This window comes from Gossypium raimondii, chromosome 10, assembly GCF_025698545.1.
Source record: "Gossypium raimondii isolate GPD5lz chromosome 10, ASM2569854v1, whole genome shotgun sequence".
Taxonomy (NCBI): domain Eukaryota; kingdom Viridiplantae; phylum Streptophyta; class Magnoliopsida; order Malvales; family Malvaceae; genus Gossypium; species Gossypium raimondii.
In genome coordinates this window covers 24,199,944-24,272,032 of record NC_068574.1, presented here as the reverse complement: position 1 = coordinate 24,272,032, position 72,089 = coordinate 24,199,944, and the positions used below count along the sequence as shown (strand labels likewise).

General features: G+C 32.4%; 5 protein-coding genes across 5 annotated transcripts; 1 reads left to right on the top strand and 4 right to left on the bottom strand.

Annotated features, from left to right (window-relative positions):
- The first annotated feature begins 9,654 nt into the window (after nucleotides 1–9,654).
- Nucleotides 9,655–12,497, top strand: LOC105775363 (zinc finger BED domain-containing protein RICESLEEPER 2-like). The gene is made up of 5 exons (XM_052622411.1): nucleotides 9,655–9,704; nucleotides 10,833–11,017; nucleotides 11,080–11,821; nucleotides 11,920–12,097; nucleotides 12,192–12,497. The coding sequence occupies exons 1-5, from the start codon at nucleotides 9,655–9,657 to the stop codon at nucleotides 12,495–12,497; spliced, it is 1,461 nt and encodes a 486-aa protein (XP_052478371.1).
- A 14,692-nt stretch (nucleotides 12,498–27,189) lies between these two features.
- On the bottom strand, nucleotides 27,190–30,676 carry LOC105778305 (wall-associated receptor kinase-like 8). The gene is made up of 4 exons (XM_012601990.2): nucleotides 29,969–30,676; nucleotides 29,034–29,831; nucleotides 28,762–28,947; nucleotides 27,190–28,486 (listed from the first exon to the last, which is right to left on the bottom strand). Exons 1-4 carry the CDS (start codon nucleotides 30,669–30,671, stop codon nucleotides 27,282–27,284), a joined length of 2,892 nt encoding a protein of 963 aa, XP_012457444.1. The 5' UTR covers nucleotides 30,672–30,676; the 3' UTR covers nucleotides 27,190–27,281.
- A 4,423-nt stretch (nucleotides 30,677–35,099) lies between these two features.
- Nucleotides 35,100–36,090, bottom strand: LOC128033911 (14 kDa proline-rich protein DC2.15-like). Its single transcript, XM_052622410.1, has 4 exons — nucleotides 36,005–36,090; nucleotides 35,890–35,950; nucleotides 35,730–35,789; nucleotides 35,100–35,651 (listed from the first exon to the last, which is right to left on the bottom strand). The coding sequence occupies exons 1-4, from the start codon at nucleotides 36,088–36,090 to the stop codon at nucleotides 35,256–35,258; spliced, it is 603 nt and encodes a 200-aa protein (XP_052478370.1). The 3' UTR covers nucleotides 35,100–35,255.
- A 2,113-nt stretch (nucleotides 36,091–38,203) lies between these two features.
- LOC105775362 (wall-associated receptor kinase-like 1) lies at nucleotides 38,204–39,361 on the bottom strand. Its single transcript, XM_052622847.1, has one exon. The coding sequence runs from the start codon at nucleotides 39,209–39,211 to the stop codon at nucleotides 38,204–38,206; it is 1,008 nt and encodes a 335-aa protein (XP_052478807.1). The 5' UTR covers nucleotides 39,212–39,361.
- Nucleotides 39,246–53,834, bottom strand: LOC105775361 (uncharacterized). Its single transcript, XM_052622409.1, has 7 exons — nucleotides 53,551–53,834; nucleotides 50,301–50,448; nucleotides 42,255–42,435; nucleotides 41,801–42,211; nucleotides 39,925–40,602; nucleotides 39,653–39,838; nucleotides 39,246–39,376 (listed from the first exon to the last, which is right to left on the bottom strand). The coding sequence occupies exons 1-5, from the start codon at nucleotides 53,832–53,834 to the stop codon at nucleotides 40,205–40,207; spliced, it is 1,422 nt and encodes a 473-aa protein (XP_052478369.1). The 3' UTR covers nucleotides 39,246–39,376; nucleotides 39,653–39,838; nucleotides 39,925–40,204.
- Between the last annotated feature and the right edge of the window lie 18,255 nt (nucleotides 53,835–72,089).

Here is a 72,089-nt window from a genome sequence, read left to right as displayed (position 1 = left end):
CCAGTGGAGGTCCACGAGATAAAATCGCGTATGTGAATCTATATATACATATATATATTTCTTCGCACCTATGTTCCATAAATACATTATCCAGTTGATAAGTCCTCCAAGAATAAGCTATTTGTTTATACGAATTCGTATATGCAAGATATGACAGTCTGTCAGGACTATCTTACACGTATGATTCTGCAACTAGGGGATTCAAACTTAAGAATCTGTCTACATGTTATCTGTTTCTAAAAGTGAACCATAATGAATGGGTTATCTATTATTGCGAGACGGAGGCAAGATATGATAGTCCGTCAGATTTATCTACTTGATTAAGATGAGTTGATTTCTTTATTAACCTGTCACTAACCCAGATCGAACAGTCAGTAGTCGAACTGGCTCAGGGTGTCATAAGGGTGTCGCACATGCATCACCGGATACGACGGTGCTAATGGCTGCAACGGTGATGTCCTGGGGACAGCTGCGGTTGATCGTCGATGGTTGAGTAGTGGAATAGTTACACTTCTATTGGGACTCTACCAAATAATTTGATTTCAGATTAATTATTCCAAAAATAATATTATTTTAATAATTTAATATTAAATTTAATTTAATTCTTATTTTAATAGTATTTTATTAATCTAATATTAAAGTGATTAAGTTAATATTAAAATTTAATTTAATGTTTATCTACAAGATAAACATTCTATTATTTAAGAAGATTTAATATTAAATTAATATAATAAATTTAATATTAAAGTGATTAAGTTAAATCATGGTTGAACTCTCTAAACTCTCCCTATATAAAGATAGCCTTGGGTCATTATTTACACACACTTGAATTCAAAGAGAAAGTTGTAAAGAGAAAATCCTCTGAATAGATTACTACAGAAAATTTCTAGTGATATTTTTTTATTTACAACTTGACCCAAAATTGTAGATAAATTGGAAAATTACCTCATTGGTAATTTTTGTGAAAATTTTTCTAATTTGAATCGAGCCCACACTCGGTAGACATGAGCTTGAGGATAGTGGAGAAGACTACTCGGTCGAAGCGCTTGTCCTAAACGAATCGAAAAAGTACAACTTTGATTAAGTGTTTATTACTTTATATATCACAACCAAGATCTTATTTTTAAAAATTTTTAAAACTTTGGTTTTTCCCTAAATTTATTTTCCGTTGCATTTTCCAAACTCGTTTTTCCAACAATTGGTATCATGAGCCAAGTTATGTTCTACCTATAAGTATAAACAGATAATCGTGAGCCAGGTTGTGTTCTATCATGAGCCAAGTTGTGTTATATCTATAAGTATAAATGGATAACCAAAATAAATTTATCTTCTTCTTCATTTATTTGATTACATAGAAAGTGACATTCTTTAAATCTTATGCGTGTTTTGAGTTATATATGGGAATGGATGTGATATTATATATTTGTTATATAATTGTTTTTTTTTAATGGTTGTGGTGCTTAGGGAATAGATCGTGAACTATCATCTCCATGTAGGGCTATTATTTTTTAAAATTCATAAAATTCTTGTGAGCCGTAAACGGATATAGGACTTAAATGTAGTTTTTCCAAAAGAAGTCCATGGAGAGTAAAAGATACGATGGCGGTTAAAGACCAAAGGAATGCCTTGTGGTGAAAAATTGTGTAACTTTTCCATTTATTTTCTATAAATAGAACCATGGAAACCTTGGTTGGCAATTTTAATTATCTATTTCATTATATATTTGTTTTATAATACTATGTAATGTTATAATTATGATATATATATATATGAGATGATCAATCGTTGACCGATTAAATATAAGAAGTGTCATAATGAGAAAATACATTTGTTGTATTGTTCTATTCACTTATTTATGTTATTCAATAATTGTGAGAATTGTGGTAATAAGAAGGTGCATCTCTAGGATTGATTCTATCTAGGAAATGCTTGGTTTTTAAGCGGTCAAATTTGACTCACCTCCCTTTTGTGGGGCCCTACCTGGTGAATAGTTTTAATTCACTTCTTCAATTCTTCCCTTAAAAGAAAAACTGCGGAGAATCAAAATTATTTGTTTTAAGAATTATTGATTCTTATGAAAGGATATTATAAAATTGTTATAGCATGCCATGGATATATTGGAAGCATGTCATTTAGATTCGGTAAGAATGTCATTAGGACTATTGTATGATCATTCTTGAAATTTGGGATAAAAAAAACATTGCATGTTTTTAAAATATTGAATGGGAGAAGGTTCTTGAACAAGACCTACAACCTTCATTAATAATGTTGGAAAAGCGGGTTTGGAAAATACAACAGAAAATATAATTAGGGAAAAACTAAAGTTTTGATTTTTTTTCCAAATCAATATTTCGGTTGTGATATCTAAAATAATAAATACTTAATTAAAATTGTATATTTTTTATTCGTTTAGGACCAGCACTTTGACTAAGTAGTCTTCTCCGCTATCCTCAAACTCACGTCTACCAAGTATAGGATCGCTTCGGATCAAAAAAAATTCATATAAATTACTAGTGGAGTAATTTTGCAATTCCTCTAAACTTTTGGGTCAAGTTTTAAATCAAAAAATATCTCTAGAAATTTTTTGAAATACTTTCTTTAGAAAATTTTCTCCATAACTTTCTCTTGAATTCAAGTGTGTGAAAATAATGACCCAATGCTCTCTTTATATAGGGAGAGCTTAGAGAGTTCAACTATGATTAAACTTGATCACTTTAATATTAAATTAATATAATTTTATCAAGAAAAATATTAGATTAAATTTAATATTCAATCTTATCAAAATAGTAGATAAATATTAAATTAATATAAAGATAAAACTTTAATATTAAATTAATAAAACACTATTAAGATAAGTACTAAATTAAATTTAATATTAAACTATCAAAATAATATTATTTTTGGAATAATTAATCTAAAATCAAATTCTCTGGTAGAGTCTCAATAGGAGTGTAACTCTTCCATTACTCAACCACCGACGACCAACCACCGCTAGCCACTGGGACATCGCTGTTGCAACCATCTGCACCACTGTGTCCGGTGATGCAGGTGCAACACCCTTACGACACCTTGAGCCGATTTGGCTGCTGCCGGTTTGGTCTAGGTCATTGACGACCCGACAGATCTGATCTAGCCACTAGTTGGACCGTCGACTCGATTTCACATATCATGCCCATTTCGATTAGTTTTTGGGTATTGGTCTCAATTTTGGGCTCTCGGGCCCAATTTACGATCTGAGGTCCAATTTTCAAGTTCAATTACCCATCGGGCCAATTGTCTAACTTGAAAATTAACTTCCAAAAATATCATATTAATTTTAATTGATTTGATTAATTTAACTTTACTTGATCACAATAATGTTTTCCAAAATCACTTACATTTTCAAAATTAATTTTTCAAGAAAATTCTTTAATCAAATTCTCTAGTTAAACAATTCTCACAACCACCTAATTTAATTCCAAATCAAATAAATAGACTCAATTAAATTATTTCCAAAGTTGCAGAATTTTCTTCTCATTCAAATGCAGTCCAATTGAGATTTTGTTGAGCTAGTGAAAGGATCAATTAGGCATATACAATTAGGCTCTAGTGATTATAATTATGTCCAAAAGCATCGAACCGATAATTCACAATTACTTAATCGTGAAGTCAATCCACAAGAAGTACAATAATTGAAAACTCCTTATTGTATACTCTTTACGAAAGCAATTCATCCAACTATTTTGTCTAATAACATCTTCATGTATATGTTACCCTCATATGATATCCTTGATTCCTTTAAGTTAAATCTGTTCAGTTAATACAATCCTATTTTATCTCATTGTCACCATTGTGTATCCTTAATGATTAATATGATGACTATAAATAAATGACTGTGATAAAATGCTTGTTCGAGAACAAGCAACCTATTGTCACGTTTCATATTTATCAATCTACACAATGCTAATGAGAGGATATCATTAACTTTTTAATTGAGCTATGAATTCCATTGTTGCTAGTAAAGCCATGCAATACACAAGTTATGCACCCAACATATCGGTTATCGGCTCTATCATCTTTAAAGCATAAGCCTCCACTTATATCAAAACACATGAGTTGCATACGCATGGTTGGTGACTAACTCAAGATTTAGGTAAATCACGCTATGAACGTCACAAGTGAATTAATTCACAAATGGATTGTGAATTAATTCATCTTGGGTCCAGTCTAATGTATCATTCTACCAATGAATACATCTATGTCTCTAGTCATGGATTCAATTGTTCTAATTGCCAAGACTAGCCATCTCTCCAATTGGAATTGTAGACAACATAATAATTCTTCTCAGTATTTGAATCAAATGCTCACTTTGATTCTTTTACAGGATTACAAACTCATTTAGATTGTCTACTAAAGTAAGGTGTCTTTCTCGTAATGTAAACGTTCTTTACAATGTTACTTATCTTCAGTTTGAACTTTAACAATCAATGAGCTAATATTTGTTTGTCACAATTTCGCTATGCATGCAAAATATAAAAGACATAAATACCAAAGACATAATAGTGAAATGTGAAATTAAATTTATTTATTTATTTATCATTCAAATAAATAGAAAACACTGATGTGTTTAATACAATATGAAAAAACACTGACATGTTCAAATAATAGTGAAGTAAATGTGTTATGTTTTGCATTCCTATACCTCGACGTGTTTGTTAAAACTCCTAGTTACAAGAGTCTTAGTAAACGGATCTGAAAGGTTACTTTTAGAAGCTACTTTCATCATATCTACAATTCATTTGGCTACTGCCTCTTGTATCAAGTGATTCTTCCGATCAATGTGTTTTGTCCTCTTATGACTTATCATTTCTTTGGTATTTACTATTGCATCATTGTTATCACAATACAATGTTATAGTTTTTTTTTTCATACCAAGAATAACTTCAAGTTCTGCTAAGAAATTTTGAACTCATGCTGCTTCTTTCGTTGCCTCAGAAGCAGCCACATACTCGACCTCTATAGTAGAGTCAACAGTATAAGTTTGTTTTACACTTCTTCATACTATGGCTCCACAACCTACAACGAATATATTTCCTAAAGTTGATTTCCTCAAATCTTTGTAAGTTTGGAATTTTGAGTCTGTGTATCCAACAAGAGTAAGGTCTTCCCCAGAATACACAAGCATATAATCTGTGGTTCTTTCAAGATACCTTAATATATGCTTTATAGCTTGCCAATGCTTGAGACCTAGATTCACTTAATATCGACTAACCATTTCTACTGCGAAGTAGATATCTAGACATGTGCAAAGCATCGCATACATAAGGCTTACAACTTCCGAAGCATATGGAACCTTACTCAAATGCTCTCTTTCTTTTGTTGTCTTAGGACAATCATCTAAAGAAATATGAAAACCTAGTCCAATCGGCTAAACACCTATCTTTGTATCAGTTATTACAAAATGTTCCAGTACTTTATTGATGTATGAAGCTTGAGATAGTGTTATCATTTTATTCTTTCAATCCCTATGGATTCGAATTCCAAGACTATAACTAGCTGGACAACCTTTTTGATATCCTACAAACATGCACAATTTTGTCTATACATCCAAATTCTTTGCATCCTTATCCAGAACGTGTGCTGGACAACCCCATACTCTAAAGTGATTTAGAGCGGGTTTCTTTCCGTGCCACAATTCATAAGGTGTCTTACAAGAAGACTTAGTTGGCACATCATTCATAATATAGCGAGTCGTTTCTATCGCATATCCCCAAAAGAAAGTAGGAAGTTGTTAATAACTTAATATTGAAATAACCATGTCAAGCAAGGTTCTATTCCTTCTCTCAACTACACCATTCTGTTATGGAGTGCTCAATGCAGTTAATTGGGATAAAATCTCATTCTCTATGAGGTATCCTAAGAACTCATCAGACAAATATTCCCAACCTCAATCAGACTGAAGATTCTTTATGGTAAACTTAATAGTTTTTCCACTTCTACACGAAACTCTCGAAATTTATCAAAGGTTTTGCTTTTGCGATGCATTAGATACACATATCCATATCGAGAATAGTCATCGATAAAAGTCACGTAATAATCGTAACTTCCACGGGCACTGATGCTCATGGGACCACATACATCAGTGTGCACAAGTTCTAAAGGTTGGTTGGCCATTGTACCTTTTGCATTAAAAGACATCTTAGTCATTTTACCTTCCAAGTAAGATTCACATTGTAGAAGACTAACTTCTTTAAGCATACTTAAGGGACCTTCTTTCATGAGTCTAGTGATTCTTTTTTGGTTAATATGACCAAGCCTTAAATGTCATATTTATCTCTCATTAGAGTGACAAGTTTTAAGTTTTTTATTCACTATTCCAGTTTGAAGTATCGAGTAGTTATTTAGTTTGAAAAAGTAGAGATTATTTTTCATCCATCTATTATAGATTAAAGAACGATTTATGTGAATAACAATTCCTTCGTTGAATGTCACGATATAACAGTCATAAAATAAGCATCTACAGAAATTAAATTCCTCTTAAAATGAGGTACATAAACACGTTCTTTAAAACAATCTTCCTAAAATTATCAAAGTGTAAACTAACTTCTCCCAGTACTTCATATAGCTCCCATCTCTAGTCCACAACAAAATTTTCCTATCATGCAGACTTTTCGTTTCGCTGAACCGCAGTAAAGAAAGACACACATGGTTAGTGGCTCCAAAATCAATAACCCAGTTGTTAATTGGTTCTTCTACTAAGCAAGCTTCAACTACAAAGAGTTCCATACATTTTCCCTTTTCAGCTAGGCAATCCAAATATCCCTTCCACTTTGATTTAAAATGGTCTTTCCTATTGTAGAAGAAACATTTGATCTTTTTAGAATCTTTTGACTTATTAGCCTTCTTCCTATCCACACGAGGTGGAACCGAAGACTTAGTTGGTTTCTTCTTTCCCTTAGCTTTTTGTTTCCCATTAGAAGACGATGGGCCCACAGCTAACTTTTCCTCAAGTTTCTCCTAAATCGGCTTACCACCATTCAACATCAACTCATAGGATTGTAATTCCTTAATGAGCTGACTCAAGGTAAGTGTCTTGTTCCCTAAGTTGTAAGCGACCCTAAAACTAGCAAACTTCTTAGTTATGGATTTGAACAATATTTCAATTTGCATGTTCACGTCTAGCTCAGCCCCATTATCCTCCACTTCCACAAAGAATCTCCTAAGCTTAAGCATATGTTCTTTGACTGGAGTGCCATTTTTTGTTGAGAATTCATCAATTTTGTAATAGCAGATTGTCGAGCCAATACGACTTGGCCATTGAGCAAATCCTCCAAATTTGTCATGATCTCTTTAGAAGTACGAAAATTCCCATGTTGCTTTTACAACACACTACTCATTCTCACTAATATATAACATCGAGCAATCAAGTCAGAATCTTTCCAGTGATTTCTTACTTTAGGCTGACCTTCAAAAGGGCATTTTTCATCAAGAATGAATTTGTGTTTCTCATAGCTGAAAACTATTAGCAAGTTCCGTTTTTATTCTCAAAAGTTATGCACATTTAATTTATTCTCAGTAAGAATGCTAACAAGAGGAGTATGAGACATATTTGAACTTAAAAAAAAATAAAGATTCACTAATTATTATCTTTGTATTAAGAAAATATTTTTCATTTCAGCAACATATCAAGAATGCAGTATGATGCATGCGTCTTGTATTAAAACCTTGAAAAAAAATTGTTGCTACAATCACTTTCACACTCATCAACAATGTCATATTGAGGGCCTATTTTGTAGACACTCATTTGGTTCGAGCCCAATTGGAGGCCCATTTAAATTTTTGTTCTCTCTTATGACGTTCAAAGCTCATTTGATTTTGGTCAATTTGAGACCTTTGTTTTTCTTTTTTTTTCTTTCTTTTTTGGGCCTGTCAAGGGCCCAAATTATTATTATCATCACTACTACTATTATTATTAAATATTATTATTATCATTTTTTACAAATAAACTAGATTAAAAAACAATATATATACATGAAATGCAATGAAAGAAAAAAAACGCTTATCATATTTTTGTTCTTAAAAAAAAGGTAAAAAGAAATAACATTTAGGGCCTATTTTGTTGACACTCATTTTGTTCGAGCCCAATTAGAGGCACATTTAAATTTTTGTTCTCCCTTATGTCGTTCAAAGCTCATTTGATTTTGGTCAATTTGAGAGATTTGTTTTTCTTTTTTTTTCTTTCTTTTTTAGGCCTGTCAAGGGCCCAAATTATTATTATCATCACTACTACTATTATTATTAAATATTATTATTATCATTTTTTACAAATAAACTAGATTAAAAAACAATATATATACATGAAATGCAATGAAAGAAAAAAACGCTCATCATATTTTTGTTCTTAAAAAGAAGGTAAAAAGAAATAACAACAAGCATTGTATTTCTTTTTTTTTTCTTTTCTTCTATCTTTTTTTTTTGCCATAGACATGTCATGAGGGATCGAGTTTTGGGCTCCGATGAAGGGGACATCACCGGACTGTCGGTCCTTCGCCCTTAGGAGCCCCCACAAATCTCGTTCTTTTCCCTTCCCTTTTCTAAAATAAAGGTTTCCTTTAAAAACTTGTTTGATCTTTGACAAAGTTTTGGTTTTTTAAAAAAGGAGTTTATATTTTAAAATAAAATCTTTTTAATCATTTTAAAGGAAAGTTTAAATTTTAAAACAAAGTTTTGATTTTTTTAACTATTTCAAAATAAAAGCTTTGAACTTTAAGAAAAATTGTGTTTTTTAAAGAGAAACTTTATATTTTAAAATAAAATATGTTTTTATTCATTTTAAAACAAAAGTTTAAAATTTTTAAAACAAAGTTTTGATTTTTTCTCAATTATTTGAAATAAAGTTTTGATTTTTAAGAAAAATAATGATTTTTTAAACAAAAATTTGATTTTACAAAAAAAAATTCCAACCACTATATGCAGCGACTCCACTGCCAAAGGCTGGAGTGCCATTGAGATCTCCGGACTGGCTCTCCAGTAGGGCTGTGCATTAGTCGGTTAAAAATGAAATTTTTTGATTAACCAACTAAGTTCGGTTAATCGGTCTGTGAACCAAAAAAATTCGGTCGGGGGTCGGTTAATTTTTTTTGGTTTGTTCGGTTAACGGTTAAATCGGTTCGAAACGGACCGGTTAACCAATAAAAATTTGGGTAAACCGAAATTAACAGGGTTGGGCCTAAACCAGTTAAATTTAAATCCAGCCCAAATTTAAACCTAATGTCCAATGCCCATTTCTCAGCAGCACTGCAGCAGCCCGACTACTACGTCTCTACCCCCCTCCCTTTCACTTTCAGTTTTCACTTTTCACTCACACACTTAACAGTTAACACCCAACCCCCTAGCCCTAAATCCCACCCTAATATTCTCAATCTCAGTCGAATCCCACCCTAAATCACACACTTAAACTTTCACTCACACACTATTTCTCTTCCGCGGGAGTCGCCGAGTCAGTGTTGGACCACCACACCAATAGCCAGGTTTGCTTTCTTCTACTTTCCCTTTCTTTTTTTTCCAATTTCTTGAATGGGTCTGTACTCTGTAGTTGACTGATATAGATAGTATTCGTTTTTTTCTAATGGAAAAAAATGGAAAAGAGGGTCAGCTCCAAAAGCTGTTTGGACAATGAAAGTAAGGGCTAATAGGCAACTCTTGAAGAAGACATTGCAGAGATTGTATGTAATGTAGCTTATTTGTTTAAACCTTAGGGCCATGCAAAACTGTTATTTATAGGGAAAAATTATCCAGGTTTGACGGAGGAGGTTGATAGGCTAAGGGTTGAAGAGAGAGGCTGACATTTTCAGTTATTTTTACTGATGAAAAATAATGGGTTAGGCTGAAAACGCACTTAAACTATCATGGGGGATGTGAGAATTACAATATAGATCCTTTTTAAGTGTATTCTGCATCATTATTAGGTTCTAAAGTCATGCAAATTGCAATAGTTTATGTAAGGAATTAATTACTTAATTATAATAATTAGTGATTGGTTAAACGTGCATGATGCATGGATACTTATTAAATATTGAGTGTTGGAATTTATAATTTTAAAAAAATACGAATGTTTGTCTGTTTGATACATGATCTTGATTAAGTTCAAATGAAATACATTTAACATTTAGCACTAGGTTGTAACTATGTAGTGTATTAAATGGAATAAAGTTTTTGTTTGGAAGGAATTGGAAGCTTACCCTCTTTTCATGATTATTCTCCAAAAGCTATTTCAAGTAATACACCACAACTAATTATCTAAAATAAGGAGAAACCACTAAAAATAATAACAATTTTCATACTAAACTTAATCCTTTCCATAGATTAAAGCCAAAGCCTATAGCAAATCCTATCGGAGAATTTACATTTTTATACATGTAGAATATTATACTTATACGTCTAAGAAATTGTGTTACTATTTTATGATGATTTAATATTCAATTGGGGAAACATATTTATTTCTTTTGTTCTTATCTTAAACGTTGCTTTTCTTACCATCTTTCTTTATCTTTGTTTTTTTTAAATCCGTCATGACTTTATTTATTTGTTAATAATGATAATCGATTACTTCATAAAAAAGTATATATAATCGACTAGAATTATTATCATAATCGAGACAACTGCTTTTCTTTATTTATATCATCATATTATAATCTTTGTGGCCTTCTTTTCTCTTTTTAAATTATTTGGTTAATTAATTATTTCAGATCTTTTTGTTAAGAATAAAATTGTTTAGCATTAATATTGTCCTTGACAGTTGACCCCAAGTTTGTCGTATTATTTTAATTTATTATATACTTTTTTTCTTGCAGAAAGTCAACCGAACCAACATCTATTGAGGGTAGTGTTACACCTCCTACTTCGATAGATTCTGAAAATTCAGGGGTTGGAGCTTCAATCCAAACAAAGGGGACTACGTCCGGGAAAAGAAAAGCCCCTCCTCAAAGGTCAGAAGTTTGGTCTCACTTCACTAAGTTTATTAATAGTGAGGGTGCAAGTAAGGCTAAATGTAATTATTGTGAAAAGGAATTTTGTTGTGATATGAAAAAAATGGTACAGGGTCATTGAAATTTCATATTGGTTCATGTAAGAAAAATCCTAGTAATGTTGTTTACACTAGTCAAGGACAACTAGTTTTACCTAGAAAGGGAGTTGAAGGGGGGGAAGGGAATCTTTCAACTTGGAGATTTGATCAAGAAGCATGTAGGAAAGGATTAGCACAAATGATTCTGATTGATGAATTACCTTTCAAGTTTGTTGAGAGTGAAGGTTTTAAGAAATTTATGTTTGTGGCATGTCCTAGGTTTCATATTCCTTCACGAACTACTATGACTAGGGATGTTTATCAATTGTATTTAGATGAAAGGGTCAAGATAAAACAACTTTTGAGAAGTTCTTGTTCTAGAGTTTGCTTAACTACTGACACATGGACTTCTTTGCAAAGAGTTAATTATTTGTGTATCACTACTCACTTTATTGATAATGATTGGAAATTGAATAAAAAGATTTTAAACTTTTGTCCAATTTCTAGTCATAAGGGTGAGTGCATTGGGATGGTAATTGAGAAATGCTTGTTGAATTGGGGGATTGATAAGTTGTTTACTGTTACTGTTGATAATGCAAGTTCAAATGATGTTGCTATTGGTTATTTGAGAAAGAAATTTAACCCTCGAGGTGGTTTAGTTCAAAATGGTAAATATCTTTATATGAGATGCATGACACACATTGTGAATTTGATTGTTGTTGAAGGCTTAAAGGAAATGAATAAATCTGTTGAACGTGTTAGGGGGCTGTTAAATATGTGAGACAATCTCCAGCTAGATTACAAAAGTTTAAGGAGTGTGTTGTGGTGGAAAAGATAGAGTGCAAGAAGATGTTGTGTCTTGATGTTTGTACTAGGTGGAACTCGACCTACTTAATGTTAGACACTGCTCAGAACTTTGAGAGAGCTTTTAAGAGATTTGAGGAGCAAGATATAAACTTTACGGCTGAACTTGAAAGGGGAGAGGGTTGGCCTAGTGTGGATGATTGGGATAATTTTAGAAACTTGAGGGATTTCTTGGAACACTTTTATGAAGTCACTTTGCGTATATCTAGCACTTCATATGTCACGTCCAATAATTTTGTTTGATGAACTTTCTGAAATTGATATTCTTTTATGAGATGCTCAGTTAAATAGTAATATCGATTTCAATGTTATGGCCATCAAGATGAAAGAGAAGTATGATAAGTATTGGGGTGATATTGATAAGATGAATTTGCTCATGTTTGTTGTTTGTGTTTTAGATCCTAGACAAAAACTAAAGTATCTTGAATTTGCATTTAGTGAAATGTCTAGTTCTGAAAAAGCTTGTGAAATGAAGCAAAAGTTGAAGGAATCTTTGTATGAATTGTTTGATGAGTATAAGCCTCCACTTCATAGTACTTGTAGCCAATCGAGTGTGTCAACACATGTTTCTATTGGTGAACCACAATAAAAAATGAAAAGGCAAATGCAAGCTTTGTATAAAAAGCGTGAGTTGGAAATTTGTGGTGAGGATAAAACATTTGAGTTGGATAAATATCTAGCTGAGGCTAATGAAGAATTTGTTGAAGATTTTGATATTTTATTGTGCTGGAAAGTGAACGACCCTAGATTTCTCACTCTTTCAAAAATTGCGGAGATGTGTTAGGTATACGGTTTCTACTGTTTGCTTGAGTCTGCATTTAGCACCGGGGGACGTGTGCTTGATCAATATAGGAGTTCTTTAACTCCTAAAATTGTACAAGCTCTTGTGTGTACTCAAGATTGGATTCGAAAACCATCATCACAAGAAGACATAAAAAAGATTGAAGAACAAATCCAAGACCTTGACAAGATTGAAAATGGTATGTTTATTGTTTTATTTTAATAGTTTCAATTTTTTTACCATATCACTCTTACTTATTTAATTGATTCAATGTTTAGACATTTCTTGGAATGCATTAGAGCCTACCCTAGATTCATGAGCTTTCGTGAGTTGAAGGGTATGCTTACTATTATCTTATTCTTGTTAATTTATAATCTATTCGTTTATTTATATTATTTGATTTTTTAATGCGTATATTTCTATTATATGCTAAATTTTTGCTCATGCTTTTTTTAGGTTTAATGCAAATGGAGATATTTTGGAGAGATGAAATAGATATAAATGGAGAATATTAAAAACTTACATTTCAATTATGTGTTAATTCAAGACTTATGTAATGTTTTTAATTATGTAGTGATTCAAAGACTTATGTAATATTTTTAATTATGTAGTGATTCAAAGACTTATGTAATATTTTTAATTATGTAGTGATTCAAAGATTTATGTAATGTTTTAAACCTCATCTTCCTTAACACTGTAAAACGAATAGGGAACTGTATGCGGTTTTGTTTACCTTGCAATATGCAGACTAATAGAGTCAAACACAAGTCTTGGTTGACCATTAATTCTCAGAAGGGAAGGGATTTGTTGGAAGTTTACCAACAAGCTGCTGCTGAAACTTATTGGTCTGCTTGTATTCCGATAACTAGCATAATCCCATCAAATTAATATTTAGAATGGAATTAGTAATTCCAATTAAACTATGGTTGAACTTTGCGTAACCACATTTAATATTTAAGATGAGAAAGTCAGTAATGGAGCTATTGTTTATAATGGTATTTTCCAAAGGCAGAAGCTGGTTTAAAATAAAGAGCAAATGGGTCCAAGAATGAAAAAGAGTTGTTTGAATGCAAATACCTGGAAAAATTTCCATTTCCCCCTCTTTAATGTTCAAAGTTCAAACATTTCCATGTCTTATTCTTATATGTAATTTTTAGTCTTTTAACATAATAACTAAGTTCATTTTAATATTTCAATTTCATTGGCTTTAGTACTTAAATTGACAATTAGATTTATTTTTATCAACTTAAAATATGTAAAAGTTTAATAATGTGACATAATCTCAAAGTGTCAATTCGGGTAATTTGGGTAATTCGGGTAATTTTCAGTTAATTCGGGTAATTCGGGTAAGTCGAGTAATTCGGGTAATTCGGGTAAGTCGGGTAATTCGGGTAATTCGGGTAATTTTTAACCAAAAATGAACAACACATATTTTTCGATTAATTCGGTTAACCGACCTTATTAACCGAAAAAATTTCGGTTCGGTTATTTTTTAAAAAAAATTTGGTTCGATTAACGGTTAAAAATTTTGGGAGGTCGGTTAATTCGGTTATAACAATTTCGGGTCGGTTAACCGAATGAACACCCCTACTCTCCAGTGGTGGAGTCATGGTCAACATAGAAGGAAGAAAAGAAAGGGGAAGAGGGTTTTTTTTTTTAAGATGAGATTAAAATGAAAGAATGAATAGTTTTTTTTTCATTTATAGGTGCCAAAAATGGGTAATTTATTTCCATCCCCTTACTTTTTAAATTTACAAAAAAAATACCTCTTTTTTTGCAACACCGCCCTCACTCTCTAACCTATTTACACTTGTAACTCTTTTATTTATTCAAACCTTCAATTTAATCTAAAATTTATAAATTAAAAGTAAATTAATTGCTACATCAGTCCTTTGTCTTCCACATTTTTATCTTTTAGTCTCAAAATCAAGCTATGCCATTTTTTTCCATCTTTAATAAGTTATTTACACTTTTATATTTCCTTTCATTTGCATTTATACCTTATATATTTAACGTCAATTATGCATTTTATTTTAATGTTTTATATTTATTCACACTTGTATAATTTTTATTTATTCTTATTTCGTTTTATTTATTTTCATGCTTATTTATATTTATGTTTTTTACACATTCCCTTACATACATTTTAATATTATTTATTTATGTTACTTTAATTATTTTATTATATTATGAATAAGGTGTATTATTGTTATTATTATAATCATCATGTCAATGTCTTCTTTATTTCATTTGTTTAATCTTTCTTTTGTTATTGCCATTTTGAAATAGTTTTAACGTTTCATTAACTTTAGCCAATTTAATTAATTTTCCTATTTTATTACTATTTTTAAAAGAGGAAGCTTTAAGTCATTTTTCCATCCTATAATTGTTGACATGAAGTTAGTTAAGTAGGTGTTACATTTTAATGAAACCATAAGATTTTTGCATTTGGGTTAGTCCTTAAGATCTTATCTACCATTTACCCTTGAAAAATTATAAATAATATGTAGGGTTTTTAGGGTTTTAAACTAATTTTAAATATCGTATATGATTCCTCTTTAGAATCTTAAATCAATATGTAAATATTTTTAGGATTTTATTCAAGATTAAAATTAAATATTTTTGTAGGTGAATTGTAAATCATGGGTAGGTCTTTCTAAGTGTTTTATTTTAGAACCTTTTTAAGAAAGTTAATAAATGTTATTTAAGAAACTATTCTCGGATAGGCGTTGTGGGGGTGCTATAACCTTCCCCACACGTAATCGTACTCCCGAACCCGAAATTTGGTGATGAGATCGAGTTTAGACTTTTAGGATTTTTCGTAGTATTAATTCTAGACTTTTATACAATAGGTGGCTAACCAACCTAGCCCTAATTGGTTAGTGGTGACTCTACGTTAATTTAAACCCTCCGTGTCTAGCTTTACTTACTAGGCCCCCGTACTCTTATGTAGGAAATGTTATGACAAGGGTCCCATGGTTAACTAGTAAGAACATGGATTACATTCAATCAGTTCATGAATCTTAATTCTCAAGACTCGACACAAACTAACAACCATTTAACGTTTTGCTATCATCTTTAGCTTAAATATTGTTTCTTGGGAAACTATTTAATAAAAGATGATCTTGAGTGTGTAATTATTGACTCAACATCCATCATGAACATGCTTTCATTTGTGAGTCATCTTGGGTCAATCTTTCTAAAAGTCATGCATGACTAGTTGTCCTTAAAAGGAAATCTCATCTAGTGAACCCACATGATAAGTTTTACCTTGGGGTGTGGCTAGGGTAAGAATCGACTCGAAAATTTATCATTCTATCACTTAGAGACTATCAATAGAGGTCGTAGGTCTTGTTTAATGACATGCTCTCACTCAATATTTTAAAAATATACAAGGTTTTTATATCCCAAATTTCAAGAATGATTATACAATAGTCCTATTGGCATTCTTACCTAATCTAAATGACATGCTTCCAACATATGCATGGCATGATATGAAAATTTTATAATATCCATTCATAAGAATCAATTAATCTTAAAACAAATAATTTTGATTCTCCATAGTTTTTCTTTTTAAAGGAAAAACCAAAAAATTGAATGTGAATCGTGCACTAGGTAGGGTCCTAGGAAAGGGAGGTGAGTCAAATTTGACCACCTAAAAATCAAGTCTTTTCTAGCCAGAATCAATCCTAGACATGCATCTTCTCATTACCACACTTCCCACAGTTATCGAATAACCTAAAGAAGTGAATAGAATAATACAACACATGTATTTTCTCATTACCACACTTCTTATTTTTAATTGATCAAATGTGGATCATCTCATATATATATCACAATTATAATATTACATAATATTATAAATAATTATAAACCAGATATATAATGAGATAGGTAATTAAAATAAAATTTTCAGCCAAGGTTTGCATGGTTCTATTTCTAGAAAATAAATGGAAAAATAAAATTATATAATTTTTCACCACAAGGCACTCCTTAGGTCTTCAACCGCCATCGTATATTTTACTCGTCATAGACTCATTTTGAAAAAAATTACATTTAAGTCTTATGTCCATTTCTGGCTCACAAGAATTCTATTAATTTTAAAAAAAATAATAGCCATACATGGAGATGATAGTCTGCAGTTTATTTCCAAAGAACCACAATCTCGAAAAATAATAATTATATAACAAATATATACTATCGCATTTATTCCCATATATAACTCAAAACATACATAAGATCTAAAGAATGTCACTTTCTATGTAATCAAATCATTCAAGAAGAAAAGAAATTTATTTTAATTATCTATTTATACTATAGATAAAATACAACCTGGCTCTGATACCAATTGTTGGAAAAATGGGTTTGAAAAACGCAGCAAAAAACAAATATAGGAAAAAACCAAAGTTTTAATTTTTTTTTCCAAAACAAGATCTCACAACCAAGATACAATTTTGGTTAAGTGTTTATTACTTTAAATATCACAACCAAGATCTTGTTTTGGAATTTTTTTAAAACTCTGGGTTTTTATCCAGAATTTATTTCCCATTGTGTTTTTCAAACCCCTTTTTCCAACATGTTTAAGGTATAGTTATGTGAACTTTAGTGCCTTCATTTAGAGTAAAACATGTATTGGATTTGGATATTAAATTGTGCTGTCAATGAAGGCACATTGGTTAGACACTTAGGTTGGATGATTTTGGCATGATTTGGGCTTGTTTTCTTGTGTTTTGAATATGTTTAAATAATGGTAAATGAGTTTATCGATGTCCAAGTAAGCATGTTTTGGTAAGCTTGCATTTGAAGATACAATTAGGGGCACACAGCCTGGGACACGGGCTATCACATAGTCGTTGGCTACACACAGTCTCTTTACACGACTGTGTGATTCAAGTCAGTAGGTAGCAAAGTCTGGGACACGGTCGTGTAACCTAACATTAAGTTGAATATGAGCTAGCACACGGCTAGTGACACGGCCATGTGAGGGCACTTCGATTGTTACACAGCCTATGATACGACTGTGTGGCTTTATTTTGAATACCCATACAAGAAGACACACGGGCTGGGACACGGTCGTGTGTCCATACCTCGAATCCTCACATGGTCTAGGCTATGTCACACGGTTTAGCCACATGGCCCATGTTTTCAAATATTTCCCAATTTTTCTATTTTATTTCAAAATTATCCTTGAATCTTTCAAGCTACTTTTAGGGCCCCGTAAGCTTGACTTAAGGCTCGTGAGTGTATTTTTATTATAGTTAAATTAAGTTATTAAATGTTATCAACTACTTTGCATAATTGTTTTATTGTAAACTAAATGTCCAGATTATATTGTAATACTCTATAACTCTAATTTGACGACGGAGATGGGTTAGGGGTGTTACATATTGAATCAAACCAAAGATAATCGAGAAAAGTCAAAATTGTCAATTAGTCCCTAGAGGTTCGTTTTGTTTGTTGTTTGAGCTAGGTAAGTTCATATGGTATGAATGATATTAAATGATTATGTATTTAAATTGTATATACATGTCTGATTATAGGTTGATTTATGGTAAATCGGTATAAAAGGTGAGCTTGGACTAAATTGTAAAATGATGATTATATTTAAAAAAGAGGCCCATGTGAACTTAGTAATGGTTATGATATGATTGGCATGCTAATTATAGGGTTGTATGCACGCTTTTAGGGGATAAGTGATTATACAAAGATTTGTCATAGGTTATATTGAAATCCAACATTTGTTGCAAATCATCAAGTATTACATGTCTCCACAGATACCCTAGTGTGGTGGAAGGACATACTACTATACGATTATACATATGATTGCCTATGGGATTTTCACTTTGGTGCCATGGTGGTGTAGTTACTTGTGTACCCGACTTCACTTACTAGAGTTCATCGGCTAAGTGATTATTGTAAAGTGAAAAAACGAAATAGAATGATCCGGGCTTGACAATTAGATGAACAAATGTTAAATTGAGCATGATCATGGTCTTGAGTTATTGATCTTTAAAATGAACTACTTTGATATATGAATAAGAGATCATATGGTTGATTATATGTTAAACTGGCATTATTAACGTTATGCTTTGCCATGTCTAGTCAACCATGTCAAATAATGGTAGCATATTGTATTCGATATTAAGAGAAGGTAAGTTTTGTTTAATTCTTGTGAACTTACTAAGCATCGTATATGCTTACCCCATTTGTTTTCCTTTTCCCTTATAGATCATCACCTTGCGAAACACATCAAGTCGAATTGACTAGAAGCTCATACTATCCTAATTTTGGTAGATATTTTGATTATCTTGAGTATTGGGTTTTGGCATGTATATATTAGGTGTCTTGAAGTTAATCTAGTGTATATAAGTGTTTTGGTATGTTATCCTGATGTATAAATGTTGTGGTAAATTAAAAGGTTTGGTATGATATGTTACTTATAGTGATGCCTTGTTGAGATGGTATATTTTGATCAATATACTTAAGATATAAATGGTATACGTTATGGTATGAGATGAGGTAGAAATGAAATGGAATTGTATTTGAGTATAGGTAAGTTAAAGTATGCTTGTGAGATGTAGCTTAACCTTGATATTTTTTAGTTATGTAATGCTTGCAAGTCTTGGTTGTGAATATGCTTATACAATTGTTTGAATTGGTTTTGAGGACTTATAACATAGGTAAGAATGGCTTTAGGTTGAATGTAAAGAAAATGGATGATTTATATTAGGTTGAGCTTATATTGAATTGGTTTTGTTTTGAAATGATTAAATGACTTGTTTTGATATGTTTTGATGCAATTGAGTTTGGTATTTGGTGTAAAAAAATGGTTGGCTTGGTTGGGAGCTTTAAAATAGGTACCAAATGGTTCATTTTTACCAAATACAAGGTCTATGTTGCGACTACATGATCTCGACATCACGACATCATTATCTCAGTGAGTATCATCACAACAAGCATAGCCTTGCTGTCGCAACGTGACATACTAAGATGGCTACGTCACGACGAGGAAATATGGAGGTCTTGACGACGACTCGAGACTTTTAAAACTTTTTAATTTGGTCCTATTTTGTGCTCGAGTTATCAAAAGAGCTTTCGTAATCTCGAATAAGACTCGGTTTTGATTGTTTAACCATAAGTCAATATTTTTGACACTGAATTGTAGGTACGTATGAATATTTTACTGCAAATAGAATGTTGTTGCTCCAGCAACAAATGTGACATCTTGTATCTCTAACCTGACGATTGGGTCGGGTAAGGGGTGTTACATAACCAATTTTTCATTTATAAGTTGTATACACATTATCATATATCAAAGCCATTTAGTGAACAATTTAGTTATAACAACATGCTAATTTTCTAATTGGTTATGATGACTTTATGCGCTATTTTCTTCATTAGTAACACATTTAAAATAATTCACTAATACCAAGTCATATTCATTAGTTGCTTCATGATAACCAAATTTCACAACACATTATTAATTAATAAAGCACATGCGGCCAAGTTTAACCAAGCAACAATATCACTAACCACTTATTGTCAACATTTTTTACCATGGAATTTACACACCTTCATTACTTAGTCAAACTCATATTCATTACACAATCTCATCATTTTCCTAAATATCAACATGTGAGCTTCCAAAGTTGTCTCATACAACAAATCTAAAATACCAAGTTAGTAGAAGTAGGAAACACCATTTCTTACATTATTAAAGCTTTCTCTTTCTAGCTTCAACTTTCTCTCCCAAGAACTGTCAAAACTCTTGCTGAAAAATAGAGATTTGAATGTGGATTCAAGCTTATGAAAGAGTTTTCTAGTTGATCTTGGTAAGAAATCAATGTGGGTGATGAGATTTTTAGTAAGATTGAAGAAAGAGAGTAGAACAATGAAGAGAGAAAAGCTCTCGCTTTTTTCATAGGAGTGGTCGACCATGAGGAAGATGATGGCCAAAATCTCCCTTTTCTTTGAAACCGTCTAAAATTGCCTATTCAAAGTCAACAAGTCAAAGTCTAACTAAATCTATGATCCACAATCCATCTTCTTATAAAATCTTATCCAATGGTCCATATTTATTTCGCATATCAAATATCTCATCAAAATAATATTTCCAATACAAAATACTTTAGAAATGGTCAAAATGCCTCATTTTATGGCAAACTTACCATATTACCCCTTCTTGCCTTTTTGTATCGTTTCTTCATAATTTCAGTCACTTATCCCACTCCAAGCTCATAAATCTTATTTAACCTTTAATACAATTTTAACAGTGGTCAAAATTACACATTTGCACTTTTTGGGTGAAAAGGGAAAATTTACAATTTAGTCCCTCTACTTTCAAACCTCCAATTTGGTCTCAAAAGTTATTTTTATTACATCAATACATATTCCACCCTATTTTTGTCAAATAACAAATAATAACTCTCATTTCTCATTTTGGTCAAATTTGCATTTTAATTCTCTAACTTTTAGAATTTACAATTTAGACATTTTGTCATATTCTCACATCCACGTTACTTTCCATTTCATTGAATCCTATTTCCAATATCACTTTTTCTTTCATAAAAAATCTTTATTTGACTAATCTTTCCAATTTTCTCGATATTTCATTGTATCCAATCTCATATCAATGCCATATGTCTAATTGAAATTTTGGGATGTTACAAACGGTGTAATGATGGTCACTAAACTAACTATAAATACAACTAAGGCAAGCGCACTTATCGAACAATAGTATAGTTATGGTGAGTAGGGAATATCGTATCCACGAGGACTAAAAGTACTAGTAATTATCGTTTTTCTATTATTTAGCCATCAAATTGGAGTAATTGTTTTTAATCTAAAATTACTAAACCAATTTAACTAAGAACGTAGCAGAGAATAAAATAGGAAATTTATCGAAGATACCAATGAGATAGACAATACCAAGGAAATAATCCACCTAGACTTCACTTATTATTTTGAATCTGAATTAAATGATTTATTTACTTGTGCCTTGATCCGTAGAAATCCCTAAATTATGTTAAGATCTCCTTCGAGACTAAGAACAACTGACTCTAGGTTGATTAATTGAAATCTTTTTCTAATTAAAACCTCTATTGTCGCATTAACTCGATCTATAGATTCCCCTATTAGATTTGACTCTAATCCGGTAGATTTATGTCGTCTTATTTCTAGGATTGCATGCAACCCACTCAATTATGCTAGATCTACTCTTAAATAGGGACTTTTGCTCCACTGATTAGGCACATTAAACATGAATTAATATCCTGAAAATACTAAAACACGAAACAAGCATACATAATTGAGAACAAGAATCAAGTATTTATCATGTAAATCAGAAACCAAATAATAAGATTTATCATAGCACTACACCAAAACAGGCTTTTAGCGGCACTTTTAGCGGCGTTTGGACAAAAAAACGCAGGTAAAAATCGAGCATTAGCGGCACTTTACAGAAATTGCCACTAAAGATTGAGCATTAGCGGCGTTTTTCAAAAAACGCCGCTAAAAATGAGCATTAAAAAACGCCACAAAAAACCTAAGCCCAACGGCGTCGTTTTCTGACCTTTCGGGGCTTTAGCAGCGTTTTTCAAAAAGCGCCGCTAAAAACATTTTATCTTAATTGGTTTATTTATTTTAATTAAATAAAATTCAATTTATTTCTAGTTGAATATTTAAAATCTTCAGAAAAAAATAATAACACGTAGAAATAATTTAAAATAAAACACATGGAAAAGTTAAAATACTATTATTTAAAATAATTTTAAATTTTTTTGGGTACATGATTACTGATTGTTTTAAATTTATATATTAAAAATTTCTTATATAATCGTAAAAGATATAATATTAATTTTAAAATATTAAATTAATTATCACTATAGTTTAAGGTTTTTGGTTTAGGGTATATGATCAATTTAAGATTTAAGGCTGGTTTAGGGAGTATGGATTTACGGATTATGGATTAGGGATTAGGGATTATGATTTTTTTTTTTTTTGTTAACGAACTGAAGCGTATGCTGAGACTGAAAGGAAATAAATTGAATTCACATATGTTGCATTTTTATGTCATCTTCAGTTTTAAAATATCATTGCAGCTTTGGAAATGTTTGAGAAATTGGCTCGTTCTGACAATACACCTCTTGCAGTAACTACAGGTGCAGATGTTTTATTTTACATGGAACCGACTGATTTAGACACACATGATTTCAGTAATTGCTACATGATCATAGTTCAAGGAAATGGGTCTTTCTTGTTTGCCTCTTTTGATGAGATTTATAACTATATACTATATTTTAAAATCATAACATTACGTTAGCAATAATTTCAGGTGCAAAAAATGTCATTAATGCATGCCAAGAAAGTAAAGTTAAGCGACTTGTATACAATAGTTCTGCAGATGTTGTTTTTTATGGTTCACAAGATATACTTAATGGTGATGAGTCCTTCGCTTACCCAGGGAAAGTATGTTTCATATTGCTTCAATCTGATAAACTATTTTGGCTTTTGAATTTCCATTTGTTTGCTAATTGTTCTTTTGTTTATTGATGCGCCTCTACAGTCTAAGGATGTGACAGTTGACCTCAAGTTTCAAGCTGAAGGACTAATCAGGTTAGCTAACAATATTGGCGGTCTTATGATAAAATATATAATATTATTTGTATATATTTTGAGGAAAATTATAATATTATTATATATAATCAATGCAAAATTTTTAAGGCACCTTATTAAATACAAAATTTATAGGCACGAAACTAAGAATGATTGAAGCTTCTGCAAACTTTTTTGTTGTCAACATGGCGACTTTAGAATTCTTCTTTGCTTTGTTCATGAGCACTGCTTAGCTTATTAAATTAGATGCATTGTCTTTGTTTGGTCTTGTATTAACCATCAATTGAATCATAATGGTTGAATCTCTTGACTGTGATTATCTCTAAGAAGTACTAGAAGAAATATATTAATCAAAAAGTTCACAAGGTTAAAGTTTACAGAAAGTTATTCCACTTAAGAGGTAGACTGATCTCTAAAATAAATATTATTTTTCCATCTGTGCTAGGCTAGTTACAGAACTGCTGAATTCTGGATTGAAATCCATTTCTTTAAAGAACTGCTAGAATGATGTCCCTTGAAAGTGCTTGATTGATTTTGCTATTTATGTTCATATGCAACTAGTCAATGCCTTTTGAAAGTGCGCAAACTGTATGCTCGCATGCAACTCAGTACTATAGTATTATGTTGAGACTTATCCTTTCCAACAATTGGAAGGATATATTCTTGTTTTCTGGTAGGACATGGCTTCATAACTCTGTTATGAATGTTACCTTGCATGTTTGTATTTCTCAATTCTATAAAGACAGCAGCATAATACAATTGAATTTGAAATATGAACCAAAATATTACACGCAGCATGAGAGAGCTCTAGATGGGTGCAATGCAAAACTTTAATATTTACCCTAAAATTTGTTACCCTTATCATTCATGGTTATTTTCTTTTCTTCTAATTTGCATTAACTTAAATTCAGAATCTATCGTTTCTCAGGAGCATGTTGATGGATTCCGTCGAGTTTTGCCATTGGTTCCCGATTCTTTGTCATCTGTTTCTCCAATGTTTTTACCCACACTGTTCCTTTTGTTTTGGGTCTTCGATCATTGAATCATCATGAGAAGCCTTGTGATCGTAAGAATCTTTGCTTTCAGCTTCTGGTTTTTTTATTGATTTCCTTTTCGGGGTTTCTCACTATTTTTGTTTTTTGCTGGGATTATTAGGTGATAAGGAGAGTTTTTGTTTGCTTTGTGCTCTTCGAGATCACATTGAGCTTTCACTACATTCATCTGGAGGGGTCGTATCGCCTACCAAAATTTTTTACAATTTGAACTGTATCCTTGATTTGGTTATTATTAGCTTGATTAATTTATAATTGAATTTAGTAAATTTTGGTTATATTTTTCTTTAGTTTAATTTGATGAGATTGCCATATTTGCTATTGATCTGCTGGGAAAGGTGTATAATTAAGAAAAAGAAAAATGTAATATTTTTGCAATTGTGATTCTTGACTCACATGAAACCAGATTTTTCATCATTTTTCCAAAGATATCAGCAAGAAGATGCTCATGAGTTCTTGCAATGCTTGTTAGACAGACTTGAAAGCTGTTGCTCAAAGCTCAAGAATGATTTGTCCTCTATTGATGATTGCTTAGTTAAGAAGGTTTTTGGTGGTCGTCTTGTTAGCAGAGTATGAATGATACAACTTGGTCTTGTTTATTATTCGTTTGCATATAAACATTTGTTTTTACTCTCTTATTGAACATATTTGACTTTTATTGTTTCAGCTATGCTGTTGCAATTGTGGTCATGTTTCAAGCACTTACGAGCCCTTGAATGATTTGAGTTTGGAAATTGAAGATGCGGACTCTTTGTCGACTGCCTTGGAATCTTTCACCAAAGTGGAAAAGATAGAAGATTTGGAATTGAATTTTAGGTGTGAGAATTGTAAAGAACAGGTGTCGGTAGAGAAACAGCTCATGCTGGCTCAAGCTCCTTCAGTTGCAACATTCCATTCGAAAAGATTTAAGACTGAACGGACCTATATTAAGACGATTGACAAGCATGTATAGTCATAGGCAGGTTCAACTAGTTAGTCTGTTTCTCATATGTATTATTTATTTTAGTTTTGATTCTAAGTTTTTATTTTTACTTTAATATTTACGACAACTTGAGTTCTAACTTTTGGATTTTAATTGTGTTATTAATTTATTATTTTAAATTCTAAACCTAAATTCATTAATTTTTATATTTAGTTTTGAAGTTAAAATTTTCATAGAAAATTTAATTTAAATAAAATATTTTTATTTATCCTTAAAAGTATAATTAAAGTTCAAATTAAAAAATAAAACATAATATAATATGTATCATAAAAATAAATATTATTTGATTAAAATAATTTTTTTTAAAGGTTATGTTTTTAGCGGCGTTTTTGTGAGAAGCGCCGCTAAAGGTTTGTTCTATAGCGGCGTTTGTGATAAAAAGTGCCGCTAAAGGTCATGATCTTTAACAGTGTTTGTGAAAAAAGCGCCGCTAAAAGTCGTGATCTTTAGCGGCGTTTGTGATAAAAGCGCCGCTAAAGGCCATGATCTTTAGCGGCATTTTTTCACATAAACGCCGCTAAATAGCAGCACTTTTTGCGGCGCTTGTGAAAGCGCCGCTAATACTTTTAGTGGCGCTTAAAAGCACCGCTAAAAGTCTATTTTGCTGTAGTGTAAGTTTCATCTTCCCTAGGTATCTAGGAAATTTAGTTCATAATTCTGAATAGAAACATCTCAAAGTTAAGATAACAACAAGACATAAAGAAACTCAATAAAACTTCTAAAAAAATTAAATGGATATCTTCAATCTTAAAGGAGATCCGCTCCGAGTTGATTCTGATGGCGTTATTCAAGTTTTTTCTTCAATCTTCTCTGTGTCCTCCCTTAGATCTTCTTCTAGTTGATATTTATAGACTTTAGAATGCTCAGAAAGCCTAAAAATTGGGTTTTTCCGCGTGTTTGGGAAACGAGATGCGGTATCGACACGGGCTGGCACATGCGCGTGTGGCCAGCCGGTGTGGAAGTGCCCAGGCCGTGTGGATCCTGGAAACAGCTCTATTCATCCGATTTTTACTTTTTTTTTTGCTCATTTTGCTACCAAATGCTCTCCTAAGTATATAAACACGAATTTAAGGGATTAAGAGCATCAAATTCACTAATTTACATCATTAATCATCCAAAAAATGCATTAAGAATAAGATTAAATATGTTACTTTTATAGCTTATCATGTAGACACATATTTTTTTCCAAGGCTTATGATTTTGACTTTAACTTCAAAAATTTCATTGGGCTGAGAATTACCATTTTCATGAGTGATTATTTAAAAAAATAGTTTGTTATTAATTTAATTCTAAACTTGAAATTAAAATAGGGCTGGATTGATTTTTTTGGTCTAAAGTTAAATTATATTTTGCTTAATTTTTGGCTTTATCAAATTAAAATTAATTTTAAATTTAATTTACTTTAAGTTTTTCAATTTGGCATGAAGTGGGATGGATATTTTGGATGTCCAGTTTTAATAATAAAATCAAGTTTTTGTTTTGATAATATTATTTTAATAACAAATTACAAGGGAAAGATCGAGTATTTGATGAGTTTAAAGATTGGAGAGGAGAAGTAGTTTGTATAGTGATGTGAAAATATAAGCTAATTAATCATTAACATAATTATGTACTTCATACTTTTAACTTAAAACAAATTATTTTAATTTTTCATTTTTTTACTTTAAATAGATGGAAAAGTTATTATGTTAAAAGATAAACTTTTGAGAATTAAAATGATTAGTTTTATAAAATTAGAGGAACAAATAAAACATCATGTCTTGATGATTTAAGTTGAAAAACATAAAAAGGGATGATATCCGTGCCTAATTTTAAAAGCTTCAATAAGAAAGAAAAAAACATAAAGAATAAGTTATTTAAAAGAAGAGTGATCTGAACCAAACGTGAAGATATATTACATAGAGAGTACACAACAAAGTAAAAACGTTTCTAGAGTGTTGGAAACTAAATTGATTCATTTAATGATAAAATTACGCTGTGGGTTGTAACTGACCTAGATATTGAACAAGAAGGATTGATGTCCCAAGATTCAATCATGTCATCAATGTCAGATTCTTCATCACCACTTTCTTCAATAGCATTACCTTCTTCTGATGCTTTAATCAACTCTAACTCCATTGCTACTTGTTTCATGGTAGGTCTTTTCTTTCCATTAAGGTTCAAGCATCTTTTTGCTAATTTAGCCACTGCTATAATCTCTTTTTCTGGGCCATCATTTGCTACCTTTGAATCGAGAATATCAGATAACGAATTCTCCTGCATTGATAGAAGAAAAAGAGATACCAAGCTTCTCTCTTCATCAGATTGTTTTGAGGAGACGGGTTTTTCTCCAGTTAAAAGCTCAACAAGGACAACCCCAAAACTATAAACATCACTCTTCTCTGTAAATTGATTTGACCGAAAGTACTCTGGATCCATGTAACCAAATGTTCCTTGTACTCGAGTTGTTAAATGAGTTTGTTCAAGTGCAATTGATCTCGAAGTTCCAAAGTCCGACACTTTTGCCTTGTATTTATCATCCAAAAGTATGTTGCTTGATTTAACATCTCGGTGATAAATAGAAACAGATGCAGCTGAATGCAAATAGAACAAAGCATTGGCAATTTCAGTGGCAATCCGTAAACGCATTTCCGATGTCAATGGAAGTTCTTCATTTTGGCCATGAATGAGATCATAAAGTGTTCCATTTGGAATGAACTCATAAACCAACAAAGGAGTTTCAGCCTCTAAACAACATCCTAAAAGCTTAACCACATTCCTATGGTTAATTTGAGATAAAATGATCACCTCATTGATGAACTGTTCGACCTTCTTTTCACCAAATTTCTTTCCTTTTTCCATTTTAGACTTCTTAACGGCCACAATGCTTCCATCCGTTAACATTCCTTTGTAAACAGTTCCTTGGCCTCCTTGACCAAGGATTCGATTCTCATTATAGTAATCCGTGGCTTTTTCTATCTCCTTTGAAGTAAACATTTTTATTGTTTCAAAATAACTTGTATTTCTAGACAAATGTTGTTGCAGTAACAAACCTCCATTCCTTTTGAAATATTTCTGCTTCAGCAAGATGTTTCTTCTTCTTTTCACCACTTCGTACATTTTCCATAATCCAAGTAGCAGAAATATTGTCCCGATAGTAGTGCTGCAACCTATATACATATAAGAAACATAGTTTTATCAACCATAGAGATACTTCAATAAAGGTTTTTTATTTATTAGACTTGGCACAAATTTGTTTTATATTTAGCGACGGTCTTTTGTATACTATGGGATAATATTCATTACAACATCACGTTGTTTTGACACTAAACTTTTAAGTATATAATGAGTAAATGAATGTTACAATACGAAAACTAAAGACTCATACATTGATAAACCTTAATGCTTCCATTTGTAGAAAAGAAAGAGTGAATTCAACACGTACCTATAATAATCATGGTCAAGCTCCGAGTATTTTTTGGCGGCGCTTGTGAAATATTCTCATCGGGCTCACACCTAACTCCCGTACTATTGTATTTATATTCAGGCGGGCAGTCCCGTGCCGAACAATAGTTGCCAGGAGTATTTAAACAAAGCATGTGACACCAAACATAGATTCCACAATTCTCTCCTTAATTTATCAAAGGAATAGAAAAGGTTATATTTATGTAAATAAAATGTAATACAGATTATTGAAAAAGAAGTGTTAATTTGTACCTTTGCAATACGTTGAAATATCACCGAGGCCAAAGCGCTTGTTGCAAACGCATAGATGAGTAGAGCTCAAACGTTGCCAACAATATTCACGATCGGAACTACAAGTAGTGTTTAGATCTTGTCTCAAATGGCACGATCCAGATATGGGTGTGCTCCATTGCAGTGATGTTGGAACATACGTCCAATTATTTACATCAAAATCATTCGACTCTAAGGTCAAATCAAAATACAAGTCTGATTTTACCAAGGAAGCAAATCCGCAAGATCTTTTTCGGCTATAATTGCTAGAATCAACTCTACCACTCAAGTTTGCAGAGAAAGAAGTGAGACCATGCGGAATATTAAAAGAGCAGCCAGTAACAGAGGAAGTCTCATTACTGATTCTACAACTTGGCTGCAAACACCCGCCTACAAGATTACCTGTTTCGCTGTCGAAAACAGTGGCCAAATTACCACAACCTGAAGACCAGAATATGTTGTCAAAATCTGAGTAGTAAAAGGGGGTGCCCGTTAGGTTGAGACTCATCCCATTGTTACTGTTTTTGCGACAATTGAAATAAGTTATGGAATGGTTCACCACAACGTTGCCATACAAAAATGAGAAGTCGAGTATTCGAAGATTGACGCCATTTATGTTTAAGAATGGCGTGGTCCGCCCATTAGATGTTTTTTTGCAGATTACTCTAAACCAGCCATTGGGATACTCTTGGTCGATTATTTCAAATGGGTATTGAAACGAAACATTCCCACAAGACTTTTCACCGATGAAGCTGATAGGTCCGGGTCTTGGTGCGCATCCTGCGGGTTAGCAAAAAATGAGTAAATTGCACCAAGTTAACACCAATTAAAATCTGAGTAATGTACCTGCAGTCTTTGAATGAAATAAAAAACTATATAATTAACTGAAAAAGTGACAGCGAGTGACTGATACCGACCTGCATCACCACAATAGCTGGAATTCCAGCTGAGCGTTGTGGGAACATGAGTGGTTTCAATATTGATGCCAATGGGTAAAGGATAAGCTTCACGGAAATAAAGCCTGCTAAAAATGACAGCAGATGAGCATCTCTTTCTGTCATCCTTACCAATAGGATACATCGCTGTCATGTTTACGATAGTGGAAGTGAAATTTCCAGAAATTGTATTAGAGCAGCCAGATTCTGAAGCGCCGTCGCCACATATTGTTTGAACGCAGCCACCGAAGGCATCAGCTTCATTACGGAAAATGGTGACCAAATTTCCGCAGCCTACAGACGCGAAATTGTTGTAGTCGCTTGAGAAGAAGAATGGAGTGCCTGTTAGATCGACTCTGGCACTAGCAACCTCGTTTTTATGATCACAGTTAACGTAAGTTACTGGATTTTTTATAAGAATGGTGTCTTCAAAAAAGGAACCGAGTACCTCCAGATCGAGGCCATTTATTCTTATGAAAGGCTTTTTCTGATTGTGGATCTGTTTGCAAGTTACTCTAAAAAAAGGAAGAGTATAGCAGGTGCTATGGATTCCAAATGGGGATGGAATTGTGATGTTTCCACATACTTCTTCTCCGCAATTAGCTTGTTGAGGTTCTGCTGCCTGTAACGTTGGGCAGAAGAGGAAAATGAGGAGTATGAAGTAAAACCTTAAGTGGAAACCCATTTGGATTGTTAAGTTCTTTGACGTTAGTGAAGAAGCCGTTAATAGCCTCTATATGTATGGATATTAGAGAATCATGTGCAAGTGTGAGACGGCATGAAAGCTTTTCAATTTTTTATTGGAAGATGAAATGCATGCTCGTCATAAAATATTCAGCCCACCAAACTTGAACATTTAAGTCATTAATTAAGATGTAATAGGATAAAGTTGGAAAGAAATTTCTAGGCCCGTCGCGTAATATAGGTATGTACACATACAGAGAGAGGCAATGAGACTCAAAGAAAGTGGGATCTGAAAGAAATTTAGCAAAGACCCTTGTCCTTGACCTTTGTTTACCTACCGGTATTAAAAAAATTGGATAATACAAACATGCTATCTAGTATTAAAATTGTTTACCAGTGGGGGGCAACCATTAACTCCAACACGTTTTGGTTTGTCATTGGAGAAAGAAAAGATTCTAATGGTCTTTTGCTTATTTTATAAGGTTTTTACAATCTTCAACTGAGTTATTTAATCAAATACCAAAAGTTTGATAACACAATCAATGTTATGATTTCCATTTTCAATCTTTTGCTTATACTCTTTTATTTCAGTTTTTCTTAATTTTATTTTTAGTAATTAGTTTTTCTTTCAATTTTTGCTTATGCATTTTATCAATTTTTCAATTTTAATTATTCATTTGAGCTTTCCAGATTAATTTGCTTGTATTTTTTCGCTTCAATGTGATTTTTAAATAATTATATAAATAATTTAATTAAAATTAAATTAAATTAGAAAAGTCACTAAATATGCATAATTGTATAATAACATTTGCATGGATTTAAAATTGAGGATGTGTCACTATTTTATAGGTGCCTAAAAGCGATAGATTTTAGACTTATTTTAATATAAGCTATTTCATATTTATGATAGTGAGTCTTTTAGAAGTTTTATAAGGATCTATTTGGATAGTACAAAGTAATTGAATGGAAGTATAATTATTAGAGATTAGTTGTCCGCTCTCAGGTTAGGCAGTAAGGTATGGAGAAGGGTAATCACCCATTTTTAAAACCAGCATTCTTAAGACCAAAGAGTCGGAGGGGGGAAAGCTCTCCCCCGTTCCTGGTTTTCCTGTAGCAGGATCCTCCTGAACCATAAGACTCCTTAGTTAGAATGGGATTCCAACTCAGCATCTTTTGAGAGATTTTGAGAAGAGTTGCTCTTTGAAGAGAATAGTACGATGAAAATTGTAAGCTGTGTTCAGGGGGGGAGTTATTGTCTATCTTTGGCCTCTATGGTAGAATCAATCGAGGGCCTGAGAGGCAGTGATTTACCCTTTGGCGGATGTTAGCAGTTCGAGTCCACTTATCTCCAACTCGTGAACTTAGCCGAAACAAAGCAATATGATAGTACCCAATTTTTCCGATTCGACAGTTAGTTCGATCTATGATTTATCATTCATGGACGTTGATAAGATCCTTCCATTTCATTTAGCAGCACCTTAGGATGGCATAGCCTTAAATTAAAGTAAAGTAAAGTAGTAATTACACTCTCTTGTAATTACAGGGTTTGCTTGGGCAACAAAGTAATTGAATGAAATTGTAATTATAAAAAATTGCAATTCCTTAGACGTGTTTGGTTGACAAAGTGTAATTACATTGTAATTCCCTAGGTCATGTTTAGTAATACAAATTGTAATTGCACAGTTACATAATTTATAATTCTAAAAAATATTATCAAGATGATAAAATTGATTTGTAAACAAGTAATAAAAGTTAAAATCAAATCATCATATGTAATATGTTAGTCTAAAAATGTAGTTGATAATATGATTACTAATAAAATAATAAGAAAAATAAACATCATATGCGTTTTATCTAATTTTTTAATGTCTATTTGTTGGGTTATTCTCTCTTTAATATTTAACATATACTCATTGTTATATGTTGATCATTGACTGAATTTATCATCGTCTAATTTAAATCAGTATTGTTAAGATTTTCAAGACCTCTTTCTTCTATGCTCTCTTCTAAACTTTACTTATAATTGAAATTATAAAAGAATATGTTAATAAAATCTAATCGTGGCTGTTTGATTCCACTCATCACGTATTATAGAAATTAAAGTAGTACGTACACATAAAGCGAGAGTCAACGGGACTCAATGAAAATGGGATCCTAAAGAAATTTATCAAAGATAGAAAGAGAGGCAAGATCTGCGGATCAAATCAAAGACCTTTGTCCTTGACCTCTATTTACCTACTAGTATTAAAAAAATTGGATAATACAAACATAATATTAAAACTGTTTACCACTGCAACCATCAATTCGAAAAATAATAATAAAATATTCTATTCAGATCCAACTTAAATTAAAATATTAAATTTATTGGTTAATATTAAATTTTTAGGTTATTTTATATAAAATATAATACATTAAAAATATTAAAATAAATATTTTTATAAATTAAAAATTATACTTAATTAATATTAAAATAGTTGCATCTTAACAAATAAATACTTCTAAAATAATAACAAAATTAAAAATAAAAAATTATATAATATCTAAATAATAAAATAATAGTAATATAATACTAAAATGACAATGAAACAAAAATAAAATAACAATGAAACAAGCAGTAGCAATTAAGATTCTACGTGCACGAGGATTTTATCAATTACAGGTATACCTTCAAAAGGTTGGCTTCACCTCTGATGCAACTTTGAAGTCCCCATCTCGAATCAACTATCTCCACCTGGAACTATAAAATTTCCATGTGCTAAGCATACTTCTATAGTTAATGGTGCTTAAAAGAATTTTATCGGATTCTAAATGTGAATGTAAAAGTTAATATTTATTAATTTTATTGATGATATGTCAATAATTAATTAATTTTTTTTAAATTTTAAAAATAAAATATATTAAAAAATTATAAATATATATTTTTAATTATAAATACATATGGATTGCTATGTGGATTAGGGGTGAGCATTCGATCGAATCGTATCGAATCAAAAATTTTCAAGTTAATCAAATTTTCGAATCTCATTTTATCATCCTAACTTTATTTGATGTTTTATCGAATCGAGTGAGATAGAATTCGAATCGAATCGAATCGAATATATTTGTTCGAGTTAAAGTTAAAAAAAAATTAGTGTTGTTTATTTTATGTAATTTTCCAAAAATAATTTTATTTAAAGATTTTAAACATGATCATACAACAGAAAAATTGAAGTAAATAAGTGAATAAATAAAAGCAACACAACATCATCAACCCAAATAAACAATATGATTCCAAATAAACAACAAAAATAATACAAAAAGATTATAATAAAAAACATAAGTAAAAGTCCAAGTAAATAGCATGAGTCGAAATATGATTCCATAATTATCATACGAACCAATGCTTTTCTAACAGCATCTTTATCAAACACCCAAGTTGATAAATATGTTGTTTCTTGGCTAACCTTCACAAATATTAATTCTGATTGCTTCGGATTAGAAGTATTACCTCGAGGTCTTTTCAGGCATGCTTTCAAATGGTTATTCAAATTCGTTGTAGAACCCGAACTTGATTCCATTGTGTAAGTAACATCACATGCATTGCTCTCTTCTCCCCCTCTTCAGTCACAAATTTGGTGAAATGGTTCCAACAAGCTGCCCTTGGAATAATCTTTTTTCGAACATTTTCCTTGGTTGTTGTTTGATCATCTCTACTTGGGGAAGAATTTTGTGAACTTTGAGTTGAACCCTCTCGCTTTGGATCACTCATCTACAAGTAAACATTTGTTGCAATCAGTAACCATGACCAAAAATTGGTTTAAAATCAAACTTAATAAATCAAACTTAAATTTTTTTAAGAGCATAATAATACAATACAAAAGCATGGTAGGATAGGATGAGCATAAAAAACAACTTTATGGCATTGAAGGAGTTAAGGTACAGCAACAGCCAACAGATTTAAAAATGTTGTAAAAAAAAATCACTTATTTTTTAATAGAAAATCATGTATTAATTTATATATAAATTAAAAAAAATCATAATGCCCAAGTGATTTAGATCCATAAAATATGGTGGTAAGCCATGTAAAATTACAAAAATAACCATCGTTAATGTATTGAATTGGGTGGAAATGAAAATGTTAAAACTTAAAAGAAAGTGGAAGGAATGATTGCCTTTTTGGTGCAGTGAAACAGCAAGCTTTTTTCTAATGTCTTTTTTCGTTTCAAATGCTTACATATTATTCAACAAATCCTGAGTCATAGACTCAAAAAATGTGCTTTCTATTTTCTAATGAGTTTCCATTTCAGATTTGAAAATTATAAGAATGATGGAGATATTTTGCGGGATGAAAATAAAATAAAAAATTCCCAACTTTACTTATCTATAAATTCATTGCCACAACTAGCTGTAGACATCATATAAATAATTTGACGAGGAATCAAGAAGAATGGATTGAATAATACAAGCTTTTTCATGTCCTTTAGAGATATAATAAACACTCAAAGAAAAACACTTTGAAGAAAAATATTATTCTGTATCAATTCTCCCAAGGAAATTAAAGCAACAATGATACAAACTAAAACAATGAAATTATGACATCATAACTTTATAAAAAAACCAAACACACAAACAATAAGGAAGTTGAGAAAGAATGGAGGGAAAAGTGATGACTTAATTTGCATTGAAACCCAGTTGGAACATTCCTTGAACAAACGTTGAGGAGCAAGCTAAGAGAAACATGGATGTTAAGGTTGATGCCTAAGATGTTAGCTCTAATAGCAGTGCAAAGGCAAGCAGCAGCTTCGAGGTTGACAAGGCCATTGAGAAGGGAACAGCATGGCATCACTGGAGGTGAACCAACGGTGACATTGACTAAGTTAAGCACATTGGCACATACACCTAATTTGAGGGCATCTCTAGGGCACCTGCCTCGTGCGGATGGAGTAAGGGTGGGGGTGTTGGGGTTTGGGTTTGGATCAATAATTTGTGGATCTGCCTGAGCCTAACTTTAAATGAATATCCCCATTGTAATGTTCCATGTTCTTCCAAAATATAAGCATAATAGTGACAACTTACAAACCGCCAAATCAGTTGATTTTGAAGAATTAATACGGTTGAAAGAGGGAAGTTTGAATGTTACCTGTACGGCTCAAATCAGTTGCTTTAGAAAGAATGAAGATGCTCAGAGCTCAAATCAAAGTACTGCAACTGCAAGGAAGAAAGTCCAGAAAGGCAGAAACCCATTGAAGACCTTGACCGTATATAAATACAGTGTAAGGAAAAGAATAAAACTTAACATACCTTTGAAATTCAAAGGTAGAAGACGATGTAGAAGCACTGCTCTAAGCCTCTAACATCTGATTCTGGAATTGGGTGGAGCCTTCAGCCGTGGAGGACCGGAGGTGGAGGTGGATTGGTGGTGGTGGTCCGGTGGAGGTCATCGAATTGGGATAAAAAGGGGGGAGGGAGGGCACGGGCTTAGTTAGGGATTTTGGAAGTGGTTTACTGGTTTTGTTTTAAATGCACTGTGTTTTAGCTTTTAACTTTTAAAAATAAAAAATATATGTATTGTAATTTAAAAATAAAAAATATAGTTTTTATTCGAATTATTCGAATTCGAAAATTCAACTCGACTCGAACTCGAAATTCGAAAAAAATTCGAATTGATTCGATTAACTCGATTCGAATAATTCGCAATTCGAAATTTTTTTCGAATTTTTCGAATCGAATCGAATTTTGCTCACCCCTAATGTGGATGCCACATCAGTAAAGTTAACAAATGTTAATTTTTTTATTCATTTTGGAGTGATTTAATAAACAATGCAAATTTAAGTATTAAAAGAGACAAAAAATTAAATAGAGACTAAAATAAAAAAAATTAAGTTGAAGAGCCAAATAAATCATTATAATTTTTTTTGTATTTCAATATACAAATTAAAAACTCTTGTTAATTTAATTAGCTAAGGTTTTAATTTTATTTCGTCGGTAGCCACCGAGTGGATGAGATTAGATAAGGTGCTAATTTTATACACTAGTTTTCCATGTGAATGGGGGGGGAGGTGTTATGACGAACTCAGTGGCGTAGCTAGGGGGTTGACAGGAGTCCGATCCCTCTAAAATGAATTTTTTTTCATTTAGGTCTTTAAAATTTTTTAAAAGTTTAAATTAGTAAATGTAAAATTGTACTTTGGCTCACCCTAAAAATAATAAAAATTTGATTTAATCTTTTAAAAATTATAAAGATGTAAACTATTAAAATGATGAAATTACATTTTTTACTATTGTAAAAAATACAAGTTAATTTCATCCAAAAAAAATTTTGAATTCGTCCCTGGATCAGCTGTTATACTAGGTGAATTTGATGTGTTGGTTGCCCATATTCCGAGATCTGACTATATGATTCCACCGTCGTTTACTATGGGTAAAGTAAGTAATTGCTATAAACTGTAGAATGTAAAACATGCATGATGCTAGTGACTAGAATGAAATGTGGCATTAATGACTTAAGGCATGCTATGATAAGTTGATACATAATTAACCTAAAGTAAGAAGTTCTAATGAAAAGAGAATGATAAATTTGAGAAGAGATATTAAAATGGGAAAGTCATTACTTATTTGAATTGGTTAAATGAATAAGTGATATTGAGACTTGATAACATGTCTAATAAAAAATTTTAAAACAGTATGAGGACATAACTCACTTCTAACAGCACATATATATTACCTTGATATAAATGGTATATTTAGGGTTGATAAAATTGTCTTGAGCACCATTAGGCATAGAAGTATATTTAGCACATGAAATTTTTATATTTCCTCGTGCATAGTTGATTCGAGATGGGACCTTAAAGTTGCATCAAAAGTTGATTACTTTAGCTAGTAAATGGTTATGATATTTTATTTATGGCATGTACATAGGTTGATTTTGTTTTTTTAAACCTTTTGATGGCAGTACCACTTAGTTTAACCTTATGCCATGATTCTATATGAGTTATAACTAGTTTGAGAAAACTCGATTACTTGATATGCCTTAGATGACCATGCTATGTATTAGGTGATAAGGAAGTGTCCTTTTTGAGGTAGAAGACTTTGGCTTTGGATTCTTGTAAGCTTAGAAGAAGTTGGTTGGTTAATGTTGAAATGAGATTATTGAAATTGATAATAAGTGGGATGAGTTGTAGATGTTATTAGACATCAAATGTGACATCATTTAATCGGGATCGTTATTGCTTCGGATTAGAGTTGATACATGGATAATTATTTTATAATTTTTCATAATTGAACGATTAAAAAGTAAACTTATTAATAGTTTAATGAATATTATGTAACTTACTTAAAATATTAAATATAAGCTCTTTAATCATAGGGATTTGAAATTTTGAAACAGATCCATGCTAATTTTAAAAGCTTGCATAAGAGATAAAGTGGAAAAAAAATCAAGAACAATTGATTTTAAAGAATGATGATCGAAACCAAGCATGAAGAGATGTAGAATAGGTTTATTATACATAGAGAGTACACAACAATGGAAGAACAATTTAAAGGTGTAGGAAATTAAAAAGATGAATTTAATGGTACAGTTTCGCTATCTATTTCAAATGATTCGGTAATTGAATAAGAAGCAATGTCGTCCCAGGATTCAATTATGTCATCTGTTTCAGATTCCTCATCACTACTTCCCTCAATAACATTATCTTCTTTTGATGCTTTAATCAACTCCAGCTCCATTGCCACTCGTTTCATGGTGGGTCTTTTTTTCCCATTAAGATTCAAGCATCTTTTTGCTAGCTTAGCCACTTCTATAATCTCTTTTTCTGGGCCATCATTTACTACAATGTCAAATAAGGAATTCCCCTGCATTGATAGCAGAAACAGAGATACCAAGCCTCTCACATCCTCTGATTGTTTTGTAGGGATGGGCTTTTGTCCAGTTAAAAGTTCAACAAGAACAACCCCAAAACTATAAACATCACTTTTCTCTGTAAATTGACTTGATCGAAAGTACTCCGGATCCATGTAACCAAAAGTTCCTTGCACTCGAGTTGTTAAATGAGTTTGTTCAAGTGCAATTGATCTCGAAGTTCCAAAGTCTGACACTTTTGCCTTGTATTTATCATCCAAAAGTATGTTGCTTGATTTGACGTCTCGGTGATAAATAGGAACAGATGCAGCTGAATGCAAATAAAACACAGCATTGGCAATTTCAATTGCAATCCGTAAACGCATTTCCCATGTCAATGGAAATTCCTCATTTTGACTATGAATGAGATTATAAAGTGTTCCATTTGGGATGAACTCATACACTAGCAATGGAACTTCGGCTTCTAAACAACACCCTAAAAGTTTAACCACATTCCTATGGTTAACTTGAGATAAAATTATCACTTCATTGATGAATTGTTTAACCTTCTTTTCATCAAAATTCTTCCCTTCCACCATTTTAGACTTCTTAATAGCCACTATGCTTCCGTCTGTTAACATTCCTTTATAAACAGTTCCTTGACCTCCTTGACCAAGGATTCGATTCTCATTATAGTAATCAGTGGCCTTTTCTATCTCCATTGAAGTAAACAACTTTACCTTTTCAACTGTACTTCCATTGCTAGACAAATGTTGTTGTTTTAAAGTATTTCTGCTTGAGCATGGTGTCCTTTTTTCTTTTGAATACTTTGTACATTCGCCATGTTCCAAGTAGCAGAAACATTGTCCCAACACTAGTGCCGCAACCTATATACATATAAAAATCATAGTTTTATCAACCATAAATATATTTCAGTAAAGTTTTATTTATATTTTATGTTTAATAGACTTGGCAAAAGACATATTTTATAATTAATGATTGTTCATTTAGTTACAATGAGAGAACTTTCATTTCACCATTACCTTGTTTTGGCTCTTAAATGAACATATATCATTTAATGGGAGAAGCTTTTATAAGGATGTAATGGCAAAATGGTGTTGTTACTGCACGCAAATTAAAAAACGGGCGAATTGGAGACGTACCTATAATAGTGATTGTCAAGTTGCGAGTGTTTTTTGTTGGCAGTAGGGAAATAACTTTTTTGGGCTCGCACCTAAATGCGGTACTATTGTATTCATATTCAGGAGGGCAGTAGTGTGTGGAACAATAGTTGCCAGGAGCTTTCAAACAAAGTATGTGGCACCAATTATAAATCCCGCAATTCTCTCCTGCATTTATGAAAGGAATAGAAAGAGTTATATACATATATATAAAATGTAATATAGATTATTGAAAAAGACGGGTTAATTTGTACCTTCGCAAAACGTAGAAAAACCACCGATACCGAAATCCTTGTTGCCAGCAATATTCACGATCGGAACTACAAGTAGTGTTTAGACCTTGTCTCAAATGGCACAATCCAGATATGGGTGTGCTCCATTGCAGTGATGTTGCAACATACGTCCAATTATTTACATTAAAATCATTCGACTCTAAGGTCAAATCAAAATACAAGTCTGATTTTACCAAGGAAGCAAATCCGCAAGAGACCTTGAGGAATATTAATAGGGCAGCCAGTAGCAGCGGAAGTCTCCTTACTCTTCTACAAGATTACCTTTTTCATTGTCGAAAACAGTAACCAAATTACCGCAACCTGAAGACCAGAATACGTTGTCGAAATCTGAGTAGTAAAAGGGGGTGCCTGTTAGGTTGAGACTCATCCCATCGTTATTGTTTTGGCGACAATTGAAATAAGTTATGGAATGGTTCACCACAACGTTGCCGTACAAAAATGAGAAGTGGAGTATTTCCAGATTGATGCCATTTATGTTTAAGAATGGCATTTTCCTCCCATTGGAGGTTTTGTTGCAGATTACTCTGAACCAGCCATTGGGATAATGTTGGTGGATTATTTCAAATGGGTATTGAAACGTAACATTCCCACAAGAGTCCTTACTACTGAAGTTGATAGGTCCTGGTCCTAGTTCGCATCCTGCGGACTTGCCAGAAAAGAGTATATTGCACCAAGTTAACACCCATTAAAACCTAAGTTATGTACATTCAGTCTATAGAGGAGTTCATGGGAGTGGGTGGAGTAGTTTTTTTTTATCTACTGTTCAAATATAAAAAAATAACTTTATATTAATATTTATATTCTTTTATAAGTTAAATTAAAATTAAAATTAAAATATTTTATTTTTAAAACAGTGAAACAAGTCATTTTAGTGGCCCGAACTTGAATTTATTAGAATTAAACTTGAGTTGAATTCAATTCATTAATACCTCTAATTCAATTTTTAAATGAAAAAAGGCATTATTAAGATACAAATTTATAACTCTTTAAAACTGGAAAAAAAAATAAAGAGATAGAGGTAGCTAGGAAAAATGCTCGTATCCATCCTTCTTTTACATATTTACTTGTTAATTGTAGGTATAATAATTTATTTGGCTCTTCAATTTTACAAAAAAAATTATTTTAGTTATTAATTTATCTTTTCATCTTTTTAATCCTTAAACTTGCACTAATTATCAAATCACCCCAAAATAGATGGAAAAAATTAGCAAATGTTAACTTGGCATGGCATCCACGTGTATGCCACGTTAGCAACTAACTAATTTTTTAAAAAATTAAAATATTTTTTTTATAATTTTATGATTTTCAAAATAATTTTATATTTTTGAATATTTAAATTTTAAAATTAATTTTTACTAACGTGGTATCCATGTGGACACATGGATGCAACTTCGAAAAGTTAACAAACATTGACTTTTCTATTCATTTTGAGATTATTTGATAAATTGTACAAGTTTAAAGGTTAAAATAATTTTTATAAAATTGGGGCCAAATAAATTGTTATACCTTAATTTATTCTAATTGTGTATATTGTAGTTTTAAACTCCATTTTAAGAGTATAATAAATAAAGAAGAAGAAAAACAGTTAAAAAGTATTTAAACCCTCCTCGTAAAATTAAAGTATTTTATTGACAGTGTTTTAAATACTAACATAAAATATAAATATACTAAATGATTTTAAAACTTGATTTAAATGAAAACTATCATTTGCTACACTAAAAACAATCATAAAACTAATAATTTTTTTTTACTGCTAGTACCTAATAATAATCTCTAAATTAATTAGCAAATCTCTAGATAATTAAGTGAAAAACTGAGTGCGACACGAGTGACTGACCTGCATCACCGCAATAGGTTGAATTCCAGCTGAGCGTTGCGGGAACATGAGTGGTTTCAATATGGATGCCAATGGGTAAAGGGTAATCTTCACGAAAATAGAGCCTGCTAAAGATGAACGCAGATGCGCATCTCTTGTCGTCATCCTTACCAGTAGGATACATGGCTGTCATGTTCACAACATTGGAAGTGAAATTTCCAGAAATTCTATTATAACAGCCAGATTCAGAAGCCCCGTCGCCACATATTGGTTGAATGCAACCGCCAAGGGGATCAGCTTCATTACTGAAAATAGTAGCCAAATTTCCGCAACCTACGGACCCGAAATAGTTGTAGTCACTTGAGAAGAAAAATGGAGTGCCTGTTCGATTGACAGTGGAACTACCAACCTCGCCTTTGTGATCACAGTTAACTTACTGGATTCTTTATTAGTATGGTATCTTGAAATAAGGAACCAAGTAGCTCCAGATCGATGCCATTTATGCTTATGAAAGGCTTTTCCCCTTTGTGGGTCTGTTTGCAACTTACTCTAAACCAAGAACGAGAATAGCAGCGGCTATGGATTCCAAATGGCGATGGAATTGTAACATTTCCACGTACTTCTTCTCCGCAAATAGCTTGTTGAGATTCTGTTGACTGTAATATTGGACATAACAGGAATAGGATGATGAAGTAAAACCATAACTGGAAACCCATTTGGGCTTCTAATTTCTTTGAGGGAAATGAAGATGGAGATTGGGTTAATGAACAAGTCATTGACAGATTCAAGTTGTAGAGAAACAAAAACGTGTTTGACTGAGAAGAAGATTATAACTCTGCGCTCACACTTTCGTTGAAGGAATTGTTTTGATTTGATTCAACGAAAGCAAAGTTTCAAAATTTTGTAAAAATTATCGCATCTTAATTTCTATTTTGACGGCTCTTCTTTAGTTTCAGAAAGTAAGATCAGTATTTTCTTTGTATGCACTTCAACTGAATGTTCTGTTGTTTTGAAATTTTCATTTGCTTTATTTCAAAACGTTCGTCGAAGAGCAAGTCTTCTCTCAATAAATTAAGGGTGCAAAATTGAAATACTAATTAACGCTTAATTTATTGTAACTAGAAAATGACAGTTCAATAAATAAATTAACTAAATAGGTTACATAATTAATTTAAAATACGGCAAATTTACCTATATATGCTGAAAAAAAATCAATTAAGAAACTATGTCAAATTTCTGAAAATTTATCGATCTAATCTATTTTTGGAGAGAGAAAGGAAAACGCGACCTACAGGTAGTGTTTTCACTCATCTTGCAGAGAAATTGTGCCACGTAGGACACGTTTTCTTCTCTTTCCTAAAAACGCGTCCTACGTGGAGCGTTTTATCTGCAAGATCAGTGAAAACGCGCCCTATAGGATGCATTTTCACTTTACTAAATTATTTTTTTCATTTTTTTTCTTGCAGTTTGAAATTAGAAGATTGTAGATTTATTTTTTCCCGTGTTTGAGATAAACATTGTTATAGTTTTAAGGTATGTTTGAATTTACGATGGTGCCATATAGCTGAGTGACTTACGAATTTCATCTGGCATGTGAGCATGGAGCCATCAACAGAGAAGCAGGATTGCGTTGCAACTCCAAGTCCCAGTTGACAGTGGTTATACGATCTCTAGTTGAAGTGTAACTAGGGATTCAATTTTACAAAGGTTATACTATCAAGAGATGGAGTTGGCAGTGATTATGTGGGCACGTCAACGAGTTTCTCATCATCAAGAGAGGAAGCTATTCACCACAGAAACATAAATACAAGGAAGACAAATGCAATGACATTTTAGTACAATCAAGTAATTCGTTTTATCCATATCCACCGAATTACTTGATTATACTAAAACGCCACTGCGCTTGTCTTCCTCATACCTATGTTTCTATGGTGACTAGTTTCCTTCTTTGATGATGAAAAATATCGCTGTCGTGCCTGTTGGATCGCCGGCACCCCTACGGCGCAGCGAAAAAATTAAAATCGGCGACCCTAACCATAGATCCATGTGTAAGGAACGAATCGGGGTGATCAAGGTTACGAATTTACCTAATGTTTATTCAGAGTAGACAACAACACCTCAACAACAAGTAGTCTGATCTGCTGTCGAACCAAAACCGCAATCTATCGTGATCCCGGTCTCTACGTAATCCACCCAGTTGACTACGAACGGAAGGAATTCCCAAAACAATTTTGAGAGTTATTTTTCTTATGCGGTGCTAGACTCAAACAAAGAAAACGTGATTATTTATATCCTTTTGTTTTTAGGGTTTTAAGAATTAAATAAATATGATAATATTTTAAACCGAAAATTATAATTACATTAATTATAATATAAGTTCGGTAAACCATATATTTATTTGAATTCTTATGCTAACCAAATTCATGTCCTCACTATACGTACAACAACCTTGTACATAATGTGTTGAAATTTGATTACCGAATTAAATTAATTCTATAATTAATTTAATTCAAGCGACCCAAAAACAATACCAACTATGGTATATTCCGTTCATTTCAACTATAGGGTGTGACCACAGAGGTTCTTGTAACGTTAGCGAAGAACACTAGAACGATTCTAATTCTACGAACAATGAGTGGCATCTAGCAATGCATCATTGCTACCTAAGTCACAAGAGATCATGATTCGACATAACCTTTTTATGATTAACCTTTTATGCAATAATCCTTAAGTCCTTTATCTCGGATTGGACACAAGTCATGGAATAGTCACACTTGCATTGTCCATTCCATGTTCCTTGATCTCTTAAGCGGACTTACGATATACAAATAAGTATGACATCTAATATCAACTTATTTGAGCATGGCCATGCATTTCTAGTCTTACTTAATCAAGTGGCCTAAGATATTACTCCCATTATGTAGGAGGGACTTATCCTATATCGACCAACCATATCCTCTACATAGATTGTGGTATATCCAACATCGGTCTTTATAGAACAACCCGATTCTGGTGTGCGTTTGATCGTATCAAAATATACAACTCACGATGTTGGGATTATGATGATCTCAAGTCTGAGGATCATATAAATATTAATCATTATGAGTAATGTCGTGACAATTACATAATAATCCAAGAAACATACTCATAACGGGTCAGTCTAATATGTTGTTCTCTAACACACATATTCATGTAATGATTCTGACATTCCATATCAATGACAACTCTTTATCATCAATCAACTACACGTTAGTCTTAATGCATTATCGTTGTCCTATCCAACAATAATACTTGACTAAGGAACTTTTAAGAATAATCATATTATTCTCAAGACATTATTATAAAACAGTTTATTTATATACACAGAAAAGAAACTGAAATAATAATGGTAACGCCTTATATTAATAAACATGATAAATCAAGTATGTTATTACAACCATCTCATGATTGATCTTTGGGCATACTCTAACAATCTCCCACTAGCACTAAGACCAATCACTTATATATCTAATACCAAGTGACTTAGTGTGACGATCATGCTTGGCGTGTCGAGGCTTGGTCAAGGATCAACAATGTTATCATCTGTAGGTACTCTGATATCTCTACATCCCTCGATCGATAATCTCTCGAATAAGATGGTAGCGCCTAAGTATATGTTTGGATCGCTGGTGAGATCTAGGTTCTTTAGCTTGTGCAATGGCTCTATTGTTATCACATCGGAGTTCTATAGCATCTGATATGCTAGGCACAACTCCTAGTTCAGTAATGAACTTTTTGATCCAAACCGCTTCTTTTGCTGCCTCACTGGCTGAATATACTCGACCTCTGTTGTAGAATCAGCTACTGTACTTTACTTTGAACTCTTCCAGCTCACAGCACCACCATTAAGGAAAAACACTTAATTCTTCCTTATCGGTTTAGAAGCTAGCATCAGTGTAACGTTTTACACTTAATTCTTCCTCACCTCCATATAGTAGGAAAACATCCTTAGTTCTTCTCAAGTACTTAAGGATATTCTTGACTGTGGTCCAGTGACCTTCACCGGGATCTACTTGGTATCTGCTCGTCATGCTTAAGGCATATGAGACATCTGGACGGGTACATAACATGGCATATATGATAGATCCAATAGCTAAAGCATATGGAATTTTACTCATTCGTTCTCTCTCTTGTGGAGTTGAAGGACACATTTCCTTCGAGAGTGAAATACCATGTCTCATAGGTAGGAATCCTCTCTTAGATTCTTCCATACTGAACCTTTTTAGTACTTTATCTATGTATGTACTTTGGCTTAGACCTAGTAGTCGTCTTGATCTATCTCTATAGATCTTTACTCCTAATATGTAAGTTGTTTCGCCTAAGTCCTTCATAGAAAAACAACTTCCTAACCAAGTCTTAATAGACTGCAAGGTAGGTATGTCATTTCCTATGATAAGTATGTCATCCACATACAGTACCAAGAATGTTATAGTGCTCCCACTAACTTTCTTGTAAACACATGGCTCATCTTCATTTTTGATAAAACCAAACTCTTTGATTGCATCATTAAAACGAAGATTCCAACTTCGAAGCTTGCTTTAATCCATAAATGGATCTTTGTAGCTTACATATCTTTCCAAAGATCCTTTGGATTGACAAAACCTTCAGGTTGTGTCATGTACACATCCTCTTCAACTTTCCCGTTAAGGAAAGCTGTTTTGACGTCCATCTGCCAGATTTCATAGTCATGAAATGCAGCTATAGCTAGCAAGATCCTGATGGATTTAAACATAGCTACAGGAGAAAAGGTTTCATCATAGTCAACACCATGAACTTGGCGAAAACCTTTAGCGACTAATCTCCCTTGTATGTTTGTACATTACCATCCATGTCGGTTTTCTTTTGAAAACCCACTTGCACCCTATGGGCTTAACCCTTGGTGGGTCAACCAAAGTCCATACTTGGTTTTCATACATGGAATCCATCTCGGATCTCATGGCTTCAAGCCATTTCTCGAGTCTGGCTCGTCACCGCTTCTTGATAAGTCCTAGGCTCATATTGATCTATCAAGAGAACGTCACCATGCGTTGTAACGAGAAATCCATATCTCTCGGTGCTTGGCGTTCCTTAAAGATCTACGCAGTGGTTGTGTTTCTACAAACAATTACTTGTTCCTCAACCCCTTGTGGAACTTCTTTGTTGTTCTATCTCCGGTTCGATGGTATTTTGCGATTCTCGAACTTCATCAAGTTCAATCTTTTTCCCACTTCCTTTTCTAGAAACAAATTCTCTCTCTAGGAAGACACCAGTCCGAGCAACAAGTACTTTGTTCTCAGTGGGATTAAAGAAATAATATCCTTTGGTTTCTTTTGGATACCCCACAAAAATACATTTTTCAGATTTGGGTTCAACCTTAGTAGACGTCTGACATTTAACATAAGCTTCGCAACCCCAAATTTTCATAAAAGACATACTGGAACGTTTTCCAGTCCATATCTCATATGGTGTCTTTTGAACCGATTTAGATGGAACACGATTTAGTGTGAAAGTAGCTGCCTGAAGTGCATGTCCCCAAAAGGAAGTCGGCAGATCAGCATGACTCATCATGGATTGAACCATGTCTAACAAAGTCCGATTTCTTCTTTCAGAAACTCCATTCCATTGAGGAGTACCAGGAGGAGTAAGTTGTGAGACAATCCCACATTGCTTCAAAAGATCATCAAACTCTAAGCTCATATACTCCCCACCTCGATCAGATCGAAGTGTCTTGATAGTTTTTCCTAGTTGATTTTGTACTTCATTTTTGAATTTCTTGAACTTTTCAAGGGACTCAAACTTATGGCGCATGAGATAGACATACCCATATCTACTGAAATCATCAGTGAAAGTGATGAAGTAATGAAATCCTCCTCTAGCCTGTATATTTATTGGCCCACATACATCAGAATGTATTAGGCCCAATAAATCACTAGCTCGTTCACTTTTACCAGTAAAAGGAGACTTAGTCATTTTTCCCAATAAGCAAGATTCACATACTTCAAATTGTTCAAAAACAAACAAATCCAAGAAACCATCTTTATAGAGCTTGGATATGCGTTCCTCACTTATGTGGCCCAAACGACAATGCCATAGATAAGTTTGATTTGAGTCATTTATTTTTGATCTTTTAGTATTTATGTTGTAGATGGGATTCATTTGATCTAAAACATAGAGGCCATTATTCAATTGTGCCGAACCATAGAAAACATTATTGAGATAAAAGGAATAACAATTATTCTTAATAATTATCTCAAAACCAACTTTGTCTAAACAAGAAATTGAAATAATGTTTTTAGTCAAACTGGGCACATATTAACAATCCTCTAAACATAAACCAAGTCCACTAGGCAAAGATAAATTATATGTTCCCACAGCTAATGCAAGCAACTTTTGCTCCATTTCCAACTCGTGAGTCCACATCTCCTCTAGCCAAAGTCCTACTCCTTTGCGGTCCCATGCATGAAGTACAAATGTGAGAACCACAACCAGATCTAATACCCATGAAGTAGTAGTTGATAAATTAATATCAATAACATAAATACCAAGCAGACGTTCGCTTATTTTGGCCTTCTTGACTTCCTCAAGATAGATAGGCGCTTTCGCTTCCAATGTCCAACACACCATAATGAAAACAGTTTCCTTCCTTAGCCACCCTCCTTTAGGTTTCAATGCAGCCGTAACTTTTCCAGGCTTGGGCCTACCTTTTCCGTTGGGCTTTGTCTGAACTTTGGCCTTTCCCTTGCCCTTATTATTACGGACCATCGGTATAGGCTTGGGTCCAACCTTTTCATGTTGCCTTCAGATTCGTAACATATCTTGAGCAAGCGTGGCGAGTCTTATCAATTTCATTCATATTGAAATTGAGGACAAATGACTGTAGCTATCTGGCAACGATTGCAGAATAACATCAGTGGCCAACTCTTGGCTCAATGGAAACCAAACTTAGACAGGCTTTCAATATAGCCAATCATCTTAAGGACATGAGGTCCTACTGGGCTTCCTTTAGCTAGCTTACATTGGAATAGGGCCTTAGAGATATCGAACCTCTCTTGCCGTGCTTGCCCCTGATAAAGTTCTTTCAGGTGCTCAATCATTTCATAAGCAACCATGTCCTCATGTTGCTTCTGAAGCTCAGGATTCATAGTGGCAAGCATAAGACATCCAACATCTACCATGTCATCGAGATGCTTCCTGTAAGCGTCTCTATCAGCCCTCGAGGCATTAGTGGGTGGCTCGTTAGGAACTGGTTGTTCAATGACATATAATTTCCATTCTTGTTTGAGGACAATCCTCAAGTTACGGAACCAGTCAAGAAAATTTAATCCATTCAACTTGTCCTTCTTAAGGACCGATCGCAATGATAGTGTATTTGTGTTTGCAGCCATAATATATCTACAACAATGAAATTATACGTGTGAAAATTTATCAAATTTATGTTAATCATTAAAAGGACTTAATTAAATGATGTTCCCACTATTTTACTACAAAACTAATACCCTCATACGTTAGTTTCGAAAAGGCTTTCTCGAAAAGCATTTCAAGTGGGTTAAGGATCCATATTTCACCTCCTCTTAAGTCAGATTTGGCTTTACTCTCAAGATTATGGTTATCTAGGTAAGCAACACTTGCTAATTACATCATATGTAACTCCTAAAGTTTGGTGAACAACTCTTGTTCTAATCATCTTATGATTTATCCAAATTACTTGCCTCTAGGTTTCTAATCCTATTAGAATAACCTAGTCAAGTCATTAACCAATTTTAACCTGCGAATATCACTTGTTTATTCTTCGCGTTTAACCAAGATAAATACTAGTACTTCGCTTTAGCAGAACCTACACAGTATTGATCGAGGCCTTAACGAGGGCAAAATTGGAAGGCTATGTTGACTTAATATTTTAATAGAGGGATTTTATTAAGATCGTTTCATCTCACCAATTATGGTTTACTATAGTCCATTTAGCCATTTAATTGATCTCATCAATTCATGTGGTTTATTATTATCAAATTTTAACATGTTTAAAATTTGGCATGCTTTATACATCCATAGCATCTCATACATGAATAAAGCAATAAATAAATGCAATAGTTATAGCCCATAAACTAAGGTGGCGCAACCCAAGCCAATGGGAGAACCAAAAGGAAACCTAAATGTGTAAGCCGATTTTCAAGCTATCAGTCCACACTGGTTGGCCCATCTTCCATCTCGGCTAGCCCACAGCAACTCTTGCAAATTACAATATGTAGAAACTCGTTTTACATACGAGGGAGTAAGATGAGAAGAGAAATACAAGAGAATAGTAGCAAGGCACGACACGCAGGCCGTATTTATAAAATTACAACATTTTTATCGAATGGGCTGTTGGGCTATAACTATGCATTTCAAACACCGTGCATGTCAAAAATAGCATACACAAATAAACACTTTTGTTAAGGTGTATTAAAACATATCCTTTCAACTTTATGGCCCACCAAGTTTTATTTATTATATATTAAAAAAATACTTTAAGAGGATGGGGGCTGAGGCGGTGAAGGGAGCGGGCCGAAGGCCCGCGACCGAAACCGTCCTCAGATCCCCATCCCCAAAATCTGACGAAGCCGGTTGGTGCAGGCGGGCCCCTCAGATGGGAGCAGGGTGCGGGTGGAGCCCCACTGCACGAACCGCATACCCCAATCAAGTAAAACCTCACGATTTGATAACTTTTACCAACATAATCGTGTTTTCGGGATTTTAATCCCTGAGGTTTCATGCCGGAACAACCCTTGTTCCACTAACCAGTTAACTTTTACTGGAAACTGTCAACACCACCGTCGCACCATTATAGATCTGTTAACACTTAACTGTAATAACATAAAACCAAATAGGCCATAACATCATGATTAACATTTAATCCATTGTCAAAAGGAACGATTATCAGGTTACTATTAAACGATTTAAACAATTGAAATTTACTAAAATTAAAGCATGCATCTCATACAATTGTATCACCCAGTATTTAAACTGAGTCCAGTATCACACAAGTGGCTCGACACCACTGTTGGATCGCCAAGCACCCTACTGGCGCAAAAAAAATTAAAATTGGCGACCCTAACTATGGATCCATGTGTGAAAGCGAATCGGGTGATCAAGGTTACAATTTACCTAATGTTTATTCAGAGTAGACAGCAACACCTCAACAACAAGTAGTCTGATCTGCTGTCGAACCAAAATCGCAATCTATCGTGATCCCGGTCTCTACGTAATCCACCCAGTTGACTACGAACGGAAGGAATCCCCAAAACAATTTTGAGAGTTATTTTTCTTATGCGGCTGCTAGACTCAAACAAAGAAAAACGTGATTATTTATATCCTTTTGTTTTTTAGGGTTTTTAAGAATTAAATAAATATGATAATATTTTAAACCGAAAATTATAATTACATTAATTATAATATAAGTTCGGTAAACCATATATTTATTTGAATTCTTATGCTAACCAAATTCATGTCCTCACTATACGTATAACAACCTTGTACATAATGTGTTGGAAATTTGATTACCGAATTAAATTAATTCTATAATTAATTTAATTCAAGCGACCCCAAAAACAATACCAACTATGGTATATTCCGTTCATTTCAACTATAGGGTGTGACCCTGTAGGTTCTTGTAACGTTAGCAGTAACACTAGAACGATTCTAATGCTACGAACAATGAGTGGCATCTAGCAATGCATCATTGCTACCTAAGTCACAAGAGATCATGATTCGACATAACCTTTTTATGATTAACCTTTTATGCAATAATCCTTAAGTCCTTTATCTCTGGATTGGACACAAGTCATGGAATAGTCACACTTGCATTGTCCATTCCATGTTCCTTGATCTCTTAAGCAGACTACGATATACAAATAAGTATGACATCCAATATCAACTTATTTGAGCATGGCCATGCATTTCTAGTCTACTTAATCAAGTGGCCTAAGATATTACTCCCATTATGTAGGAGGGACTTATCCTATATCGACCAACCATATCCCTCTACATAGATTGTGGTATATCCAACATCAGTCTTTATAGAACAACCAGTTACGGTGTACGTTTGACTGTATCAAAATATACAACTCACGATGTTGGGATTATGATGATCTCAAGTCTGAGGATCATATAAATATTAATCATTATGAGTAATGTCGTGACAATTACATAATAATCCAAGAAACATACTCATAACGGGTCACCCAATATGTTGTTCTCTAACACACATATTCATGTAATGATTCGACATTCCATATCAATGACAACTCTTTATCATCAATCAACTACACGTTAGTCTTAATGCATTATCGTTGTCCTATCCAACAATAATACTTGACTAAGGAACTTTTAAGAATAATCATATTATTCTCAGGACATTATTATAAAACAGTTTATTTATATACACAGAAAAGAAACTGAAATAATAATGGTAACGCCTTATATTAATAAACATGATAAATCAAGTATGTTATTACAACCATCTCATGATTGATCTTTGGGCATACTCTAACAGTGCCCGCATAACCAGCGCCAATTAAGGCCAAAGTTATGTTCTGTCACTTGGAAGCATAACCTTTGTAAACTTGAAGCTTTAGTTACACTTCAACCCAAGACGGTATAATCACTGTCAACTTGGACCTTGAGTTGCAATATAATCCTGGATCCCCGGGTGATGGTTCGATACTCACACGACAAGTGAAATTTGTAGGCCACCCAACTACACAACATCACTTTGAACCCAAACATAACTTAAAACTAAGACTATGTCTCTCTCAAAGAGAGGGAAATAAATCTTCAAACCTGAAAATTTCAAGACGTAGGAGAAAGAAAAAACAATTTAAAGATACAGGTGATTAGGTTTAGGTTTAATGCATTTATATAGGGAATGGGGCAAGGTAAAATAAGAATTTTTTTTATCCCGGGTTGTATCACATAAGGTCTAACTACATGGGTCTATATAAGAATGATGCAGAGCGACGACATATAGTCAACATAGGTATGTTATGCACATACTTCGACCTCCTCCTCATGTGTAGGTTAGGGTTGATCACTGGCCTCATCTCCTTCCTCCATGGATGACTGGGACCATGTCATAGCCGCCCACAGTGCATCCCCCTGATCGAGTCAACGTATGTGAGGACAGCCCAGCTCGAAAGAACAACGATGTTCGGGGTGTTTGTGACATTATCAGTGATACTGGATGCGTCCGTACAATTAACGGATAGGGCGTGTAATACAATATGGTAGGTAGCAGTCATACGACATATAGCATTGAGGAAGGTATCGGTGCATGGAATGATTGTGCATGATGTAGTGCTTGTGAAAAATAAACTGCTGATGTTGTCGGTGTAGGGAATGATTGCGCATGTTGTGATGCTTATGTGAAATAAATTGGCAATGAATGTGTCGGTGTAGGAAATGGTTACTCATGTAATGGTGCTTGTGTGAAATAAAGTAGTGATGAATGTGTTGGTGTAGGGAATGATTGTGCGTGATGTGGTGTTCGTGTAAAATAAACTGGTGTCGTATGTGTTGTTGCGGAGAACGATTGTATGTGTTGTGATAATGGTGTAAAATAAATTGGGTTTGTGAAAGGAATAAATAAACCATACTGACTGGGAGGTTGCATGGCAATCAGGTCCTCGTGTGCATGTGCCAGAGATATCGATCCCTCCGCAGCATCTCCTCTCGACCTAGGATTGATGGACCCTTGTTTTGGCCTCCTACGGTGATGTTACCTACTCCTTTCTGAAGCCAGTAGTAGATACGGCTTCCTTTGATGCCTGAACCAATCCATGTAATCCAAAGATGTTGCCAACTTCGACATGAGAAATGGTTCACGCTTTGGCAAGTAATCATACCTGTACTGCCAAAACTCGATATACTTCTTGTGGAATGTTGCCCAATATTCATCAAGTCTCCCACACATATCGATCTTGTATAGGTCATTGAACTTTGGAGCTTGCGGCGAAATAAGTTGCATACACCCTAACTGTTGTATCACTCGGTCAGATTCGTGCATTACGACCGTTACAAAGACAACCAAAAACACTTTCACGTGCCAAATTCTACGATTGGCCAAAAATTTGTTTGGATGCATTCTTGAATCCTTGAATCCGCGTATGGCATCCATATAAACTACAATACGAATTTATAAATTTTAGCAACTGTCGAATATTTAATTTAAAATTTTGGAATAAAAAACTGAAAACTTTGATATTAATAAACTAACCTCCTCTTCTGTTTATTAGTCTAAAACTAGTCGGATGTCCTCGAGCTCGGTAGGTATACAACTATGTCTCGCAGGATTATTCCAGCTATACAAAAAATATGTTATTTCAAAATTGCAATAAAGAAAGTTTCGATACGGTAACAATATTATCAAATGAATTTTACCATGTTACGAGTGGGAATTCGTAAGGGACTTGCATTCGGGGGTGTAGAATGGTAATTGATACCATGCCTACAATTGAAGGAGCATGCAACCGCCTATTTTAGTTTTTTTGGTATCGTTGCCTGACACATTTATCGGTACAATGTTGCCAACACTGACAATCCCCAGGTAAGTCGTCCCGCTTCCTCTAGTTAACTAATAGTAGTAGCCACCTCAAGTGTACTAAATTGCGAGATTTATCTGACAATAGTAGACCCCGGATCAACCTCAAGATGAATGTGTGCGCGAATTACTCATTTTCAACTTCGCTCGTTGAAGCATCTCTATTTTGAAAGTTGCCCTCCATCTATCTCATCTCGACCGACTACCCCTAAACTATTCAGCACCTTCTCCAGTAGTTGCTCACATGTTGCACTCCAATCGACACTAATAATTGGCCCAATAATGACATCCCCATCGACCAGTACACCGAGCTGTAAATTGATGTCCTTGAGTGTAATTGTACACTCGCCATAGCGAATATGGAACGTGTGCATCTCCGGTTTCCATCTCTCGACCAAAGCACAAATGAGTGGGGGATCCAATTTAGTCCCCCCGAGCATGCGAGCCGTATATAAATATCCTTCATCTTACAAGTGTCCATGAATGACCTCCGGTGCACCTTCGCTTAAGTTGTTTATGTACGTCTCCAAAATTCTATGTGACATTTCGTTTTTCAGTAGTGTCGGAACAGTGGTTCTGATACCACTATTCCAACTAGTAAGTCAATGAATTGTTAATTATTTAATATTAATAGAATTTCTATAATGTCGTATTAAAGTTTTATTATGAAATTTTAAAGTTTAGTTAGGTAATTAAGTAAAAAGGACTAATTTGTGAAAGCTATAAAAATTACTGATTATTAGAAAAAGGGATTAAATGACTAAAAAGTTATGTTTTGATAGTCTTAAATGATAATTAGACCATCCTTTATTATAGTGGACGGTTCATGGTTGCTAAAAAATTTTAGTTAAATGTCAAGGGTAAAAAGGTAAATTAATTAAAGAAAACATAAATTAAAGAAAAACAATAGTTACCATCTTCTTCATTTTTTTTTTGCCAACCCAATCCACCATTAAATCCCCAAAAGCTTTGGTAAGCTTATATCTTGCATGTAAGTCAATTTCAATTTCGTTTATAGTAATTTTTATGTTTTTGAGATCGTTACAACTAGGTCCAGCTAACTTGAGTGTTAATTTGCAAAACTATTGAATGTTTTGATTTGTGTCATCATTAAATTTGTGAATTTTTTAAAGGTTAATGATAATTTTGTAAGCTTGATACCTAAATAAAATTATTTTGTAAAGGAATTTTTAATGACTTGATGTTAAGGATTAATTTGTTAAAGTTGTGAAATTTTATGAATTTTTGTGAAATTGAAATGATTATGGGCTATTCTAGGGTTATCATAATTTTAGCTAGCTTGGTTTAATTTTAATGTGTTCAATTTGATATTTAAGGGTTTAAAGACTAAATTGCATAAATGATAAAGTTTAGGGGTAAATTTGTAAAATGCAATTGAAAAGACTTAAATGCACAAATTATTTTTTTTTGTGGTTTGAATTGGTTTAATTGAATTAAATTATACTTTAGATCAAGAAGTTCAACGATCGAAGGACATATGAGGAAAAGGGAAAACCGTTTTAGTCCTTGTTAGTCGAATCCCTTGACAGGTAAGTTTCTACAGGTTTTTTTTGTTACAATTTGTTATTAAGTATTGTTATTTATATTTATATAATTTCAAACTTGTTAAATCAAATTGATATATGTTAATTATACTAAATTTCTGATATAATTGTGATGGATCGAGTAAAAGTTTCTTACATGACATTTTTGTCTAAATTTCTAATCTGGTTCGAGTTCCTGCATGTGTTGTAGACTCGAATGTACATGTGACTTGGATTTAGCCTAGAATGGTAATACGTTGTCATTTTACATGTATACCTAGCCCTGTTCAGGCTAGTTTATATGTGTTGTCATTAGTTTAGCCCGAACGGGTAACCTGACATATTTAATCTGTACCTGATTAGCTTTTACGAGCATTATCTATTTCTGGACTCATGTATTTGAATACTTTTACAAAGATCCATCGGAAGAATAAAAGTTAATTGATACGAAACTATCTCAATGAAATAAATGAATTATGAATTCTAATTATCCGTACATTTGAATGATATTGACATGAAATCATTGGATTATGCTGTAACAAGGTTGAAGTTTTATCCATTAGTTGAAATTAACTATTTAATAAGCATGGTAAGTATTGATTTGAATTGTGGAAACTTACTAAGTATTTCACATACTTACTTTGGTTATTACTTTTCTATAGATTTTGAACTTTTGGATCGTGTTAGTCGAATCATCGGAGCTCACACATATCATCGACTATCATTGGTAGATTTTGAAGTCTTGGTTGGTGGTTATATGTGACATGTATATAGGATGCTTATTTTGTGTTTGTTTGAATATGTTGTATATTTAAGTTGCTTGTGCTTGGATATGTAAATTTAATACATGTATTATAAGCTTGGTACTTTTTGAAGCGTGTATTAATGGTCATATTGAATTGGTACTTAGGTTGATATATGGTATGAAGTGGTGATGATAATGTTGATAGTTTTTTTTATGTTCGAATGGATAGAATGTATGAATTTGTTAAGGTTGAGTGCAAATTTATTTGATGATTGGATTGTGGTGTCAATGAGGGCAAATTGGTTAGGCATATAGGTTGTGTATTTTTTACATGTTTTTGATTTATTTGAAGGTGTTTTTGATGGTATAAAAAGGTTGGTTTTAGGCTTGACTTGGTACCCAAGATAGGTGTGAAATTTGCCTTATTTTAGAAGCAAATTTTGGTGCACACGGCCTGGGACATGGGCTATCACACGACCATTTGCTGCACACAGTCTCTTCACGCGACCGTGTGTAATAAAATAGTTTGCCACACGGTCTGGGACACAACTTGCGACATAGTCGTGTGACCCAACATTGAATCAAAAGCGGTCTAACACACAACCTGCTACACAGCCGTGTGAAATCATTTCAAAGGTTACATGGTCTGTCACACAGTTGGCCACACAACCATATCCCTATACCACAGGGCCTAGCCACATAGCTGTGTGACCTCTATTTTCAAAATTTTTCCAAGTTTTCTGTTTAATTTAGATTGATCCCTGGTTGTTTCCAAAGTCATTTATAGGTCTCGTATACTCGAAATAAGGTTCATAAATGTGTGTTTGATAAGGATAACATTTGATTTGGATTTTTGATTTGTGATTTAGTAAATGTATGTTTAAATAATATTATATGTGTCTGATCTGTATAGTAACACTTCATATCCCTAATCTGACAACATATATGGGATAGGGGTGTTACATTTTATCTTTGGCTTGAGTATATAAGCATAAAAATTAATAATCTGAACAACATAGTAACTAACTATTTAAAATTAAATAATTAAATAATATTTTCTTACCATTTGTAATTTAACGTTGGAGATGTGCTTGTCATCTAAACGAATAAGTTGATATGCCATAAAAATTTGAATAAAATAAAATCAAAGGATTTAGACAATGTATTTTTAAAAAGATTTGGGAATTTGGAATTTAGAATAAAAAATCGAGAATAATAAATTGAGAGTTGAGAGTTGAATTTTGAGAGTTGAGAATTGAATTGAAGAAAATGATAATTGTAGGGTTTATATAGGGGCAAAATAGTCATTTTGGATTTTGGCCCGTTGGGAAGTTAGCATTGGACAGAAAATGCGTCATACGAGATGCGTTTTCACTGATCTTGCAGATAAAACGCGCCTTGTAAGATGCGTTTTTAGGAAACTGAAGAAAACATGTCCTATAGGACACATTTTCCTTTTTCTCTACAAAAACAACATAGATCGGTACATTTTCATAAAATTGACATAGTTTTTCAATTGACTTTTTTCCAGCATATATGGGTAAATTTTCCTTAAAATATGTTTAAGTAAATAAATAAAATTAAAACAGTTGAAATAATTATATTCTCCAAGTCTTGTACTCTTTGTGTATTTAAAATTTAGTGTCTCTATTTATATTTTTGGAAATTTTTTAGATTTAAAATCGGTCTAATTGTTAACACTGTTAATTTTTTAATAAATTTGATGATGTAATATTTTGAAATAAAAAAATTCACGTGATGGTCATGTAACAAAAAATGGCATTGTACTAAATCTTAAATTAAAAAGAATTTTAACGATATCAATAATTAGACTTAGAGCTTTAAATCTAAAAATAGAGGATTAAATTTCAAATATCCAAAGAGTACAGAGACTTAAAGAATATCTTAGCCAATTAAAATAAGTAAAAGGTATTTTATCTTAATTTAACAAATTCTTAATGAAATTAAGCAAATTGAATGTTTTCCCTTTTAAAAGATCACATAAGCTTGATTTACCAGAAAAATTAGATCGGTGTAATTAGATAAAATTGATGGTTGAGATCTATAATTGGATGATATTTAGGATGTATGAAGTTGAAATCTAAGCTTAGAAGTGAGATTAGAGTGGTTAAACACCTATTTTGACAAAACTAGTTAAGTTTTCGATATAAAGTTTAAGAGGCTTTGATCTATGATTTTGGAATGATTTAATAATGTTTGTTGTTGTTATTAATGCCTTTGTAATGTGTTTGATGTGCATGAAAAGTGTCAATTCATTTGGGAGCCTTCACAAGCATGGACAAAGGCAAATAAAAACTTACTTGAGCATGGTAGTTGAAGCAATGGTTGCTAAGGTGAGTGGTCTAATATACTGCATTTACACTCCAATACGCAGGCTAAGGTAACACATACTAACCTCCGCTTAATTAATATGTGAACCTACTATGTGTGTTAGTATGCGAACCTTGTTCTATATGCATGCAAACTACGTTATATTTTATTGTGAGCCCTGAAGTATAATATGTGAACCTTGTATATGACATGTGAAACCTTGTATGTTAACATGCTTTCTTGTATGACAAAGTGCGAACCTTACCATGGTGTCTCTATAGGAATTTAAGGTTTTAGCGGCGTTTCTAGTGGCGTTTGGATGGAAAAATGCCGCAATAGGTAAAGCAGTAGTAGCATTTATGAGAAAAATGCCTCAAAAGGTCAAGCATTAGCGGCGTTTATGATAAAAACACCGCAAAAGGTCAAGCATTAGAGGCACTATGAGAAAAAGGCCACAAAGTATCATTTAATTTTAAATGAAACAGCACCGTTTTGATCTACTCAGTTTTATCCCCAACTCATATCCCCGAAATCCTTTATTTTCCCTAAATCCTTAAAGTTTTCCCCTAAAAATTTCCCACAAATCACAATCCCCAAATCCCTTAGATTTTCCTCGACCATCTGCTGCATCATCGTCGACTGTCCCATCTATTGCATCACCGTCGACACTCCTTTTCCGCATCGCCATGTAAGTTTTTTCCATTTGTTTCTCGAGAAAAATTAAAAAAAGAAGTCTAGCGTTTTCGTCTATGCACTATTCGGATTCTTGTTTTGTTTCAGGTTTTTTGTGAAAATCGATTGTGCAATATCAAAATTTGTTTACAAAACCAGGGAGTGTTACAGGTGAGAAATTGAACGATTATTTAATTTATTTTTATCTACAAATTTTATGTTATGAACTAAGTAGTTTTGTGAATTTGCATTACTACTTCACTGTAGAATTACAATTATGAACTAAATAAATTGGTATCAAAATTTGTTTACAAAACTAGAGAGTGTTACAGGTTTTTGGTTTTCTGTAGAATTATTTTTACTTTACTGTTTGTTCTTTGATATTGGGATTTACTCATCATGGTTTAATTGTTTGCATCCCTTGAGGAAAATTCCAAATGAATACCAATCCTTGAATATTACACCTAACCAGGCCTAAATTACTGATTTCACTTCAAGTTTATATGTAAACTGAGGTAGTTTTTAATGTATCAGTGTCATATTTTAATGTATCATTTTGAGTTTACAAAGTGCTGCCAGTGCCACCCCACTCCACTAGCAATTTTTAAGGTTTTTCTTATCTTCGAACTAAGGCCCTCCATTATAGAGCTAATCATGTCAAGGCCGGTAAAAATTATTAGGACTATTTTTTAGGTTTGGGTTCGAAAAATAAGTCTAAATTTTGTACTAATCTTGTTACGCACCAATTTAAGGTAGTATTGATTGAAATAAGTATAAATATATGAAAGGTCAAAATACATGGAAAATCTTGATCATAATGAAATTTAAATTATTTGGTACCAATTAAGGACTAAAATAATATACACCGTTTGATACAACCATTATCAATACGATGACAACCACCCTGATATAAAGCTATGTAATAGTATAAATTTAAACAAATTAAAAGATGATGAGGGTTTGGCAAATATAACTCGAATGTTAGGGTGAAAACCTCTTTGATTTTTTAGGTTAATGTCACATTTATCCTCTAAACTTTAGGCTAATGTTAACTCTGGTCTGGTACGTATACTAAAAAATAGAATTACAGTTTGGCATCTTTATTATGCTGGTATGTATCATTTTCGCTTATTTATCAAGGCTGGTATAGTTGAGTTTTTACATCAGCAAGTTCTTGATATAGAGCACGCTTTTGCAGGGCAATTACTGAGCTCCAAATTTTCTATTTCTTTCTCTTTTTTGGTTAGATCGAATTAAGCAGGCCAAAGTTTGTAAAGGTAATAGCAGTGAATTTCACCCTTATATTTAAAACTGATGCTTTCTCTTCGCTTGATATTTGATGCTTGGAAATATAGATACTTTGAGAATGGAGTTGAATTTCAATAGGTTGTTTAGTTGTAAACCTTTTTGCATGCTTTGCCATTTCATGAAATTGAAGATGAGTGACAACATTTACATTGAGCATGCTATTGTCTTTCTCTGGATATGCTACTTGCAAACTGTTAAAGCCTTCATTGTCCAATATTTAAAGCCTTCATTGTTCTATACTTGCAAACTGTTTGCCTGAATGTTTTGGGTATCATAATGTTCCATGGTGTTGATTATTAGGAAAGTTTGGTGAATATTCATTCCTTTTTTGTAATCAATTTGAAAGGGTTTTTTTGTTTCCATTTCAGTCTATAAATTTTCAAGTTTACCACTGTACATATTTTGTGACATTTAAATTAATTCTTACATTTTAATGATTAATTTAACTCAATAATTAGGGTTTAGCATTAGTTGCACTAAAACTTGATTGTAATTGAATAAATTTGGTTAGTTTAGTTCGATTAATTATCAAGTAAAATTGTTTGTTTAATTATGTGTTTTTAAAAGGTTAATTTAGTTCAATTTATTAAGTTTTTATATTACGAACCCATTTATTTAGTTATACATTTTCAAAAGCTTAATTTAGTTTGATTTATTGAAATTTGATATTAAGTAAAAATGTTTGTTCAATTATGAATTTTTAAAAGGTTATTTAGTTCAATTTATTGAGTTTTGATATTAAGTGGAACCATTTATTCATTATACAAAGTAAAACGCTTGTTCAATTATGCGTTTTAAAAAAGTTAATTTAGTTTAATTTATTGAATTTTGATATTAAGTAAAACCGTTTAGTTCAATTATGTTTTGCACTTATCACGTATCGTTTAAAAATGATTAATTTTAGTATTGACAAAATAAACAAAATGAAAAGAAGTAAACAAAAGAAATAACAAATCTTTAATATCTTTAATAAAAAACAGAATAATCAATTTAAATAAATCAATGTTGATATTTCATATGGGAATGGATGTAATGGCCCAAATTCAAAGTTATCGAATAGTGGTTTCAGTAACCACAAATTCGATTTAAAGATAAATTTATTTTAATATTTTGCATGAATATTGATATGATAGGAAAATCGTATGAAAATATCGATAGAAAAATTTTACCGATTTAGTGGTTAGTTAGAAAAGAAAGTATTGAAGAAATTGGGTAAAAATAAGGTATCGAGACCTCGATCTCGTAAAATCGAGTCAAAAATATTTTTATAAATATTTATGAAATGTTAGTAAAGTGGTATTAAAATTTCGTTAGAAAATTTTAATGTTTGGGTAGTCAATTAAGTAAAAAGAACTAAATTGAAAAATGTGTAAAAGTTACTAGAAGGATTAAATAGCTCAATTGTTAAATGAGAAGGGACATAAATTGCAAATAACCCCAAAATGAGATATTTTGGGCGGCAATAGCTGAGAAAAACCAGGAGAATTTAAGAATTAAGGGTAAAATTGGAATATTGCAAAATTTGCTTTAAAAGTTAGGACTAAAGTGGAATATCTAGAATTCTCTTCATATTTTCTGCATTCTCATCAGCCAAAAACGTCACAAGGGTTTCTTCAAGCTGTTTTTTCATAATTTTTGCACCAAGTGAGTTAATCCTTGCCTTTTTCTTTTAATTTTTGTGTTTCTAAGACTTTTACAACTAGGTCCTATTACTAAATTCATTAGTTTTTGATTTTATGGATGAATTTGAAAGTTTCTATGAATATGTGCTGGAATTTTATGATGAAATAGCATGAAATTAAAGCTTTAACTTGTTTATGAGATGATTTTATTAGGTGATTTCAATAGAAATTGATTTGTAGGACCTAATTGTGAAAAAGTTTGGAATTAAAGTCTAGTACTGAAATTCTGATTTCCAAAGCTTATAAAGTGGTTTAAAGTGATGGGATAAAGTGTTAATTGAGAAAAATCAGCTCAATTGAGAGGTTAATTGAGCAGGGATGAAATTATCATTTATTGAAAGTTTAGGGAAAAATGGTAATTAACATCATACACTAAAACAGTTTTGGACAGCAGCAGTAGGTTAACTTTGAAAAATCACCAATAATTGTATAAATTTAATTAGAGGATGAATAAAATATGAAATTAAAGCTTATTGAGTCTAGTTTCTTATAAAAGAAATGGTGTAAGCAATGGAATTGTAAATCATGAGATATAATAGGTTTTGTGAGACAAGGTCAGAATGAATTCGGGTTCCCCTGTTCTGACTTTGGAAAAATCATTAAAAATTTTACAAAAATAATTATGATTTATACTTTATATGGTTAGAATCCTTGATGAGTCTATTTTCAGAAGAAACAAAAGGAAACATCATCCGAATTCTGTACAATGAGATAATTAATTTTTAGTGAAGAGGGGTCGGAACTATCAACAAGTGAAACAGAGGAAACTTTAAAGAATAAACTGTACTTATTGGCTAGGCTAAAAATTTTGAAAATTTTATGGTAAGAAGATATGCAAGTCTAGTTTTAGGGAAAATTAACGGATCTTAATTTGGAGTTCTGTAGCTAAATATATAAATAATTTAGTGACTATGAGCATATGAACATGAAATGTATTAGATTAATGATTAAATTTATTTATTTAGATCCGGAAAATTCAAATACGAAGATAGATCGAGGAAAAGAAAAAGTTCGGGATTAGTAGATTTTTATTTACGAACAAGTATCGAGGTAAGTTCGTGTAACTTGAATTATATTCCTAAATGCTTGAAATGTTTGTTATTGATGTGAATATGATTTGAATGTTTATTGTATGATAATTGATGAAGTATTGATATTCTTGATGAAAAGAGAAAATAAATCCCGGTTGAATGGAAGGAAAATTCGATGGATCTCTGAAAAGGAATTGACGGTAAAAAGGATCTAGCCCAGACGGGTGATCCTATCCTGATATAGCCCTCCCGAAGAATATGTGGAAAATGGATTTAGCCCGGACGGGTAATCCGAATTAGGGTCTGAATTTAGCTTTGGACTGTAATTGATCCAAGCTCATTAGAGTAATTGTCGTTGCGGATTTAGCTTTGACCGGTAATCCCGACAATACTCTATGAGTTTATATTACAGAATTTAGCTCGACCGGTAATCCTTGTAAGGATGAGGTTCGCGGGAGTGTGCTCTCTGAAATAGAAATGTGCGCACATGAATATGAATTGACGGACCCGGAATTTGTACACTTAGGTGTACCCCTGAAAATCCATCGAAATTCCAAGTAGTTCAACGGGATAAATATGGAAAAATAACAAGGAAATGGAAATCATAGAATTGATGAGCTCATCAATCATGATATAAATTATTGATACGTAGAAATTATTGGACTAATTTGAATGTTGAGTTTGTGCATTATAGGGGAATAATGTATTGAATGGATGTATGAATGTTTATTGCATTGTATAAAAAAATATTAGGTAAGTATCATTCCTGTTACATGAGCTTACTAAGCACAAAGTGCTTACCCTGTTTCTTTTTCCCCTGTTTGTAGAGTTAAGAGCTCGGAGGTCGGATTTGGTCAGAGACACATCACACTATCAACCTCAAGATCTCGGTACATAAAGAAACTTTATTTTGGAAATCAATGACATGAATAAGCTAGTAAAGTAGATGTTAATGTGGAATGAATGTACAGATAGCCATTAATATGGCTAACAAATTTTGGTTTTGGTATGTGATGAGATTATTTTATGAATACGATAAATCTATCTTGAAAATATATTGAAATGGATTGGTTGTGTTGGATTGGTCTCGGTTTAAAATTTGCAGGGAAGATTAGATATTTATAAAGGGATTATATTGAATTTTAAAAAAAATTCAGTAAAATCTGGTAATACCTCGTATCCTATTCCGGCGACGGATACGGGTAGGGGGTGTTACAATGGATATTCAAATATTGTATTTTACATGGTTACGATTTAAGTCCATGTTTCATTTAAGTAACTTCATTATAATATCTTATTTTATTGATATCTTTCTATTTAATCCAATTTTTATTATTTATTTTAGTTTTGATTCTAAATTTTTATTTTATTTTAAAATTTAAGATAACTTGAGTTCTAACTTTTTATTTTAATTGTGTTATTAATTTATTATTTTAAATTCTAAATTTAAATTCATTAATTTTATATTTAGTTTTAAAGTTAAAAATTTCATAGAAAATTTAATTAAATTAATATTTTTTTCTTTATCCTTAAAATATATAGCTTAAAGTTCAAATTTCAAAATAAAACATAATATAGTATTTATCATAGAAATAAATATTATTTCATTAAAATAATTTTTAAAGGAAAATAATATTTATCTTAATGTTAAAATTATTTTAATATTTTTAATAAATATTATCATAAAATAAATATATTTAATTATCATAAATATAAATATTGTTTATCGATATATTTAAAATTTATTTATCCTTTCATAAAATCCGTAACACAAATTTAATTTTAATATTTTTTGTTTTAAATTTAAAATTTAAATTGATAGATTTTAATGTGTAGTATAAAGTTAAAAAGTTCATGGAAATTTAATTTAAATATTAACTCCAAATAGATGAAAAATTAACAAACATTAACTTTATTAACATATAATTATTAATTTGTTAATTTTGTCTTTTTAAGTATAGTAAACATAAAGGTGATAAAAACTCAAATTTAAAAATTAAAAGAGTATAATTAAAGGGTTAAAATTTAAATATAATAATCATAACTTACATAAACATTTAAAGTTTATGATTATCATAACTTACATAAATATTTAAAGAATAAAAAAACTTTGGATCATAACTTACGTAACTTACATAATACATAAATATATATCATATCATAACTTACATAACTTACATAATACATAAATATATATCATATCATAACTTACATAAATCTTTGAATCAAAATATATAAAAATCATAGAAATTTGGGCAACACTATTGTTTTTCCCTACTCTTAATTTTACTTATAAATAAACAACTTACTTGAATTAGTTTACACCCATTAGATACTTGATACTTTATATGTATTATCTATTTTAGTACAATGACATGATTTAAATCAATTTAGAACACTTAAGTAACCGTAATTTATTGTCAACTTTAGACTTCAAGAACTACGAAATGGATAAGAGTTGGATGAATTTGTCAAGGGTAAGCAACGACTATTGAAATGGAGTACAAATTTTTCTAAATTTTGCATTTCAAAATGCAGGCCAAGAGAATATGATTCTTTGCCCGTGTAAGAAGTGTGGTAACATCAATTGGCATATTCGTGAAATTGTCTACGAACATTTAATTGTTGATGGCTTTATTCGGGGGTATAAAAAATGAATTTTCAATGGAGAGTGTACACCTCGTAGAACCTCTTCAACGATTAATTCGGCTTATCCTCTTAAAGCTTACCATTAGTCTGTTAGAGAAGATGACATGAAAAGTATGTTGCAGGATACATTTAATATGCGTAGTCATGGTTTGCAATAGTTTCCACCTGAAATTATTTCATCTGATAATTGTGATATTGGTGGAAATGCTTTTACCGAAATGGGAAGAAGTGTACCTGATGAAAAGCCAAATAGAGAAGCAGTGAAGTTCTACAAGTTACTAAATGAAATGAATGAAGGACATTATGAAGGATTGAAATTTTCAAAACTGTCCTTCTGCATTCGTCTTTTTCACTTAAAATGTTTGGAAGGGTGAAACTCTTTTATGTTGCTGTTAGAGTTTTTAAGAGATATGTTTCCGTTTGCAAAAATCCTTCATTCATATAAAGACATGAAGAAACTGATAAAAGATTTAGGCCTTGAGTACGACAAAATTCATAGTTGCCCAAATGACTGCATGTTGTATTGGGGTGATTGAAAAAACCAATAGTCTTGTCATGTTTACGGTAAATCTCGTTGGATGAATAGGAATATAGAAGATTTGAATGAGGATGAATGTGAGGCACAGTTAAGAAAGAAGCCAATAAAGATTTTGTGATATTTTCCACTAATACCAAGGCTTCAAAGGCTTTTCATGTCGTCAAAGATAGCCGAGTCTATGAGGTGGCATCATGATCAAAGAACCGATGACGAATTATTAAGGAATTTTACGGATTCTTTAGCTTGGAAATCATTTGACAATAAATTTCCAAGCTTTACAAGCGATCCTCGGAATGTGAGGCTTGGGATAGCATCTGATGGATTTAATCCTTTTAAAATCATGAGTACTCCGTACTGTACTTCGCTTGTAGTGCTTGTGCCTTACAATTTGCCTCCGTTGTTTTGCATGAAGCAATCTTCTTTTATCTTATCCATGATTATCCCTAGAGAGAAAGGTCTCGGGAATGATATTAACATTTATATGCAGCCAATTATTAAATAGTTGAAAAAGTTATGGGTGGGTGTTGAAACATATGATGTCTTGAGAAATGAGAACTTTTATTTACGTGCAGCTTTGTTGTAGACTATTAATGATTTCTCGGCTTATGCCAATTTATCTGGTTGGAGTACCAATGGACGTTATACTTGTCCTTGTTGTGCGACGCAAGCATGTTCAAAGTGGTTATCTAGTGGGAAAAAGTTCTCTTATATGGGGCAACATTAGTGGTTAGATGGAAATCATAGATTTAAATTTCAGAGGACTCTATTTGATGGTACTAAAGAGTTTAGAGAAGCTCCTGAGTAGACCATTGGATTTGAAATCTTGTTCATATTAAAATATATCAATTTCAGTTATGGCAAGATGAATCAACCACCCAACACGCAAACAAAGAAAAGACTGAGGGAGGCGTATGCTGGCGATGCTGGCGATGTTGACTGGCAGATTGATGATGAATCTGATGAAGAGGATGATCCTAATGAGGTGGACTTGTGGAAAAAAAGAAGTATTTTTTTGAGTTTTCTTATAGGGAGCATCACATTTTGTGACACAACCTTAATGTCATGCTTATTGAAAAGAATGTTTGCGAGAAAATCATTGGGACAATTTTGAATGTCGATAGAAAATCGAAAGACAATCTTCAGAGTCGACTTGATCTAGTTGACATGGGAATTTAGCGTGATTATCATCCCTAATTACTTCCGAATGGAAAATCTCGGTTGTCGCCTTCTATTTTTGCAATGTCGAAGAAAGAAAATGAAGTGTTCTGTACAATGTTGAAGGATATAAAGGTCCCAGATGCATATGCATCAAATATATCTCAATGTGTGAGTCTTAAAGATCAAAGACTATACTTTCTAAAATCACATGATTATCACATCTTGATGTAAGATTCACTGTCAGCTGCTTTACAATGTTGTATGTAAAAAAAGGTGGCGTCTTGTATAATTGAACTATCCAATATAATAAATGCTATTTGTGTCAAAGTTTTGATTGTTAAAGAACTTGATAAAGTACAAGATCGAGCCGCCTTGACTTTATAAAATTTGGAAAAGATCTTTCCACCTTCGTTCTTCACTATTATGGTGCACTTGCTAATCCATCTCCCTCATGAAGCAAAACTTGGTGGACCGATTTTCTATCTGTGGATATATCCTATAGAGAGGTGCTAATGTATTTGTAAAGTTTTCATTCATTCATGAATATACCTTTAGTTACAACTTTTGATAATGTTGTGTATCGCATTTAGATTCCTATGCAAATTGAAGTCTTATTGTCGTAATAAGCGTTATCTAGATATTTAGAAGATATTGAAACAAGACTGAATAGACCAAGTAGAAATGTTGGACTCACTAATCATAACTTAGCCGAAACTTATCTATTTCGAAGTTATGGAGAACCAATCAGTAAAGTTGAAATTGCACACTTAGATGATAGATCTTGGGTACAAGCACATTGATATGTTCTTTTCACCATAATTCAATTGAACCATTACACAAGTAAGTTTTAAAATTTGATAAATATTCATTGTTTTAATTGGTTTGTCTTCTAACCAAGTAATCCACTTTTTAACATAGTGAGTACAAACAAGTCTCGAGATCTCGTTCACGCTACCGAAGATTACAACATCGAGAGATTCATAAGTTATTCACAGAATATTTTCATGAATAATTAGGGCAAACGATATGCAACTGAAGCTTTCATTGACAAATAATAATGTTTTCTTCTAACATTTATAATTAATCAATTTACTTTCGATTCAATAGGTTTGGAGTAGATCAATGACGAAGTTAAATGGCTTTCCCAAGGTCCGAATAGAGTAGTAAAAAGATATATTGCCTTCCTCATTAATGAATTCAGGTTTCAAACAAAATCTTGTGAAAGATTGAGGAGGACTCAAAATTGTGGAATAGTTGTTAATTCTTCAATTACAAGTTATGCTAGTGCTAGGGACAGTAATCCTATTGAGGGAAATGTGGAGTATTATGGACTTCTTATTGACATTACTGAGTTGGATTACTATGACAAATGAAAGGTTGTCTTATTTCGATGTGATTGCGCTGATGTTAATACTGCTCGCGAAATTAAAAAAGATCAATTTGGTTTTAAAATGGTGAACTTCTCTCGATTAATTCACACTGGACAACAATTGATAGACAAGTCATATGTATTTTCTTCTCAAGTCAAAAAAGGTTTTTACTCGAAAAATCCAACTGATGAGTGTTGGTACAATGTACTCCGTAACACCCCTAAATACTTTTTTGACATGGACAATGGAAGTAAAGATGACATCGACAAAAAATCAGAAACTTTGCCTTTTCCAGAACAAAACTTAAATGAAACTATCCCTAGTACTAGTACACAATTTCAATGGGTTCGCCAGGATATGGATGAAGATATTTACGAATCATGATGTAGTAAGATTTTACAATTTTTTTAATTATATGTAATATTATAATTTAAATATTATTCTTGTTAAATATTTCAATTATTTTATATGTACTATTATTGTTGTAATTAGTTACTAATATTTCAACTATTTTATGTGTATTGCAGATAAAAGGCCTAGAAGAAGATTGCGAGCTCTAAATATTATTCAAAATCCTCCAAATTCGAAAGAAACAAGTAGTGAACAACAGACTGCTATTGGATCTTCAAATGTTTCGAATACAGCTAACGAACCTACAAAAATTCAAAGTAATGTTAACTTTAATTTACATGCATATTGATTTTTATTATTGATTTTTGTTTCAAATTCTTATATTATAATATACCATTTTTTTAACTAAAAGTGGTGGGAGGTGCAAAACTCGAAGACGTACGCTTTTAAAAGATTTATACGAGTTAAATTCTGTCGAGTGTGTCAAAGTGGCTAGAAACAGTTATGGTCAGCCTATTGGATCAGAAGCTCGACTTTTAGCAGGATACTTGGGCATTATAGCACGAAATGTCAATCTGTTGCCTATCAACTACAAGTCATGGCATCATATGCCTGATAGTAACAAAAATCAAGCTCTCAATAATATTAAGGTAATAACATGAATGTAATTTATAATACTTTGGTTTAAGTTTCATTTATGTTTACTTTCTAAACTTGTGTTATTTGCTGGAGAGATTTACTTTAAAGGTCTCGGATAATTATGTGAAGAAGACATTAGGAAAAAAAATGGAAAGACCATAAAAGTGCTTTAAAGAAGGAATATTTTAAGAAAAATATAAGCCTCGAAGAGAAATTGCAAAATGTCTCACCGGGAACACCGAGGTACCAATGGGAAGATGCAGTTAGATTTTGGAATTCAAAGAAAGGAGAAGTATTACGTACTTCCAAACTTTTATAATTATTTTGGTTTATAGTATTTATCATATACGTTATAATAATTTCATAATGTAGGATCATGAGCGAGTTGGAACTACAAGTAGGCAAAAATAAAAATTCACGCACACAGCTGGGTCGAAAAGTTTTGCTTGTGTAGCTGGTGACGAGGTATTTTAAATTTATTAATTGTGTCAAATATTAATTACTTTCTACTAAATATTATTTTTCCTATTATATTGTAGGAACAATTGTATGATCAAAAAGTTGGAAGCCTTCAACTTTTTTACATTACACATAGAAAGAAAGATGGATCTCCTATGATTACTGAAGCTGCAGAAATTATGGTATATTTACTTAATAAAATTTGAATTATTTTAAATATTTATCATGTTTAATTATAATGGTTTAATTCGTCATTTGTAATGCAAATAATGTTAAGTTATGCTGCATTTGTTTTGATTATATATTTCGTTTCTAACTCTTTGATTGATTTATTAGGAGAAACTAAAGGATAAAAGGGCGGAGTATGAAGCGATCGCTTCAAGTGATAGTTCTATTAATCTTGACGAAATTGATAACTGAATTATTACTGAAATTTTGAGTCCTGAAAGGTATGGTCGGGTTCGATTTCAAGGATTTTTTGTTAACCCAACCCAATATTTTGGATCCAGCTCGCAGCAATACATGCCTTCGGGGAATCGGGCTCAAGCTGAAGTTCAGAGGTTAAGAGGCTAAATGGCTCAGATGCAAGCGAGCACAGTTGAGCAAATTGCTCAACTTAAAGCGGAGGTAGCATTGAGAGAAGCAGAGGCTTAAAGAAAATATGATGAACTCCAGCTACAAGTTAAAGCAGAGGCAGTAGCGAGGGAAGCAAAGGCAAGTAGAAAATATGACGAACTCCAGCTACAGCTTCAGAATATGATGAAGATGTTTCAGCAGTTGTAGAATCTGTCATCTTAGACGTTTGTTTTCTTATTGTGAGAATATTTTAACAATATAACTTTTGAATATAATATATTTAGTTATTTCATTTATTAATCTAGATCATATACATATTTCTTTCGTTGGATTTGAAGTATCATTTAAATTTGAAGTTTTTGGTTGGATTTGACGTTACAAGAAATTATGTTGACAATTTGGGTTCTATATGAATGAAAATGGGTTGGTAAAAATTTGCTAAAGTTAGTGTCATTTTTCCACAAACGCCGCCAAAAAACATGAATTTTAGCGGTGCTTTTACTAAAACGCCACTAAAGACCATGACCTTTACAAGCATTTTTGGGAAAAGCGTCGCTAAAGGTCATGTTCTTTAGCAGCGTTTGTAGGGAAAGTGCCACTAAAGGTGATGTTCTTTAGTGGCGTTTATAGGAAAAGCAACGCTAAAGGTTATGTTTTTTAGCGGCGTT

Bases quoted from the DNA above. Each gene is read 5' to 3' on its own strand.
- LOC105775363 (XM_052622411.1), top strand. From the start codon at position 9,655: ATGAAAGTAAGGGCTAATAGGCAACTCTTGAAGAAGACATTGCAGAGA. The intron at 11,822-11,919 runs GTGAGACAATCT...TGTTTGTACTAG, and splicing joins GTTAGGGGGCTGTTAAATAT to GTGGAACTCGACCTACTTAA. The intron at 12,098-12,191 runs GTCACTTTGCGT...TGAGATGCTCAG, and splicing joins TCTTGGAACACTTTTATGAA to TTAAATAGTAATATCGATTT.
- LOC105778305 (XM_012601990.2), bottom strand. From the start codon at position 30,671: ATGGGTTTCCACTTAAGGTTTTACTTCATACTCCTCATTTTCCTCTTC. The intron at 28,948-29,033 runs GTACAAATTAAC...TGATAAATTAAG, and splicing joins TATTTCAACGTATTGCAAAG to GAGAGAATTGTGGAATCTAT. The intron at 28,487-28,761 runs GTACGTGTTGAA...ATATGTATATAG, and splicing joins CTTGACCATGATTATTATAG to GTTGCAGCACTACTATCGGG.
- LOC128033911 (XM_052622410.1), bottom strand. From the start codon at position 36,090: ATGACCTCCACCGGACCACCACCACCAATCCACCTCCACCTCCGGTCC. The intron at 35,790-35,889 runs GTTTCTGCCTTT...TGAGCCGTACAG, and splicing joins ACGGTCAAGGTCTTCAATGG to GTAACATTCAAACTTCCCTC. The intron at 35,652-35,729 runs GTTTGTAAGTTG...ATTTAAAGTTAG, and splicing joins CAAAATCAACTGATTTGGCG to GCTCAGGCAGATCCACAAAT.
- LOC105775362 (XM_052622847.1), bottom strand. From the start codon at position 39,211: ATGGAGATAGAAAAGGCCACTGATTACTATAATGAGAATCGAATCCTT.
- LOC105775361 (XM_052622409.1), bottom strand. From the start codon at position 53,834: ATGCACGAATCTGACCGAGTGATACAACAGTTAGGGTGTATGCAACTT. The intron at 50,449-53,550 runs GTAACATCACCG...CGGTTCGTGCAG, and splicing joins CTGGCTTCAGAAAGGAGTAG to TGGGGCTCCACCCGCACCCT. The intron at 42,436-50,300 runs GTATTTTTTTAA...CCAATATTACAG, and splicing joins TCAGCCCCCATCCTCTTAAA to TCAACAGAATCTCAACAAGC.